Source organism: Thalia democratica, chromosome 7 (genome assembly GCF_965202585.1).
Source record: "Thalia democratica chromosome 7, ktThaDemo2.hap1.1, whole genome shotgun sequence".
In the NCBI taxonomy this organism is placed as follows: domain Eukaryota; kingdom Metazoa; phylum Chordata; class Thaliacea; order Salpida; family Salpidae; genus Thalia; species Thalia democratica.
Window position 1 is genome coordinate 62,357,817 of NC_139171.1, and position 72,089 is coordinate 62,429,905.

Below are 72,089 nucleotides of genomic sequence, written 5' to 3' on the forward strand. Positions count from 1 at the left end.
TATTTATTAATAAATCCATAAACGTATTAAAAATACCTAGTCAGTAAATGTGCTTTATCATAAAAAATACTTGAGTTTCATTTTAAAATAACATTAATTACAAACAAAATTTTTTTGTGCTACTAAAAAAAGAAGTACTTTTTTTTTGTATTACCGATGAACTTTAAATCTTTAAAAAATAGTTTAAAAAAAAGCTTTTGAAGTTTTTATTAATAATCTGTAAAAAATAATTTCTAAATAAAATTATTTTTTCGTTTTAACGGTTTATTGAGCAATGCTTTCAAAATTTAACTAATTTCCTTGTCAAAACAAAATAAATACTCACAAAAACTAATTAATCAAACACAATAAAGTAAACTAAAGAAGCAATCAATATAAAACTAATCAAATTAATCATAAAAACTAAAATAGATAATTAGAACACAAATGGACTATTTAAAAATGTTAAGTGTAATTCTAGATCTTTTATCAGGACCTAGTTGGTGATTAAGTTTAGGTTTAAGTTTTTTAATCATAATAGCCTCTACTGCAAGTAAAATATTTCTATTTTTACAAAATTTAATTACCTTAAAACAAATAAAAATATCATTATGATTCTGACAGATTCTACATTGTTCTATACGTGAAAAAACTGCGCTATTTGTAGGTTTTGTATGTTCTTTAATTCTGACGAACAGTTGTCGCTCCGTTTCTTCAATATATTGGGTATCCAGGTCACCTGGACATTGAAACTTATAAACGATGCAATTTCTGTAGAGTTTGTTGAACTTTTCTTTAAGTAAAAAATAGTTTCCAACTTTAGATGTTCTGAAAGCGATTTTGATGTTGATTCCAATTGTTTTCAAATTTTTTGTTATATTTTTGCTGAATTTTTCTGAAACCTTTTTTATATAAGGAACTGTTAAATACTGTTGTTTAGGAATTTGTGGCTTATCTTCTAATTTTTGAAGTTTTTCTATTTCATTGTTTATGAAGTTAATCGGATAACCGTTTCTCAAAAGAAGATTCTTTATTCTATTTGTTTCTAGGTTCTGTAGTTCTTCTGACACTAATCTTTTGTTTCTGATGAACAATTGTTTAATCAAGTTTTTCTTCCATGATTTCGGGGTACAAGAGTGAAAATTTAATAGAACATCTGTGTTTGATGGTTTCTTGTAAATTGAGGTAGTAAATTTGTTCTCTTCCAGCTTAACACTTATGTCAAGAAAAGGAAGTTTACCTGATGTACATGTTTCCATTGTGAAAACAAGATCTTGATGTAGAGTATTTAATTTTTGATTGAATTCATTTGCCATTTCTTCATTTGAAAAGATAGTAAAAATGTCGTCCACATATCTCGTGTACATTTTAGGTTGAATTTCATTTAGAAGACCTGTTTCTAATTTGCTAACGAACCGATTGGCCAAAAGGGGGGCCAAAGGCGATCCCATAGATAGTCCATCTATTTGTTTAAATACTTGATTATTAAAACAGAAGATGCTCTGTAAGCAAGTTTTCAGTATGTTCTTGAATACTTTTTTCGTTATTTTTGATTTTATGAATACTGAAAGATTTTCTTTTGAGTATACATCGTCTGCTACCATGTTTATCGTTTCCTCTAATGGAACACATGTATATAAACTGTATGTCAAAGGTTCTACAAACATCACTTTCTTTTGGCTTTATGGTTTTTAAAGAATCCATAAACTCAATATTTGAGTTTATTATCCATTTACTATTCAGTAAAGGTTTAAGCTGTATTTCTAACCATTTGCACAATCTATATTCAGGTGTATCTATAGCTGATAGGACTGGTCGAAGTGGACAGACAGTTTTATGATGTTTGGCTATTCCATACATTTTTCCTGGCTGACTACCTTTAGGAATTAGACTGAAGTAAACTTTTTCATCCACTATTCGTTTAATATATTTATTGATGTAACTATATATACTTTTTTCTTTTTTATACCATGGTGCTTTTTCATAACTGTGATTATTTCCATTTAAGTTAAAATCAAGTTTTTTAAACTTTTTTGTATCATCTAGAATAACACTCATCTTCTTAATATATTCAGTAGTATTTAATAAAACTATTCCATTTCCTTTGTCCATTTTAAGACATTTGATCCTTTCATTTTGTGATAAATTTTTCAGTGTTCTGTGCACCGCTTTGTTTTTTCTGGTTGAAATAAAGAAATATTTCTGGTGAAAATAAAAGAGTTTGAAAAAGTAATGGCCCCCTTCAACATATAGATTACTCATAAACTACAATAAAATACACATAACACCTTTTTTTTTTTTTGCTATTCATCTGCAACTCAAAAATATCAAGTGTAAGTTTCAAATTATAGTCTCATGGCCACCCTGTGGCTCCTTTACTGCTCATGGGCCCCCTCTTCCCCCTTTGCTGCTCATGGCCCACTTTGGGAAACCCTGATGTAGAATCTGTCAGAATCATAATGATATTTTTAATTGTTTTGAGGTAATTAAATTTTGTAAAAATAGAAATACTTTACTTGCAGTAGAGGCTATTATGATTAAAAAACTTGAACCTAAACTTAATCACCAACTAGGTCCTGATAAAGGATCTAGAATTAAACTTAACATTTTTAAATAGTCCATTTTTGTTCTAATTATCTATTTTAGTTTTTATGATTAATTTGATTAGTTTTATATTGATTGCTTCTTTAGTTTACTCGTATTGTGTTTGATTAATTAGTTTTTGTGAGTATTTATTTTGTTTTGACAAGGAAATTAGTTAAACTTTGAAAGCATTGCTCAATAAACCGTTTAAATGAAAAAAGTTTTGTTATTAGCAATTAATTGGTACATAAAATCATGTGAACACCTTTCGCTATATTCTGTAAATAAAATTAGTTTACAACTTAAACTAAATCTTTTTTATGTAAATTAAAGCTGATACTTTTTAGTTACAATTATTAAGTCGAGTTCATTGTTTTTATAAGTGTACTACAGAACCAAAAAAATAGAATCCCGCTGGATCGAAATCTGTATCTTATCTTAAAATAAGGATCCCAATCTCATTTTTAAATTAGGATCTGGCTGGATCCAGACCCTTATTTTATTTTGAAATTAGACTCGGCCATATCTTGTAATCTCTTAAATTTGTCCATAATATCTTACGTAAGTTTGAGAACTACTTTAAATTACGCAAAATATCTTCATGATTTTTTTTTATCATAAACTCAAAAGTAATTTGTGTAAGTCAATGTCTTTTAGTAATATCTAATGGTTGTTTTTTTTTCATATTGTCTAGTGTAAATATTTTAAATTACCTCAAAATACGCCTAAGATTTTTTTTGCTCTTACTCATGAACCGCAAAATATTTAATGAAATTCCGAAGTTAAGAAAAGTTCTTTTACTTTTTTTCTAAAAACAAAAGAAAATGGAGTGAATTAACCGGAAACGTGATATTAGGATTCAGCTGGATACAGTTAGTATTTTTTAAATAGGATCCTGCCGGATCCACATAATTATTTTTATAAATATTAGGCCGTATTTATTCAAAATTTTATAAAAGGTATCCGGCTGGACCAGAATCCGAAAACTAGGATTCGACAAATCATAAGTTTTTTTGTTGAAAAACACAAGTAAAGAATTTATAGTTGTCAATTAGAAAATAATATACAAAACTAAATGTCTATATAACTTAAATTAAAATTGTTTCAGGTAAAGTAAGGAATGATTATTCTGAACTTTTTTCGATAGTTAAATCAAGTTCATTGTTTTTAGAAAATGGAAGTATGAGTAAAGTACGCAAAGTTGTCAATAAGAAACTTGAAACTCATAAGGCTGCAACTTATTATCAGTTTTCTAGACTGTTCTAATTACCAAGTCTTAATAAAACAATGTTTAGATATATAGAACGTTGTTTTGTTATGGTAATTGAAACTAAATACTTTTTAGAGTTAGAAAAATCTCTAGTCTTGAAAATTTTTGCAAGTTCTAGTTTACAAATTGATACAGAAGTTGAAGTTTATAATGGGGCAAATAAATGGTTAAATCACAACATTAAAGAACGTAGCAAGTTTTCAAAACAATTATTATTGAAAACTCGTCTTAATCTTTTATCAGAACAAGTACTAAAATATCTCCAAACTGAATCTTCATGTATTTTAGAAAACATTGAGTTTGTTGAAATGTTGAATAACAGTGATAGCATGAATGTGTCTAATCATTTAAAAAAAAGTAGACACTGTAATCAAAACGTGTTCAATATTCTTATTTGTGGAGGTCGTGATAGAAGAGAAAACAAATCTGTTAACCAAGTAAGAGAAATTTGTGGAAATAGTCTAGAAGAACTCAAGGAACCTCCTTTAATGTCAGAAAAACGAGAATTTTTAAAAGTAGTTTATTTTAAAGGAGAAGCGTATGTATTTGGTGGGTTTAATCCTGAACTAAATCGTATAAGGTCAGTTGAAAAATATTCACCTGTTAGTAAAACTTGGAATTATGTTTGCGATTTACCTGATAAACGTCAGTGTTTTTGTGCTTGTTCATTTATGAATAAAGTATACCTTTTTGGAGGTCATGATTGGAAGTCTGGTTATTTGAAGTCTTGTCTTGACTTTGATGCAAAAAAAATTAGATGGAAAGAAGCTGCAAAATTTAATGAAGAAAAATCACTTGCAGCATGTTCAATATTTGAAGAAAGTATTGTTGTTTCCGGTGGATATTACGGTTATGATTTAAACACAGTAGAACTATATGATGCATATAGTGATTCTTGGACACCAATGCCAAATATGATTGAAGAAAGAAGTCACCATAGTTTAGATAGTCTAAAAAGCAAACTGTTTGCAATTGGTGGTGCAAATTTAAACACGAATTGTGAAGTTTTCGATAAAACTAGCAATATGTTTGTAACACTTAAAACGCCCAAGCTCTATTCTCGTTATGTGACAGCTGTTTCGGTTAAGAGTAAACTATTTGTCTTTCAAAGTTGTACACAACTTGTATTATGTTATGATGTTGATAAAGATAAATGGTCAGAAGAATCATGTGAAGCTACTGAAAACATTAATTATTTTTCATCAGTTAAACTGCCTTTGTATTGATAGAATAACCATATAATAAATTTATTTTTGTAGTAGTTTGTTACATCTTTATAGTTATTTTTATTTAGGAATTTAATTAAGTTACGATAAAAAGTTCAGTGCTAGAATTTATACTAAAGTTGTAAAAAATTGATATATTTATTAGTTTCTTAATGCTTTATAGGCTTAAAATTTGCCATTAAAATTTAAACTTATGATATATTTAAAAATGCTAAAGATGATTTGTTTAATATTAAAACCAACAAGACCTTTTTGTAATTTTCTTAACCTTTTATGCACTATTATTGCAAATAATGATGCAAATAAACAATTATCTAGTTTTAAGAACGTTTAAACTACTATTATTAAGTAATGTAATTAAAGTTACTTTATATACTACATAAATAAATCTGTATTAACTATATATACTAGCTAATTTTTTAAAAAGTTAAGTATTTGTAAATCTATATATCTTCAAGTATTATAGTCAAATTCTTAGTTGCTGCTTTTAAACATTAAAATAAGTAAGTTTTTTATAGTTTCTTCACAAAAGCTTTACTTTCATCAAAAGAGCTAGTGCAAATATAGTAGAGTGATTAATCAAAAAACCGCAACATAAACCAACGAAATGTCTTCGTATAATTATAATAAAGTAACTTAAATAAATACATATAGCTGCAACGGTACGTTGATGTTAAGAACATTTAATTACAGTATTATTTTTTTAATATCTATATGTGTGAAAATTACCAAAATTCTAAACATTAGAATAAATTAATTAAAATGAAGTTCAATTAACCTAGTTGTTTTAACATATATGTCTCACATGCAATATTTTTAAGCAAAAAGTTGTTATAAAGTTGTCTGATTGTAAATGTAAACTTTAGTAAAAATGTGTAGCTTGTGAATTTTCTTAGCCTTTTTTCGGCATGATTTACGTTTATGAGTAATTGATCAGCTTTCACTATGCTAAAAGAAAAAAAACTAGCTTGTAAATTATTAATTCTAAAAAAATATGATTTTTTTTATCAAAAATAGAAATTTTCAAAAAGATTTAATAAACAAATTGTAATGGTAAAAAATTATTGAAAAGTAAATTCCTTTAAAGGAAAGTTTATAAAAATAATAATTTTTGTAAGTTTAAATATCTTTTTCTCCATATCTTAAAAAATATTAAAAGATATAAAATATAAATAAAAGTATATATGGTATACTAATTTAAGTCTAATTAATAAGCTTATAGAATACAGTATTCAATAAATGTTAAAAGAGGAAATTTGTATCAATTTCAATAGGATATAAACTTTTGGAATTTGAATAGTAGTGCATTTATGAAAAACACATAGCTAATAAGTCATTTGTCATGACTTAAAACAATAAAATATTATTTTTTAATACATCCTGAAAGTTTAAGAATTTTATACCTCATTAACTTAAAAAACGTATAATTTTTATCCGTTTTATTCGTTTAAAGATAAAAATTATATTTTTGAGATCAGAAACAAAAACCTAAGTTTTTTAATTGACTTATATACTGTTTATTAAACGACAAAAAACGCTCAAAAATGACCTGGTGCTTGACAAAACTTTTCAGTTATAAAGTCATACACCAGAACAGTTTAAAGTCATTTCCAGAACTTATATTTGGTAAGTTTTATGTAAACATGTCTATTATACTAACTATTTTAGAGCTTTGAAGTTTAGGTAAATTCCAGCTTCAATTAAAACTAAAAGCTAAAATTATTAAAATAATAAATCATTCTTTGTTTAAGTTGCGTACTTAAGGGCTGAGGCTTAAACGTTTAGATATAACAACAGTATTTTACTAAGTAGTTAAAATATCTAAAACAATCAGCTATAGAACGTTCAATATGTTCGTGTTGTTTAATAAACTTAATTGAAAACTAATTAATAGTTTAGTTATAATTGTATGATATTAAACTTAGATAATAAACTGTTTTTTTAATTTCTAACTAACAAAAACTTTTGTATCTCAATTATTCTTCAATTAATTAACAACTATTTTTATGTGAAAAGAAATCACGATCTACTTTCCTCCTTTCAAGGAAAAATATCATGAGAGAACTATTATAGCATACTTTATCACAATACGTAACTTTTTTTTTTAAGTAAAAGTAAAATAAAAACAAGTTTGATTGTCGAAAAAAATATCATAAGTATCCAATCTACTTTGTAAGGTAAAACAAACATACGTTTTTATTATTTGAAAGATTATTAGGCAAAGTAAGCTTTGCTTAAAATGCTTAATTTTTATTTTTCTCAATAGAATCTTTATATTTGTTGAGAAATTTTGTTTGTTTTAAATACTGACATTTGTTTTAAGTACTCTTTGAGCGATACTTAGTTAATTTTGTGAAATTGAAAAGAAAATAAATATATAACTCAAATAAAAATTATTTTATTTTTGTTAGCATTTTTTGTTATAATTTTTAAAAGTTTTTAATTGACAAATAAGTGAAGCAAAATTGTTTCTCTTAGGACCTGATATAAAAATTTTAGAAATGACTTGTAGCAACGTTTGCTTGGTTACTTAGTTTTGATTGGCCAGTTTGAATTTTCAAATTAATTACAAACTTGTTTTTGAAAATTTAAGTTGCTAAGTAATTTTACTTGTGTTCAATGTGAAAACATTTCAACCAACTTGATAGAGATGATGTTAGCTCACTTGTATTACTGTGCCAACTAACATACTGAATTCATTGTCAACTTCCACAAATAGGTAAGTTAAATTTGAGTATTGTTTAAAACTGGTTTATATGTTTTAATAAAATGGTTTTAAAAAATGTATTTACTAAACAAACCTTTATAAGTTTTTAAGTTATCAACCTCCCTTAAACATTTTACCTCAATTAAGTAACTTGAAGTATAATAAAGCACAATGTATTTTATTAAAAAAAACAAATATTTTATTAATTGTTGTAAACATAGTTTTTAATTATCCCTTAAGTTAAAATAAAATCAGTTTCACTTTTCCCATTTGTAACAAACATTTGACTAGTATTTTAAGTGATTCAGATCATGTGTAGTTTATGCTTCCATTTAATACATTAACTTAATTTAAAAATCAAGTTACATATTAAAAAATTAAAATCCTACTAATAGACAGATGTTAACTCCAAGGTGGCCATTTAATCTGGTAAGTCTGGAAATTGAAAACAAAAATCTGAAGTTTTCAAATAAAATAATTTAAAGTACGTGAGAAAACCTGTAATTTTGAAATTAACATATAAAGTAATAAATGCTGTATTAGTTGAGAATATTATTTTTTTAGAAGTAAAGAAATTCGTTCTTTTAAAGCCTGAAAGCAGAATCATATAATTTCTAAAAACCAGTGGCCACCCTGTAACTCCCTAACAAAGTTTAAAGTCAAAAAAAAAACTGTAAAATCTGTAAAAGCTGAAGCTCTAGTTTCAAAGCAAGAGTTAAATGACATTTAAAATTGTAAAATAGCACTATCAGTCAATCTAAAAATCACTGCTACCAGAACAAACTCTTAATCAGTAGCTCAGTTTTATAGTTAAATGTTAATTTACAGAAAGAAAAAGAAGTTTATCTAGAAGAAGGGTTGTCACACACTCTGAATACTTTAGCTAGTTTGAAAATTTTTCAATATCAAGATAGTTTTTATGACTTTAAATCTACTAATTTCATAAAAGTTATGGTTTTGTTTTCTACATAATAAATACCAAGTCATTTTATTAATACAGCATGTGGAAGTAAGTCTTTTTAATAATCAGTTATTTTACAGTAAAAATCTTTGATATATAAGTAATCAAACTTTGACAGTTTCATAGGTTCCTTTTGAGAGGTGTACAGTAAAATGACAAAATGTTCTTTCACTTCATATCTATCTCTTTCTAAAATGTTGAGCAATTTTTTTAAAAATTTCCATTCTAATTTTTAAATAACTAAGAAAAGTCTATTAGAAAAAACTGTAAAATTTTTAAGTAAGTTTAATTAAAAAAAAAAAAATTTTGGTCATAAACTTTTGTTTAAATCAAAAATAATCTAACACATTTTTATAATTGAAGCAAGGAACACTCTCTAAAAGTTTGAAGTCTCTGCTAAAAAAAAAGTTAGTAAAGCTGTGTGTATTTGACAATAAAAAATTTGTTCTTCATAGGCTTGTATTGGAAAGTTTTTAATTTGAGTTGTTATATTGTTTATTGAACAACAAAAGACCTTAAAAAATTTGGTCTAAAAACCTGGTGCACATACAAGCACCTGGTGTACAAAGTTAACTAAATCTGCAATTGTTTTTAAAATAAGCATAGTTAGTAAGCAATACTTTATACTTTAAGATTTACTTTAGAAATTAATATTATTTTGTGTAAAAAAAATGTTTGACAATCCTCACCTATGCCTTTGTGATATTTTTAGTTGTACAAGCTGATTAATCGTAAAAGTTTCAAGTCAAAAACTTTTTCTTTGAATAAATTAGTCATCAAAACATTCTTTAAAAATAAAGCTTATAACTTCAATCAAGGTTCGTTACTTATATCATTGTAGCATTTCAGCAAAATAACTCTTAAAGTCTCATATGATTTTTTTTATTCTGGAGTCAATCCAAAACTTAGGAGCTAAGTACCTGATGGGGGAACGGGTCAAAATTGCACTAAGACAAAATTTCACCAAGGGTCAGTTTTGTATGAGTTACACTTATGCACAAGAGTAAAATAAAACAAAAAAATCTATAAGATAAATTAATAAAAAAACAAACAGAAAAAAAAAGTTACTGACCAAGGGTAAACGTTAGGGGTAACAGTGATAGTAAAAATAGAAATAAATAAATTAAGAGAAAAAATAAAATTCAACAGTGCAAAATTTACCATTTGTGAAAAAGTGTCTTTGTGCAATTTTATCCCCTTGTGCAAAAGTATCTTTGTGCAATTTTGAGGCATTGTGCAAATTTGACAGCTACACCCTGATAGAGTTTTGTTTAAGCTTTTTGTCTATCCATATTATGATTTTAGTTTCTATAGAAACCTTAAATTGTATGATTGAACAAAACAATTACTTCAGTTTAAGCAACATACAATTTATTTAAAAAAATTACATCAATATTTTCTTTAACTGATCAAACTTTCACCTTTTTATAATCAGCCACATATCTGTTTATTTAATAGAATAAAAATTGTAGAATAAATGTTTTTGTTTAGTAAAGGTTTTAAAATTAACAAATTACTGAAGCCAAAGAAATATTAGAAACTTAATAGAAATAAATCTCATTAAATCATAGCTTTAAATCCTACTCTAATTTTTTTAATTATAAAATGTGGGGTTGTTGTTTTTAATGTGCTTAGAAATATTATGCTGATGTTTAGAACATTATTTTCAAAACTTGTTTGAATTGTAACCGACCTAATTGTGTTAAAGCAGTTGTGGGCTATGAGCGGTTCAGCATTTTAATTCCAAGAACAAAAGTTTGCTCTTATCTAAAAGCTAAAATTACTTAAGGTGCTTTTTATGCAGTAAAAAAAATAGATTAAGTTTTGACATGTAATCCGTTTTGTAACCAAATTTCAATACAAACATAAATAATAATAAAATTTCATAACCAGTTTTCTTCAAGTTTAAATAAAAATTACAATTTTTAAACAACTAACCCCATATTTTCATAAAATGTTCTTGCACTATTCTAGAACATCTTGTATGAAATAGTTTTTGTTTTATGTCAAAAGAAGGCTTTAGTATGATAATTTGTTTATGATTTTACAGTAATTAGACTATAAATTTTTAAAATTATTGCTCAGAAAAAGTAATTTTTGTCTAAAAAAAATATGTATATCCCTAGTATCTATTAAAGGGCATAAGGGGGGGTCCACCTTTATTTTTACATGTTGATATTATTTTATAGAGCTTTATCTGAGCTATCAGACATTTTTAACCGCTTAAAAAGACTAAAAGTAATTTTTGAGATATGACGATCAAAGTTGGTGACCTCAATAGGTTACTAATGGAAGGCGCAAACTTCAAATGCCAAAAAAAGACCATTTCACAAAAAATCTATCTCCTCCTTAATTTTTTAAGCGAACTTCTTCAAATTTTCACAGGCAGTTTATTATTAATTTTTGAAAAAAATGAATGTAGGATTTTTTTTATTTTGAAAAATAAAATTTTTAATAATAAAAAACCTTTTTTTTTTGGTTTTTTTAATCTAAATTTTAATTTTTATTATTTTTTAAATTCCAACATTCAAAGTCTATTGAATTATAAAAGGAACGTTTTCTGAAAGTTTGAAGTCTCTAGCTCAAAAACTGAAAAAGACAGAATTTATTTTAATTTCCAAGAAAATTGACCCCAAAAAATTTGCAGTCAATATGTTTGTATAGGATACTTTTTTTAAAAACTACAATGTCTCAAAAGTTGAGTAATATTTCTTAATTCTATAAATACTGGCTTGTAGTCTATACTTAACGCTATCATTTAAGATCCAATGTTATTTTTAGTAAAAAAATGTTGGAACCCCCCCCCCCCCCCACCTATGCCCTTAAATTTACCACCATACTGTTATTTCACACCTATGTATTGTTTTTGTCTGCAATTTCTCTTTTGTTTAAAAGTTTATAAAGTTCTCAATGAAAACAACAAAAAGCTGAAACTATCTGAACAAACTTATTTTTTAATTAAGTATTTTATAGTCTTAGCATGTTTTATCTTTAAGTGTGTTGCTTATGATTGTATTTTCTGTTTATAACACAGTATTTTTTTATTATAGTTATTGATTTTGAATTTAATACAAATCTCTTTCACTTCTTTTAAATAATTAAAAATTTTGATAAGCCTAAATTAAAATAATATCAAATTAGATTACCAGTTATTAAAATTATTAGGTTTTATGGAACTCAAAATCTTTTTAGTTATAAAAGGAATCTTTCCTAAAAACTTTAGGCTCTATTAAATTAAAAGCGAGACTATTTTGATTGATTTCTAAATATCAAAATAAAAATTTATTCTACTATGTATCTAAAAGATATATTACAAAATTTTTAAATAATTTCAAAAACTACTGAAAATTAGTATATATAACACTTATTTAAGCCACATTTCAAAGAACACTGAAATTTCTGCAAAAAAAAATCGTTTGTAAGTAATTATTAAAGTTACAACCGCTTATTTTTTCAACAATAATATTTTTTGAGATATGGTCTGTTAAATAACTTTAAGAATTTATATAGTTGTGTACCCTTAATAGCCATTATTAAATTTTTTAAAAGTTTTTTATCACCCCCATGCCCTTGACTATTTATTTTTTATCTGACACAGAATTTTTTATTTTTCATTTAAAATTAACAGAACCTTCCTGGTTGATTGGAAGTACAGATGAGCTAATTTTTGTCGACATTGGAGACAAGCAGCAATCATCAACGAAATAGCCACATTAAAGTTTGTGTTGAGTACGCTGGAGTGTGGAGCTTTTGAATTGGAAGGGTGACAATCTACAACAATCATGTTGAACAAGTGCTAAGATGAGAACCCACTTCGAATTAATATTTTAGTTTTGTTTGTTTTTACAGCAAGAAGCTCTAACCTTTTATTTGAGTAAATTTAAAGTTGTTATGTATGATTACTAGTACATAGCTTTGAAATAAAAATTATTTATTTCCCCCTCTTAATAATTTTAAAATGGTAGAAATTTACTATATAATAAATTCTACTAAATAATTTTATTTAAAATTATTTTTATGATATTAGAATTTAGATAATGTGTAGTTTAATACATATTTTTTTGTAACTATTTTTTACTGACCTATAAAATTTAAACTACAAGTACACATTGTGATAGTGTTAACACGACTCATTTTTATGTATAAATCAAACAGCTTTTTTATGTCTCTTTTGTGATATACTTTAAAAGGGAAGTATAATAAATTTTAGGTTCAGAGGATAATGTTAAAATTTTTCAAACAAGTCTTAATATGTAAATAATCATCATAAATTTAAATTTTCTTTCACAGATATCATTTAAAATACTTTCCTGTATATAAGTGATAAAACTTATAAGTTTTGCTTATTAAATTTTAGAATAGATCTATAATAGTGTGTTTCTCTCATCTCCTGTAAAATATTTAACCTTGTCAGCTGTAAAATCTAGGATCTTCTGATTGACTTAAATGAAATTTCTCATTATTATGAATTTTAATTAATAAAACTTACTTTTGGTTTTACTTGTTATATATTTAAGTAATGTGGTTTAGAAGTAATGGTAAAGATTAAAATTTTTGGTAAAATACATAGGGGTAAGATTTTAGATGTCAATTATGTACTTCTTTATTATCACCTTATTTCATTTGCATAATAATGTATAAAAAAATACTCAAAACTTTACCACTAAAGCCGACCCGTTTAAGACTGTAAGTTATGTATAACGTTTTAATATCTTTCTTAGAATAGCAAACAACTTCTTTATTACATTTTATAAATAAATGCTCATGTTTAAAATTGTTTTAAACAAAACTGACCCTATTTAACCCATTATATTTTATCATATGACACTTAAATCTTGACACATATTTGTTTAAAACAGTTTTGAACATGAGTAATTTCTTATAAAATGCAAACAAGAAGTTTTTAGCTGTTCTAAATGTAACTTTAAACATTTTAGTTAAAATTTTGTACAAAATTTACAGTATTGACTCATAAAACTATTATATAAAATAAAAGCATTAGTAAGCAATTCACTTTGAAAAACTTATCTTAGAGTGAAAATTTTGTATACTCTTCAAACTTGATTAAATTTACTATTTAAATAAATTGTTAACTAAAGTATTTATTTATCTTACACATATATTAGAACCATTCTTTGAATGTTTTTAGGTGTTTTGTTTGATTATAAATTCTTTAGGAAATATATTGGTTTAAGGTCATAAGTAGGGTCTTTTTTTACAAAACTAGCATTAGTTTTTATATGAATGCTTAAAGTAGAAACTATAAGACAGTTTTTAACTAATATACAAAAAACTTTTTAGCGATCAGAAACTTTTTAGCCATTACTGACAAACATCACTGTACAAGAAACTTAAGACTTTTAATATTTTAAGGCCATGGTGGTCATCCTGTATTTCAAGTTGATCTTTGTAGATTTTTATCTTATCAATAAAAACTTTTTAGCGCTTAACAAAACCAAAGAAATTTTCGAAGTATAATAGATCTTGTAATAAGTCTCTCATGATATTTATTTAAGTTTGCGCATTTTATTTATAACGTATTAAATTAACAAACTTTAATCTCGAAAGTTTCTTAGAGTTTTGTTAAGCGCTAAAATGTTTTTATTGTTAAGATAAAAATTTACAAAAGATCAACTTGAAATACAATTGACCACCATGGCCTCAAAATCTTAAAAGTCTTAAGTTTCTTGTACAGTGATGTTGTCAATATCATTTAAATTGAATAACATCATAATAAGCTATCAAAATCTGCTATTGTTGAAGCATTGTTTTATCAAGTATAATAAAATAAATTAAATTTTACAATCTGCTATCCAAAATGCATTATACTATTGACCCTTTCTAAAACTAAACTAAAAATGATTAGTGTTAATAACTTAAACAAACTTACTTTTATATTCAACTTAAAGTATTTATATAAAAAAAACATTAAAAATTAATAATATATAACTGTTAAATTGTTTAAAACAGTAATATTTTTGAATATAAATTCAATTTAAATAAGTATTAATTATCAACTTTTAACTTGTCTATTAAATGACTTACTAAGTAAAGTTATTATTTTAGTTGTTGGTAATTTAAGAGAATAATCAGGTAGATAACTTGTTTTTTTAATTGAAATTTCACTATATAGTTTAAAGTATTCATAGATTAGCCATGCTATAACTTCAATTAATATTTAAAAAATAACAATATTTTTTTTCAAGCTTCTTTTAAGCTTTTATTATTTTATACTTGTTTTTACATTGTAACATACTATTAATTATTTTTAAAATACTAAAGTTTTTAAATGTAAAAAAGTGTATATATCCCTCAGCAAATTTTAATCGTTTATAGATACATAAAATTAATTACTATTATTTTCTAAAGCTTAATCAATAGGTATATTGTTTTAGCTACTTGCTGTAAATAACAAACAATCATTATTGTTTTTTTTTCGTTTTTGCTGTTTATGTTTTGTTTATCCGCCTGAGTTTGATATATATACTAAGTTAATCACTTATAAGGTTTAGTAGTATCCTGGGTATTTGTTAGGATGTAGGATTTAGCTAAGTTATCATAAGTTAAAAAAAAATAATCAATTTTGCAGTGTGCAGTATCATAGAAATAGTAGTTACTAAATACTAAAGGAAAATAATTTTTTTTTACCCATTTCAAAACCACCCAAAAATCAAAGCTAAAATGACTAAATCTTATATTATGCTTTACAGCAGTGCTTCTGAAATGGGGTTCCGCGACGCCTCTCAGGGGTTCCGCAAAGCCTTTCGAAATTTAAGAAATAAATTTGAAAAAAAAAAAAAACATTAATCATAAAACCTTAAAAAAAATGGAACACATAAAAGTTGTCATAAATCTATTTTATGCTGAGCAACTAGACGAGTCTACTGACGTAAGCGGCAAACCTTGTTACTCGCTTTTGTTAGATATTGTGGGCAGGAAGGATTCAACGAAGATATATTATTTTGTGGAGAATTACCCACAAAAACAACTTCTGTTGAAGTAATGAAGTGTGTCGAAAATTATTTCATCAGCAAGGGTTTAGAGTTGAATAAATGTGTCGGCATTTGCACTGACGGTGCAGCGTCTATGACTGTGTCCAAAAGTAGTGTAGTGAGGAAAATGAAGGATACAGCAGTTGAAGCTAAATGGATACATTTTTTTTTACATAGAGAAAATTTGGCAACAAAACATCTTCCTTCTTGTTTAATAGAAGTTCTCTCAGCGTCGATTAAAACTGTTAATTTTATAAAGAAAAGTGACACAAAGGCCAGATGATTCAAAGAACTTTGTGAAAGTTTAGATGCCTACCATCTGCGACTTCTTTATCACAACGAAGTTTGCTGGCTGTCGAAGGGGCGGACACTGGTTCGTGTCGTTGAGTTAAAAAAGCAGGTGTTCACCTTTCTTAAAGATCAAGGCTCAGAATTAGTGAAGTTATTTAAAGATGATGTTTTTTTGGCCAGACTAGCTTATCTCACCGATATTATCGAAGAATTGAACTTAAGCATGCAAGGGAAGCAAAATTCCATTTTTGTCATAACAGACAAGATTGAGGCGTTTAAAAATGGAATTAACTTTTGGAAGAAAAAGGTTGGCAATGGTAGTTTTGCGATGTTTCACCGGTTTGATGAGGCCCATGAAAAATGCATAGAATTCAACTTCTCTGACGAAATATACAACCACCTTGATCTTTTGTCTATAAAATTTAAACAATATTTTCCTGAAGATGTTTGCATCGGAAATTTATGGATTTTGATTCCTTTTATGTGTGATATTGCTTCAGAAGAAGTGAATCTTCCTACAGATACAGAAAACGGATTGCTGCAACTATCTTAAGATAGTAATTTAAAATTGAGTTTCAAAGGAAAGGAGCTTTTAGATTTTTGGGTATGTGCAATTTCAGAGTACCCCGTCTTAGCAAAGCGTGCAGTAAAATTTCTTTACTATTCACCACCACTTATCTTTGCGAGTCTAGCTTTTCGCTTGTAACAAACATTAAAACGAAGCAAAGGGACTGTATGCTGACTCCAACCTTATCTGCCTGTCTCCATCACAGTTTATCCAAAATCCAGCCGCGCATTGACATGCTTGTTGCTAAGAGACAAGTTCAAGTTTCGCACTAAATGTTTTTTATTTATTTTTGGTTAGGCATCTTACCCGTTTTTTAAAGTAATCTGTGAATTCGATTAGGTTCATGTTCATTTCGTTATTGTTTGTAGCTCTCATTTTGTTTTTATTATGCAAGGAAATATTTTTATGACGTTGAGATTAATCATGTTTCTTTTAGTTTATTTATTATAGAATCATAAAAAACATATTGCCTCTGGCGCAATTTGAGTTTGACTCGACTTAATACTATTACAATTGGTATGATTTATAACAATGATATAGTTTTGCCAAAAAATTTCGTTTTTCACTGAAATTCTTTTGTTTTTTGCAGTAAATATTATATTAAACATTTTATGTAAAATTAAATTAGGGGTTCCGCGGAAAAGTTGAACTTTGGAAAAGGGTTCCGCCACTAAAAAAAGGTTCAGAAGCACTGCTTTACAGTATACTGCAAGTAACAATTGTTTATTTATTGCCAATACTTTAAAATTTGCTTTATTTTTTAATTAATCTGAAAATTATTTAACCAAATTGATTTTTTTACTTATAATCTTAAACTTGATTTAAATTTCTTCTTTCAACCCCTACCTTTTATCTTTTACCCAAGTGACTCAAACGAATGTCATTTTTTGGTTTTTACCATTAAATTGTCTTCTCTAACCCTGCATTTGTGTTTATTTAAGCACGAATGACAAATTAACCCAGTGTCATTTTTGTTCGTAACATGAAATGACACTTACTAACCCCTCATTTGTGAACTAGCTTATATTCATCACAGTTTTTCAACTGAATGATGCTCTTTATGTTAGTGCAAGCGTTATATTCTCCTTTGAGTCTCGGGTTTTTAAAAGCTTGATTTGTAATCACTCAAAACTTTTACTAATTATAAAGCTGTTAAAATATTGCATTAAGTCTTCAGCAGTTTTATTTGAGTTTTTATTGGCAATTTAAACTTCTTCCAAAGTTTATTGTTATTGTGAAACAATCGTTGAGAGTCAAGTTACATTATTTACAAAATTTAAACCGTTCTGAAGTATATATTGGCAGTATATAGTAAAGCATAAAGATTTGTGGTGTGACCTACGGTTCAAGTATAGGTACCTACAGATAATGACTAAGAAAAAATCTAATAAAAATAATATATTTCATAACAAAATTTCCATGTATACTTTGAGCCAGGAGCAATTTTAAGTTGCCCCTTATAAGGTTATTGTAATATATATCACTTTTAAAAGATCGATTAGAAGCAAAATTAAAAAAAAGTACATGGAAATGAATCAACTAGTACGTTTTATTAAACGACCATTTAAGTATTATAATAGGCAACATACATCAAAATGATAAGGTCCGATTAGTAACTATATAAAACTTTTTCATTAGTTTTTACTTGTGGAAGAATTTAATTATACCTCAAAGAAAAAAAAGGAGCATTTAAAACTTATTAGTAATAAAATAGTAACTACAGCTAAAAATATCAAGGGTTACGTTATGATCTAAATAATCTCTAAATATGTACTAAAATTGATATGATTATACAAATGAATGTTACTTATTAAACAACAGATAATTTAGAAGGTTTTTACTATTGTATACAGTTAGGATCTCTAAAATCAATCGGTTTACTTGACAAAAGATTCTGATGTTATCATTTTACAACCAACTGCGCACCACTTTTTATTACGAAAACTGCTGTAACACTTTAAAGTTTCAGCATTTCACATACTACCAGCCCGTTATGGGTGAACGACTATTCAATTTGTTGATAAAAAATAGAAAGGGAGTAATGTATAATTCTCAACACAATGTAAGATCCTTGTAATATCTGCAAGCTAGTTTTTTTTTTTCGTTTTGACAAACATTAAATATTAACTGAGATTTGGCTTAAGTAAAAAAACATTATTATTTTTAAAATATCTTGAAAAATATTTAAGATTTTGCAAAAAAGTGGCTTTAGATATTAATAAGATCTACATAACTGTTCAAAATATAGTTTTAATTGTTTGTTATCAAAAGATCCTAGTGAAGTAACTTCACTGGAATATAAATAAAAACAAACTATACAGTAATCTTCCTTTATTAGTATTTAAGATCTACATATCTATTTTTTGAAGTTATATAACTTATTGAGATAGTCTTTTAAATATTCTATTAAGAATTTGAGTTGTCCGAATTTGAATTATCATGTAACATCTTGTTATAAACATGTAAGGCTACAACATAAGGAAGGGGCAACCAACGTTCATAGTAGGTGGACCATATTTACAATCACTGCTTTGCGGACCGATATAGTAAAATAAACTTAGTATTATGAGTTAGAATGTTTATTGATGAGGAAAAAATTTGTATTACCTCAATACACAAGTGATATGTAACTTAAATTTCAATGCTGGTTGGCTTTTCCTAGTCTAAACAGTAAGAAGTATAAAATTTTGATAAACAGGAACTGCTTACCGAACATTTATTAACAGTACCTGCAATTTTGAGGTCTATACTAGTTTCTGTAAGTTAAAAAAAAACAGACTTACTTTTTTATTAAATTAACAATGTTAGCTCGTAATTAGGTGGACTAGATCAGTGTTTCCAAAACTTTTTAGCAAATGGCCCCCTTCAACATAATTATTAAAAAACTACCATTGAAAACACTTAAGACTTTTTTTCTTGCTTCATCTGCAACTCGAAAATAGCTAGTGTAATTTTAAATTATGACTTCATGGCCCCCGGTGGCTCCTATATTGCCCCCTTTGCTGCTCTGGGCCCCTTAAACATCTGTCATGGCCCACTTAGAGAAACCCTTATCTGATAAATGATTATTACAAGTTAATTTTAATGCAAGTTGTTGTCTCACGCTAGACCCAGGCCTTGGTCACTTGAACTGAATTACAAATACCCAAAAACTTTTTTTTAGAACTTCATAGTTTTACAGACTAGATACCGAAAATTTTACTATGTACTGTACAGCCGAGTTTAAAACCTAGTGTAATTTATTAACCAGGTCATAAGCTATCATAAATATTTTCATAAGGATCGAAAATATTTTAAGTTTGAAGTGGTGTAAGGTGTGGATTGTGGAACAGTTAACTTATTAGTATTATTCATCATAACTTAATCGTACCTTAATTAATTACTGTTATATAAATATTCTATTTGAGACTATTTTATATAAATTACACAAGACAGTTTCAGTAATGTATTTATCATATAAATAGCCACAAACACTATTACAAAATATCTATTTTAAAAATATAAGTTACTTTTATAAATAACTTGGCAAAAGAGAAACTTAATAATAAATATAGTTTTAGTGCAGTAAACTATAAAATAATTAAAGAACTATCAAATGTATAAATCTTTTTTAAAATACTTAAAATAAATATTTTAAGTATTTTAAAAAAGATTTATACATTTGATTTAACTATTGTTTAAATGAAATTTTTTTGTGAACAGCAATATAAAAGCTTTATAATCTCTTAAACATTTAAATCTAACTCAAATTATTTAATGCGATTAACATACAATTTAAATATTAACTCTACATTAAACAATACCTACAATAAGATGCACAAATAAGTTCTAAACAAGATTTCTTTCAGTAGTTTTTCACCAGCTAACACAATAACACCTAAGTGCACACATCAAAATGTATTTCTTCTATTTTTTGTGAAATTTCTGATTATTAATTATCCTATGTTTTTTTTTTTTTGCATCATTTGGGTGCTTAAAGAATTCAGTCCACATATGGTCATTAGTGTCTAGGTGCAAGTAACTGCATCAAGCTCTGAATGTTCTCTTAATATTCAACATTCAAACAATAAATAATGCAAGTGATAGCAGCAGTTCATTACAGCGGCACTTTCTTCACAAATCTTATAATTTAGATTAATTGTAATAGTTATTTATCAGGATCTAGACTTATCGGACTCGATAAAAATTCGTATAAAAGTATCATCATACATCACTTACGTTGTTAAAATACGTTACTTAATATTGCTAACTTAGACGTATTTGCTATCAATGAAACAAGATTAAGCTGTTAAGTTCTCGACTATTTTTAATCAAATGTATTACAAAACTGTTTTAATTTGCAAATATGACAAACTAGTTTATAAAGTTTTCACAACTTAACACGAAACTAAAAAAACAAAGTGTAGTTGTAATGTGGTAATGTTGTAATGTTGTGGTAATGTTGTAATGCATTATGAGAATTATACTTAATTTGATTATAATAACATTTTTAAAACGATACTTTATTTTATGGCATTAAACTGCAATTTACAATTAGATAGTTTTATTATTTAAGCAATGTCATTTATAAACTTTTAAATGGTGCTGCTTTACCTGAGCTTTTTACTAGCTTGCAGTGGTTTTAAACTTTTTATTATGCTTTAGGAGTTGTTACTCTGTTTTGCAAAACATATAAATTAATTAAATAATTTTAATTAATTTATATGTTAAATTGAATTAAAACTAACTATTAAACTATAAATCAGCCCAATTAAATTATTTAAATTAGTTAATAAAACTTAAATAGTTAGGATGATTTATTTTTATAAATTTGTTAGTTTTCTGTTTAAAATATAATCTTTTAGCAGCAAAAAAAAAAGACACTATTTTGCTTAAACTTATATTAAACTCTTTTTATACAAATTTTTATTATGTAATCCGAAAGATATATATGTCAACATGTTTTCAAATAAAACTAACTTAGGCAATAAAATAATACTGTGACTAGTCAAAAGGTAGCAGTAATAAATCAACTAACTAAGACTTTTTGTAAAGATGTTAGTTGAACAAAACTGTAAGGTTATAAAAATCATAATTGTTGAAATTATTAAAGTAAGGAATGTATACATCATACAATAATTAGGGATAAACTATAAATGTATGATAAATATTAAAATTTAAAAACTTCCTAGCACCTTACAATATAACGATGAAAATTGCTTAGGTTTATATTTTATCTAAGTTTATGCTGAATAAAAACATTGTTCACCTGCCTAACAAAAAAAAAAATAATTATAAATTCTGCATTACTTTACCAAATGTCAATTTACATATCATTTTGAAATAATTCAACAAACTTAAGAAAATTAGTTAATTCCAAATTTAACTCGTAGCTGCCGTTGAGTTAACTTTCGTTTCTTTTCGAGATATATTTTGGCCTTTTTTATTTACACTGCATCAAAAACAAGTTAAGTTTATGGATAAAACATTGAACACCTTGGCTACTTTTTGAATTGTTTGTACATGATTTTAAGTTTAAAACCTACTAAAAGATTTAAAGTCAAACGCACTATAACCCTTATTAATCTTCTCAAGCACACTTTTGGTTTAACTAGAAATATTTGAACGTTTATATTATACCACAATTTTATTTTGTTCAGTGTATATTATTAAATTTTTAAAAGTTTATTAAAAAATTATTCAATAGTTTTCTGAAGGTTAAAAAAACATTTTAAAATGTAAAAGGTAATTTATCAATAAAAACACCTGCAAACGCTATGTTCGTTTTATTTTATAAATTTAACTTATCTGGTTGTTAGCTGATAGTTTTTAACACAACACGTCCAATATACTATTTAATGACTGGCAACTCAACTGTTATAAAATAATAATATATCTTTAAAAAAATATTGTAACATCTTACCTACTACTAGTATGCTTTTTTTTAGTAACTAAATAAAAATAATTCGAATAACTTTTTTAAATTGACATTATAACACGAGCTTAAACTACGAATCTTGCATATATAACTTATACAAACTAAATACATCATTAGCTATAAAATTACTTAAATATATTTTTATTAACGACATCTACTTTTACTTTGCATTAGTTTTAATGATTTTATTTTTGCACATTTGTAATATAAAAAGTCTTCAGGTTGTTAAGCTACTTAACTTTTTATAGTTATTAAACTGAAAGTCTATTTAAATAAACTTACTTTTATACAGTCAGTTTTACGATAGTCTAAACTTCATAAACTTAATTCTGGTCAAAATTATAAAACAAACACTTACACGAAACTGGGAAATAATAATTAAGATCTCCGTTCAAAACAACTTTGTTTAATAATTTTTTTTGATAATATAAACACAAACGATGACTTACTGACTCAGCTATAAATATTTGCTAGCTGTTTTAAGATGTTAAGGAATTTTCAATGTTTGTAGCAAATTTTAATGCAGCTACAAAACATTTAGTGAAAGTTTATGTTCCTTAAAAATTGATCAAATAAAAACTGAAATTGCTTTAAAAAAGATAATACAAAGCTTAAATACAAAGCAGGTCGACATACAAACTTTTTTAACTTTATTGTTTAGCAATTTGAAAAATATTTTTTCAAAACACTATCTTTTCAAAAGGTCTAATACTTTTTAACATTTGCTTGTAGAACATTTGAAAGAACTAAGAGCAAAAGTATTTATAAAGTAACTGTTGCATTAAGTTATGCAGTTAATTTCTTTTTTTATTAAATCAAATCAAATAGTTTAAAGAATACATTCGTTTGTTTATGTTAATCCTTTAGTGACGTTATTCACAAACGCATTAATTTTTCTTCTATATATATATATATATATATATTATTGAGTTTGCATCACTAGTGCATGGTGTCCTGTAATTTCTTTCAAAGAATCTACTCGAGTACCAATGATAACTTACTTAAGAAAAAAGAACATTTTTTTTATCTTCAGTATAGTTTAGTCATTAAATAGTTTTATGTAGTCTAATATTTACTATTTTTGTATTTAGATGATTATTAGTCTAGATGATTTTGCTATAGACTACTGTTGGTGCCTTCGGCGCCTTTGATCCTAAATTACTTCATTAAATTAATTTTTATTGTGTAAGCTAGTGTTTGTGGGTTTGTTACTAAAAAACGTCGCAAGCTTAGACTTCACTATTGTAAACTAGACTGAAAACCAACAACACAACAAGAAAACCATGTTTCTTACGTGCAACATTATTTTTACAAACATCTCTGAATCGTAATTCTTCGATTAAATATAAATTTTGTTTGTATGCCAACGTTTGTGAGTAAAGTCTGCGTATTTTTTATTTATTTCTAACTTGTGCTTTCAAATTTACTTATCATGGTGAATTGTCGTATCAAAATCTTACTTTTTTTTATTATTTACAGGATAAGTACGTACAACAATGTATACATCAGTGTTTCTATTGATAGTTTTGTGCACTTTATGTAAGTAATAAATATTATATTTTGAAGAAACTACTAGTACTATTATTTTATTTTTATATCATCAGACGATTTTTTTACAACTTGTTAAGAAAAACCTATAAAAGGTTTTTAAAAGTGAAATGAAACACCAATGTATATATTCAAAACTTTATCTACTATCTGTATTTATATGGTTATGAGTTTCTGCTCTTACTACTTTAAAAAACATTAGATTTCACATTTTGAATGATAGAGTTTTAAAAAGGTATATTTTTTTATTCTAGTTAAAATTGTTTCGCAGTTACAGGTTAATACTACTTGAATACTTTTTGAACTAGATGATTGGTCTAATGTTTTAATTGGATTATAACTTAAATACCTTTGACCTTGAATTCAACCACTCTTGACTCCATAATTACTTAGTTTAATTTATTTTTATTATGTAGGCTAGTGTTTGTTTTAGCGTCAATAAAATTTTTTACTAGCTTATCTGCAAAGCTTTTAGTAAGAAACGTGTATAAACCCAATATAAAGGTAAACAATTTTGTTCTTACATGCATTCTTGTATCAACAAGCTTCCTCTAAGTAAAGTAGTAACTCCAGTTTTTTATTTTGTAATTGTATCAAACTTTACTGAACTTTTGACGTTTTTAAAGGACGGTAAGATTATCATACAAATAAAAAGTAAATTTAATTTATAATACCTTATGATATTAAATTATTTTATTGCCCTTATTTTCTAATATTTTTTTTTATTACGGATAAGTTAGTAGTGGTTACAAAACTATCACAATATACCAATCAAAATAAGCTTAGTAAATACTAGGTAAATAGCTAACATTGTTTCATATAAAAAATACTTATTGTTAAAACTTTGTTCTTTATTTTAAGTAAGTTAGAATATGTTAAAAATTGATAAATACTGAGAATGAAATAGTATTAGTTTTTATCTACCTTTACTAACTATTATTATAAATTGAGGCTAGTTAATTTCTTTCTTTATATCATAAAAAATACATCTGGATATAGTAAAAGACTAGATTGTTTAAAAGTTTAAAATAATTTTAAAATATGTTTGTTAAACTATGCACTTTATAAGTATAAATAAATATCGGAAATAATTTCCAACTTATAGCTTTGGTTTTGATGTTTCTTTTTGACAAATTTTAACTATGCTAAATTTTTATAATATTTCTTATGTTTACTAAAAAATGAGAATTTCTATGAACAGTAACTAAACTAGATATTTTATTATTTTAAAAACTTAAACTATTTCACTCTTATAAAAATAAGGGTTGATCATGCCAATTCGATCATCAGACCACAAGTTTCGGTAGACTAAGACCGGTTTCGTCCTTATTAGGACTCATCAGTCAGTCACATCCGAAAAACTTGTAGTCGTCAATCTACAAACGGTTTATCGTGCTTTCGCATGAATCAACCATTTGATGGCAATGATTAGTGACGTCAGCATTGTCTTTGCCGTGCAACGTTTCAAACATTGTCCACTAGGCAAGACATCTGGTACGCTCGTTTTAGTACAATCAACAAAATCGGCTACAAGTTTTTCGGTTGTGACTGACTGATGAGTCCTAATAAGGACGAAACCGGTCTCAGTCTTCCGAAACTTGTGGTCTGATGATCGAATTGGCATGATCAACCCTTTTGTTAAATTTGAGCTTGTCTCACGGCAAACGAAAGTCCGGACTTGTTCTGCAGACTTTCGCCGATTTTGTTGATCTTATAAAAATATAAACATGTTTTGTATTAGTATATACAAACAACTAACTTCAGCTAAGTATGAAAAGTGTTTGAAGCTGACTATCTAATTCAAACACTGTATCGAAATCTTTCTTAAAGTTTTATATTTTAGTGCTAAAAAGAACTACAATTTCTCAAAAACCATAATTATCAAACTCTATTTGTACCTGTAGTTTTTGAAAATGAGTTTCTACATCATCAGACTACTAAATTCATACTGTGTATAAAAAAATTTCTCGATTGTAATTACTTAAAACCTTATATTTTATAATAAAGTCTGTTTTTTTATTTTAAACATCATTTTTTAACTTGACCCTTATATGAATAAATAAGGCACTAACTAATACATGATAAAACATTAGTTTTTGTTTTTTTACTGATTAAGCAATAAATGGTTTACTTAATTTTATTATTTAAACAAATATCATGAAAAATCAGCATTGTTAGATTGATCAACAAACTTTAAAATAATAGTTGTAATTTATAATATGTAAATAAACATGATTGACTAGAGAAGTCTCTAACTGGATAATAATAAAGTTGTGAAAGACAAATGTGAGCGATAATAACAAGACGTTCAGATACCAAACGTCAAGCTTTTTGCCACTAGTAGTGCTACAGATGCGGATAACACTTTCAAGATTTTCTACTCTCAGTATTCAAAATTGTCTAATAAGTTTGTACCTTAATCTTCTGTTTTATTTTAGTCTAGTAGTTTGTATACTTGATATTTGTGTCTATATGAAAATCTAATATTATTGTATTTTGTTGAAAGGGCCAGACTGCAGGTGAATGTACAATCTGCTATGCCACACCCGGCTTACAGGTATATACCACCTGCAGTTGTTTGCGTGATTTAACTTTTCTTTTGTGATGTTTCGTCACTAATTTTATAAACTGAACTTCTCATCTTAAGACTGCTGTTGAATATGTGCTTTTATTTTACATTTTACACTGAAATAAAACTATGGTCTGTGTAATAAAACTCTGAAATTCTTATAAACAAAATTTATTTACGTTGAATAAGCTATAATTTGTGTTTAAACTGGTCCCAGTTGAAGTGTGTTGATTCTTTGCCAGACAGAAACATTTGTTGGTACAATAAAGGAAGATTACTGTACAACTTGTTTTTATTTATAAAGTTATAAACCTTGTTTATTATTTTAGTTAAGTAAGTATTTAAATTTTCAACTGATCTTAGTTTCTGATAATTGGTCTTTAGCAATGTTAAGCCAATTTAGTATATATTTAGTTTAGATAAGATAAGTATAATAAGTTAACGATTTTGTAATTTGAGCTTTTGTTTTTTTGACAACCAAATCCGGCTATTTGTTCTAAATAATAAAGGCCTTATTATCCTGGTATGCATCTGTTTTTATCAACAAGCTGCCATGGGCATGTGCAATAATGTATTTATATCTATATATATATCGTTCTGGCTATAAAAAAATTAAATATAGTGAATAATCAGTTAGATAACTTGTCAACAAGTCATTTGTAAAAAAAAAATTAATTGAATTATTATCCCTTTTTATTAAATATTTATCATTATCCTTTTTATTAAATATCAATCGTTCTAGTGTCTAATCAATTAGTTCGCAATTGTTTTGACACCAGTTTTAAAAAAAGTTGTTAAGTCATAGATAAATGTTAAACGTTAGAATATTATGGGTCTTCTTAATACTTTTATATTAAGTATCTAATTAAAATAGTTTAAAAAAATGTCTTAATTTTTACAACGTTCTAGAAGTAGACATTAAAAAAAGTAATTATTAACTTAAATAAAATTTCAGACAAATACAACTTAAAATGATTCTGCACTAACTATCAACAACCAAGGTTTAAAAACTAATTATAGTTAAAAAACATTAAAGTTAAATATTTTTTTTTACATTAAAACAAGTCGTCTTTTTAATATTTTTTACATGTTTAAAAATAATGCAATATTTCACAATTGACCGTTTTTACTACGAATAAAATTGTCTAGAAATGGTCTTTTTTTTCAGTCTGGCAAGAACTTTTTGTATTTACTTTACTATTCCTAATAACTTGAAGAAACTAAAGCTCTTATGTAATACACCATAACATGCAAAATAAATAATTATGATATACATACAATGTTATTGTAAAACATACAGTTCATAACAATACTACAATTTTTAGTAGATTAAGAGTCGTAGCAGCTAATAATACTGAATAAGCTAATAGAAAAATAATAAGGCAATGATGAGCTTATATGTTTAAGTAGCTGAAAACATGTTTAGCGTATTTTGTAATTCAAATTTTATCTTTATACAAAAAAAAAACTTATTATTCTCTTTGTTTTTTATATTTATTTTAATTTGGTGCCTCTGACAGTAATACTTAATGAAGGTTTCATAAAAATTTATGTAGTTTTTATAAAAAATTCAGGTGTACATTTTTTTTGCTTCGATTAGTTTCGCTTTGGTGCTTTAACTTTTGTAAATTAAAAATAAAGCTACATACTGCTAGATTAAGAGTAAGAAACTTTCCAAGTCGGATGGCTTGCTAGCAAAAATATTATAAGGACAGGAGAACTAAAAGAAACGTAAAAAATTTGTCGATTAAAATTGCAATAATCAATCTAAAATAATAACTAACTTTAAAAATGTATATTAACAACTAAATCAACAGCAGATTTCAAAAAATATCTTAATGCTTGAGTTTATTTGTTTTGCACAAGATGATATATATTTAGTGTTGATTTTTGCCTGTAGCTCTTATGTTTTCTAATATTTTTGTTATCATTGTATAAAACATGATTAACTTATCTTCAATAAAACAAAATACAAGTTTTTTTAAACTTTGCCTGGAGCTGAACATATAGTGCGCATCGAGAATTTTAATTAAATTTTAATTACATCTAATTTAAATGTAATTTAAGGCTTCTAATTTCTTTTCTTTTTTGAGTAAGGTTTTCAATTATGAAATAGAAATCTAAACAAAGCTTTTAACTTAGAAAGTAATTGAAATTTTTCGAAATGTTTTCTTAAAACTAATAAATAAAATGAAAAGTAATAAAAACTAGTATGAAAAAAAAGTAATGTTGAAAAGATTAAGTGCTAAATTTAAACTTGGTCAATATATTTTGCTTCAGAAATGTTTCAGTTACGTTGTTAAAAGTTAAAATTAATAAAAAAATGCAATTTATTTACAAAAGAGACATACATATAATACAAACAATACCAAAAATATACGAATAAATTTGCAATCAAAAATAAATTGAGCAAAAATAAATGAACTGTACTTTTAAAACGAAAAAAATTATAACAGAATAACAATAAAAAAATTAAAGTTTCAATGCTGAAGTATTTTAAAAACAGTTGTCATATTTGGTTTTATGGAAGAACTTTTGATACATATTTAAAAATTTAAACTCTCGTTCACAAATTTTAAAAATATTATGTAAGTTTTTAAGCATTGCTAAATACTAATAAACAAAATAGAGAAAAAAATAACATAGATAAGTGTGTAATAGGAAAAATGACTTTATATCAAATAACTTTATAAAAATAATGATAAAATTTTCAAATTTTATGATGTAGATTAAGACATTTATAATTGAATTTTTAGCATTTGATTCAAAAATATGTACTAGCAACGAACTAATTCAAACTTGATTGTGCAAATAAATATTAACTGCAACTTAATTGGAAAAATGCAACAATTTACTTGATAGAACAATAAGTCAAATTTTTTTTTTGGTATTTAATTTAACAATTGGCTTTTTTTAACAGGTGAATTTTTTTTGGCAAATACAAGAAAGGTACTTAAATTTTTACAAATCGTAAACAGCATACTTTTTTTAATATTACATTGGGTCTGTTTCAATAAGCTTTTATAGGTATTTAATATAAAAATGTTTTTAGCCTTTTCAAATCCATTGATTCTTAATATTTAGTTTGTTTTAATTTTCTGCTTTAAATAGCTTCAGACACAAAAAGAAAACAAAAACACTTTAAATATTAGAACGCTATATTCATATTCGGACGAAAATAAACGTTTTTCAATTAAAAACAAATTTTTGTACAGGGCAATTTGAAATCTGCATGAAAAGCGCGCGAAATGCAAATATTGGCGGGAAATAATTAATCACGTGATTTTGACAAATACAACTTGGGAAGCACGGAAATAAAAAAAAAAAGTTAATATTTTTACAAAAAACAATTTTTTGTAAGCTTATTTGAATACATCTTAACTTATTTTCCAAAACCTGTTTTTTACTAGGGATCAACTCGTTTTAATTAAGAGAAAATACAAATTAATTCTACTACAGAACGTAGTTGCCATATTAAAGTCTAGTGTTTGTAAATTCTATGTTTTTAAAAACTTAAGAAAAACGTTATAAACTTCAGAGCCACTAGTTTTATAAAGGATTCGCTTCAGAAATAAAAACTCAACTTGCCATTATAATGCGACCAAGCGGCAACTACAAGATGTTAGAATAAAATATGCAACACGTCATCAAACTTAAACGTATTATGACGTCACGTCAACCAGTGTTGCTTCATTGCGATTTCTCACATGCACTATGACGTCACATTAACTCATGCTGCTGCAGGGTATTTGCGGAGCTCCCATCTGCTGGAGGACTTTGTCGAGCCACTGTAGCGGTCCGTTGAGATGGAGTTCCACCCAGCAAGGAGTAGATGTTACGTGTTGTCTCCTATAAAAAGATATTATTAAAATATTATTAAAATTAACATAAATATTATTAAATTTAGCATAAATGCTATTAAAACTCATAAAAGTATTTTTAAGACGGATTAATGACATTGAAAACAACGTGAAAATACTATTTTATTTGTTAGATTACAGGGCTTCCCAAAGTGGGCCAAGTGACACTTGGGGGCCATGAGGTCTTAATTAGGAACTTTCACTAGATATACTGGAGTTGCTGATGAAGAGCAATAAAAAAGGTCTTAGATGTTTTTTGATTATTCTTTTTGGAGGGGGCAACAGCTTTTTTATTTCTTAAGGGGGTCATTTAAAAAAAAGTTTGGGAAACCCTGGTTTAGAAGTTATAAAATTAATTAAAATCAAAATGAAAACATTATTACACGTTGTTAGAAATATTACCAACACCAAATTAAAAACAAGGTATTAAGTTTGTGAAATTATGTTTGCATCATTTTTTTAGATATAGAACTTTTTTAAAGTAATAATAAACTGCTTAATAAAAGTGCTTATTTTTTTATACTTGGGTTATTCTCAACACGTATTAATATGTCTAGTTGTAAGATATTTATATAAACAGGTTGTTATTATTAGTTAAGTATTTCAATTCATATTTATCAAACCTGTATTCAGCGCCCCACCCTTTAACGAAGCTCATTCTAATCGTGCACATTCTAGTTAGTTGGTAGACTGCGTCGAATCCTTGGTTCACTGATTGTGATAAAAGTGCTGCGAATTCCTGTTCATTTTGTATTTTTATTACTACACTTATACTGTTAATATAATGATAATAAATTATTTAGTATCATTCTTTTATTACACTGCCATATGTTTCTGTGTGTTACCGGATTAACACACTTCAACTAAGCTATGAAAATGAAGGAAGTACTTCATCTTACAAACGTCTAAATTTATATTTTGAACAATGATACTGTTAATATATTGATTATTATTGTTTTTGAAACCCTAATGAATGGTTTACTAATTCTGATAGTAAAGGTGCAAACTCCTGTTTATGTATAACACGCATAAAATCTATTGAGATAGTTACTGTGTATATTAAAATAAACTAAAACTCTTGCAGCCGACAATAAAATACTAAATGCAAGTATCGCATTTTAATATGGTTGCCACTCATAAATGTAAAAAAAAGTGACTTAAGCGACCAATAACTAGCCTTGGTTTATGATAATATAATTTTTAAAACTTTTTTACTGGCATGAGTGTTTAACTACTCTTTTTTTAACATATTACATTGTCAATAGTTTAACAATTTTATAATTTAAAATATTTTTAACTGATTGTTGAACAATTTTAGATAAAATATCTTTGGAAATAATTTTCCATTACAATTGATAATTATAAAATATTTTCTGCGTTTAAAAAAATTAAGAGCTTTTTTTGTTACCTGATTATTAAATATTTTCAAATGACATCCTGTTAAAATTAATTTAATATTATTACCTGATTATTAAATATTTTCAAATGACATCCTGTTACTATTTATTTAATATTATTACCTGATTATTAAATATTTTCAAATGACATCCTGTTACTATTTATTTAATATTATTACCTGATTATTAAATATTTTCAAATACATCCTGTTAATATTTATTTAATATTATTACCTGATTATTAAATATTTTCAAATGCATTCTGTTACTATTTATTTAATATTATTACCTGATTATTAAATATTTTCAAATGACATCCTGTTACTATTTATTTAATATTATTACCTGATTATTAAATATTTTCAAATGCATCCTGTTACTATTTATTTAATATTATTACCTGATTATTAAATATTTTCAGATGACACCCTGTTAATATTTATTTAATATTATTACCTGATTATTAAATATTTTCAAATGACATCCTGTTAATATTAATTTAATATTACCTGATTATTAAATATTTTCAAATGACATCCTGTTACTATTTATTTAATATTATTACCTGATTATTAAATATTTTCAAATGGCATTAGGTTACTATTTATTTAATATTATTACCTGATTATTAAATATTTTCAAATGACATCCTGTTAATATTTATTTAATACTATTACCTGATTATTAGATATTTTCAAATGAAATCATGTTACTATTTATTTAATATTATTACCTGATTATTAAATATTTTCAAATGGCATTAGGTTACTAATTATTTAATATTATTAACTGATTATTAAATATTTTCAAATGCATCCTGTTACTATTTATTTAATATTATTACCTGATTATTAAATATTTTCAAATGAAATCCTGTTACTATTTATTCAATATTATTAACTGATTATTAAATATTTTCAAATGCATTCTGTTACTATCTATTTAATATTATTACCTGATTATTAAATATTTTCAAATGCATCCTGTTACTATTTATTTAATATTATTACCTGATTATTAAATATTTTCAAATGCATCCTGTTACTATTTATTTAATATTATTACCTGATTATTAAATATTTTCAAATGACATCCTGTTAATATTTATTTAATATTATTACGTGATTATTAAATATTTTCAAATGCATCCTTCTACTATTTATTTAATATTATCACCTGATTATTAAATATTTTCAGATGGCATTAGGTTACTATTTATTTAATATTATTACCTGATTATTAAATATTTTCAAATGACATCCTGTTACTATTTATTTAATATTATTACCTGATTATTAAATATTTTCAAATGCATCCTGTTACTATTTATTTAATATTATTACCTGATTATTAAATATTTTCAAATGCATCCTGTTACTATTTATTTAATATTATTACCTGATTATTAAATATTTTCAAATGACATCCTGTTACTATTTAGTTAATATTATTACCTGATTATTAAATATTTTCAAATGACATCCTGTTACTATTAATTTAATATTTAACTGATTATTAAATATTTTCAAATGACATCCTGTTACTATTTATTTAATATTATTACCTGATTATTAAATATTTTCAAATGACATCCTGTTACTATTTATTTAATATTATTTCTATAATAAATTTAAACATAATAACCTTCTATTACAATTAGGACTTAGTACAAATATATCTGATAAACATTATAAAAAATAAAAACATAATTACCTTCTATTACGATTAGGACTTTGTACAAATATATCTGATAAACAATATAATAAATAAAAACATAATTACCTTCTATTACAATTAGGACTTAGTACAAATATATCTGATAAACATTATAAAAAATAAAAACATAATTACCTTCTATTACAATTAGGACTTTGTACAAATATAGCAGAATCTGATAAACATTCAGCAAAAACCTCTCCAGCTATGTAGTACAAGCGAACACCTGTAAAGATTTGTAATATTATTTGTATATTTTTTAGCTTCAGTATAACATAAAATTTATTATTACAGTTGCACTACAGTATAGTAATTACAATTATTTGTTTAATATTTACTACTATAGTTAATAAATTTGTTATGCTGTATTTATCCAGAAAATACTTTATCAGTAAAACAAAAAAAATGAGTATCTTTAATACTGTAATATATTCTTATGAACACTGATGTTGTTACTTTAATTCGTGTCTCTTTGGGCTACAGTTTTGTAAGCTATTGTGATTGGCTACTTGGAAAGTCACTGTAGATCAGAATTTTCCAAAGCCATAAAGGTTACAACTAGATACTATTGAGTTTATGGTAAAGATGGAAAAAGGTTTTAGGTATTGTTAAGTTAGTTTTTTGAGAAATGTAATTGGAGGAAGCCATTGTTTTTATTTTTATTTCTCGAAAAGTTTGCAAACCCTGCTCTTAGAATCGAAATAAAACAGTTAATTTGTTTGTCAGAGGTCAAGCGGTGTGACCGACAAAATTTTAACCAAAAGAGCCATCAATTAAAATTTACTAATATTATAATATGTTCTAGTGCTGATATGATGTTCAATTAAACTGCTAAATAAAACCACTGCAACACAATTATAAGTTTATTTGCAAATAATGTTTTATTCAGCAAATAACTAAGAATTAACAACAACTTTTATTGTTTCACACAATTAAAACACAACTAGTAGTTAATAAATAGGGTGATCATAATCCAAAATTTAGAACAAACCAATAGGAAATAAATTACAAAACAAAAATGTCAAGCACTTTAGAAGAAAGCATTAAAAAACGGAAGTTAGACTAAAACTAAAAAAAAAAACGTAAATTTCTGATTTCAAAACATGTTTTTAGAATCTGGCTGAAATATTTTCTTAAGTTACAAAATTGTTAGTAATTTTAATAATTACGAATTTTTCTTTTAATTTTAAAAAGTAAAAGTCAAAAAGATAATTTTGTTTCAATCTGGTGCGCAAAAACATTCTTGGTAAATCTGACGTGCTCCTCGTAAAAGGCAGATAAACCATGCAATAAAAAAAAAATATAAATTTTTTAACTAAAACTAATTTATCAATATAGTTCAAAGCATCTTAAGTGCAACAGCGACATTGCAATGTGCATATTTTCAGAAATATTGATTAATTTAACATTAACTGCATTTGGCAAAATTACATTGCCAGCAGTTTTCAAATTGTAGTCGTTAAAAACAAATTGTTTGCTATTGGAAGTTGATTTTCTGTTTACTATGGCTGTTAAAATATACGTTATTTGAATACAACGTTTGTTAGGTAATACAAATGACGTCATAAAATGATACATCTATAAAAAAGTCTTGGAAAGATATGGGTTAAAAGATGAATAGAAATTTACATACAAGTGTTTTTAACCATCTCGAAATACAATTTAAAAGAGTTTCCCAAAATCTTTTTGTCAAATTGCCCCCTTTGAAGAAATTAAAAAAGCTATTGCCCCCTCAGACTACTCAAAAAACTACATTTAAAACACCTAAGACCTTTTTTTTTGCTCTTCATCAGCAACTCAAGAATTTCTATTTTAAGTTTCAAAATTACTAATAAATAAACCTAAGACCTTTTTTTCGCCTCATTTGGCACGAAAATTGCCCAAAGTTTTAAAACTGTCCCCCCCCCCCTAACTAATTTTCGCCTCCCAACTTACTAAAATCGCCCCCAGAGGAGCGATATTGCCCACTTTCGGAAACCCTGATTTAAATCGACAACTTTAACTGTTTAATCAGAAATGAAATGTTTATCAGAGAGGAATCAATACTCTGCTTGGAAGAAAGAACTGCAAAAACATTCATTAAGACTTTAGCTTCAGAGCAACGCAACTATGCATGCATGAAAAGAACTAAAATAAAAACTAAATACAGTTTAAACTATTTATATAAACACGGTTGCTAAATGTTTTTGGCAAATTTTCTCCAGGTTTTTAAAATTTCCTCACGGTTTTTAAAAATACACATCTTTAGGTCTATTTTTTAGTTAAAAGTTAACTCTGAGGTAAGAAACTGTGTTAAATAGTATAAAAACATTGAAAAGATACTGTAAAGCTGCTTGAAATGTTTTTTAATTAAAAAAATGATAATGACAAAGTCATTTTTATCTATATGATAGATATTTTGTATCAAGTTGAAATTTTACTACTTAACATGTAAAAATTCCAGGTTTTTTAGTAACTTTTGTTGAAAACTCAGGTTTTTCGGCAGCCCTGTATGTAACACAGTGGTCAGCATAATATATCAAAAATTTTGGATTGAGACTTAACTTTTTATTTAATGAACAGCCAATGTAGAAGCAGCAAGTTCAAGATTATTTATGATTACAGTTTACAAATATGCTCTTTCTTTATTTGATGCAAAGCTTTACTGTTTATTTTAAATTTATATATTTACACTTGGTGTTGGTCACATGACTTCGGAATTCAAATTCAAAATCGGAATATCAAATTCTTAAAAAAGGCCACAACTCAAAAGTAATATATATTTGTTTAAAACAAAAAATGCGTATGTAGGTTAAACTAATAAAATTATGACAGTAAAAAAATAGGATCAAAAATATTTATTAAAAATTTTTTGAATAGTAGTAAAAAATACTTAAACCTAAAAAATATTTATGAACTTCTTTTTGCCATATCTCATAAAAGTGTTTAAAAATTTTACAACATAAAAGATCTGGAGATGTTTTAAATTTAAAAAATTTAATATAAAAGGTTTTTCTTTTTGCCTAAATAGTCCAATTCCAAGATTCCAGGTTTTGTGGCCTGAGTTTTTAGTTAGCCTAAAAGTTAGCCTGAGTTATACAACAATTTTTAACTAGACTGAGTTATCCTAATTGTGTAGCAAACCTGACAACAAAAAAAATGATTTAATTTATTGAATTTAATAAGAGTTTAATTTAAATAGACTGTGAATTATTACTGAAATAAAATTTATCTTTATTTAATAAAATGATTGTATTAATTTTAGAATAAGCACTGAAATTTATAATAAAACTATCAAAGTTTAGTGTGAAGAAAACTAACTTTAAAACATAAAAATATCTAGTGACTTTATTACATTATCATTATAAAAATTAAAGAAGGGTTAGTTTACTTAAATGGTAACTTCAAGTTTGAAAATAAAACATTTAAATCATAAAAAATTACCTTAAAATAAGTTCATCAAATAAAACATTTACTTTTTTAGAAGTTTACAAACAAAAACTAAATAATTAATTTTTTTAATAATTTTTAATTACAATTTTAATATTTGTAAATAAATCTACATTTATAAAATTAAAATAAAAGTAGAATGACATAAACAAACATTTAAAACATTATTTACGCTTAAAAAAAATATTAAGCTATAAATCATAATGTTTGTCAGTTTACTCATATGTTAGAAATAAATAACATTAAAAGATAAGAAAAACACAAAAAAAAAGTATTACTTAACACCATATTCGTAACTACTAATCAATAATATTTTGTAATTTTCTTATTTTTTACTAGTTTAACCTTAATAAAATTAGAAAACATAAACTAACATTAAATGCATTCATAAAGTTTGATAATAAACTATTATTATTGTCGTTCATTTAGTTGATGTTTGTTACTAATGATTATGTTTTGTTTATTTATGACATGATGTTAATACATGTAGTTTCTTGACTGTAGAATTTTCCTACTAGCGGAGATTTTGAGACTTGCTTGGACAATGCTTTTTAATATGTCTTGATGTTTTAATATCTTTTAATATTATTCATGTTAATCTTATTAATATCTACGAGCCACTTCTATTCAAGGTATTTTAAAATTACTATTGATAACTATATTTTTTACTTTATTTAAGCTATATCCAAAAAATATTTAATTTTTTGCAATAAAAAAATTTTGCAACAATTTTTGTAGATATTATTAGGACCAATATAGTAAATAGCTTTTTATATTTGACAAATATACATTTCTTTTATAGTTGTGGTCCTTAAATTTTTTTAAAGACTTTTAATTAATTTGAATAGTTGTGCACCCAGTTTTAATAGAGTTACTTGAAATTAAACATAAATAACTGTGACTAAATAATCGTTACCAGCTATCTGTGACTTATTAGGACTTAAATTGTATATTTGTACCTTTCTGGTTTTTTTTAAATATTGACACTGACTTTATGTAACTTAAAAACTTAAATTGTGTTAATACCCTCTGTGGTTTACTTTCTAATTTCCGTATAGAACGTTTATAAATGTGCCTAATGGCCAAAACTAAATAATACTTTATTAGTATTCTACAATTATTATAAAAACTAGGCATGACTTTTGGTAGTTATAATTTATAATAAAGAACAAACCAAACACTAAAGGTAAATAAATAAAGTTATATTTTTAGGGTTACCACTCGTTTTTTCAAAAATTTTTCCAGGTTTTCTAAATTCTATCCAGGTTTTTCAAAGTATATATTTTTGGATCTATTTTTAATATAAAGTTAATTTAAAGGTAAAAAAAAACTGTTTGAACAAGTATAAAATCATTGATAGATACTGTAAAGCTACTTTAAATATGTTTTTAAGTGAAAAAAATTGATAATGACCGTTTTTTTTTGTTATATGATAGATTTTCAAAGTCAAATCGAAATTTTACAGCTGACATATTAAATTGTCAAAATCCAGGTTTTTCAAGGTTCTCCAGGTTTCCAATTAAAGTCGCAACCCTGTACGTCTTAAAATACATTTTATGTGGTCAAATCAAAACTTTTACACAAGAATTAAATTTAACAGGAATATACTTTAAAAGTTTGTTTTTATCTAATTGGAAATAAAACAAAACATTAATTGAACAATAATTGACATTCTTTAAATAAGAACTTTACAATAAACAATTGAGTCTAATTTTGAAACTACATCTGAAAGGTCTTGGCTATAATATCTCCTGCAAACACACTTTAGCTGGTTAATATGGCTATGTGTAAAAAATGTAACTTTACAAGAGATTAAATTGCTTTCTGGTTGACTGATTTTATAATATAGGATACTCAACTAAATAGAAGAGCAGTGTAAATGGTATTCATCAGTGTAACGGCACACAATATAAAAAAGTTAAAATTGTATTGATACTATATAAAGAAGAAATATTTAAGTAGATAGCAATAAGAAAATACATTTTTAATAGTAAATTGCGACACAACAACTCCTGCGTGAAATTCACAATAAGAATTATAATTTTTTATTCAGTCTAAAGTGCTGTTTATTTGTGGAATTCTGACATTTCTGATTAAAAGTAGCTTTGTTAAACTTTATTGTTCTAATTTTCAATCAAGAAAGCATTTAAAAACTTATCTAATCAATTCATAGTCACAAGCTTATACAAAATCGTAATATATTACTGTGAAAATCTTAAACTACACAAAAATAATTTAAAAATTTTGAGACTTTTGAAATCATTATTTAAGTAAATTAATTTTACATAAAGATTCTTAAAAAAAAAAATCTAAATAACTGTACTATAGAAAAATTGTAAAGTGTTTTTCATAAATAAGTTAAGTTGAGTTGTTTACTTTATACTTTGCTTAAGGTTGATTTCAATTTAAAAAGAAAAATCTGAACTCAAACTTTCTACTTAAACTTGAAAGTTTTAATATTGATGTAGTAAAAAGAATACTTGTATCACTTAAAGTGCAATTTAGTTTAATATTGAATAATGTAAAATCAGTCAACCAGAAAACAAGTTTTTATGGAGTAAAACAGAAGAAAACTGAGAACAGAGTTATATAAACCAGCAATAAACAGTTTGTAGAGAGATTTAAGTCAGGGCATTCAATATTAGTTTTAATGTTAAACTTAGTTGTTATTTATTTAGTTTATTGTAAAGTTTTTATTTTAAATCAATTTCTATAAAATTTAACTCTCCCTAAAAACAGTTCAAAATGTTTAAAGCCAAAAAAGTCTTAAGAAATAAAAAAACCAATGGTATAAAACCTTTTATCATTCATGTATCATAATTATTTTATACCTGATTTATATTGTAGTTAATTGCTTTGGTTGTTCTGAAGATTTTTTTTGCAAATCTCAGGCTAGTTAAGTTTGTTTTACGTACTAAAATGTTGTGATCTTTAAAACATTTTTTTAAAATTATCTATAATTTTTTAGCTATTTATTTTTTTGTTGAAAAATAAACTGAAGGAGTCTATCCTTGATCAAGTGTATATTTTCCATTTTTTTAAATTTTCTTCTATTATTCCTCTTTTTTTTCAAAAATTCATGGTAGACCCTGGCTAGATTTAGTTAACTCAGAATAATACTTTTAATCTAAAAAATGGCAACTCTGTTTGTTTTCACTTCTAGGTTTTATCATGAGTTAGGGTTGTTAAAACTTTTTATTAAAATATATTTTGACTGAGGATTTATTTTTTTAAACTTAAGGTAGTTATGATATTATAGTCAAATCTCCAGATAACTATGTCTGTTTTTTATTATAGTCTAGTTTATCTGACTATAATAATGATAATGTTTGTTTTCAGGATTGATTAGCTTTATAACTTTGCCGCTTTTTCAAAAATTTAAGATATCCCATGCTAGTTTGGTGTATTTCATGCTAGGTTAACATGGTTGTCACACACTCAAGATAACTTTGGTTAGTTAAAGTTTTTTGAAAATTTAAGGATGATTATTTTATTTCAGGTTATTTTAAAATCAAAATGACCACTCAAAATAACTGACAGTTTGATTTTTAAAATAAAAAATTCAGCATTTTTTAAAAATTGTTTGAAAATTTCAGTCAAGTGTATTTCTAGATCTTTTTTACTTGTTTCAATTTTGTTATTTTAAATAGCAAACTTTGTTTTAATAATTGTTTTAATTTTAAAATCATATTTAGATAAAAAATATATAAATGAGCCTTCATTAAAGGATTAAAACTCAGAATGAATCAGGACAGTTCAAAATTATTTAAAATAGTATTTTAGAGTTAAAAAGTTATTTCCTGCTCATGCTTCTTATTGCTTCTCAGACTGATTTCGTTTTAGTTTTAAATAAGGCAAAACTACTATTAAAATCTAAAAAATAATTAAATAATTAGAGTTCAAGTTGAACTACTAACTAAGAATCTCAATTTTATTCAATACAAGTTGACACGTTTACTGTAAGAAAAAGCAACTCTGTTAATATTTAGTTTTAGGTTAAATTATAACTCAGGGTTGCCTTTACTTATACTAGTTTAAATTTTTTTTATAAGTATAATCTGACTAAGTAAGTCATTGTTTTATGTAAAACTAAAGCGTTTTTTGATATATTAGTTAAACATCTAGATGCTTTTATCATTTAGACTTTTAAAATTTGTTTTACTATTAAAGGTTTATTTAATCTATTATATTGATGATAATTTTTGGCAGTTAGGGATGATAAGCTTTTTACTTTTACAGTTGTTGACTTTCTTTTTATTCAAATACTTAAGATGCGCCTTGCTAGTTTTATGTAAGAATTGTCACCTATTCAGAATAACTAAAGTAACTTAAATTTTTTAGAAAAAATAAGAGTGACTTGGTACATTTCAGACTGTTTAAAAATTAAAAAGAACACTAATAATACATTAGGTCAGTTTGATTTTTTTAATAAATAAACTTTGCATACTTAAGATGTTTTTAAAATTTTCTATCAAGGGTTTGTCTTGATGTTAAAAAAAAGTTTTGATTTAGTTTCAATATTGTGATATTTCTAGCATGTTTGCAAAATATAATAAACAAATACTTTTTAACTCTCTAATTATAAATCTTCAGATAAAATTGTTTAAATAAGCAAACCTATTTTAATATTTAATGAAAAGAATTTCATTTGTAAATATTTGTCTATAATAATCTTTAAAAGGATTAAAACTCAAAATGAGTCAAAACAGTTTAAAGTAATTTATAATAGCTCTTCCAGCACAAAAAGTAGCAACCATACTCATGCTTGATATTAGCTACTCAGTCTGATTTTGTTTTAGTTTTCAGAAAAGCACATCTAATATCAAGATTGCCACTAGTTTAAAAAAAAATATTTTCAGGTTTCCTCCATGATTTTAAAAGTATACAGTTTTGGGTCTATTTTTAGTTTAAAGTTAAGTTTAAGGTAAAAAACTGTGATAAACAGTATAAAAAAATATAAAGATACTGTAAAGCTACTTCAAGTGTGTTTATAAAAAAAGTTTTTGGTAATGAAAAATTTTTTTATTTATATTGTAGATTTTTTTTAAATCAAAGTTTTCTTACTGTATATGAAAACATTGTTTAAAATTCTAATTTATTTATTAATTTTCTTCAAAGTTCCAGGTTTGTTTTTGCCTAAAATGTCAAATTCCAGATTTCCAGGTAAACAGGCAACCCTGTAATAATTATTCTATCTAAAGAAAAACATTTAATCATTTGGTTTTAACTTAGACTACTAAATAATAGTCTTACTTTTTATTCTATGTGAGTTGTAATAGCTTTAATTTAAACAACTTTATCAGAAGATTTATATTATGAGAGTTGAAAAAATATTTCTTTCTAAACTTTTAAAAGATCTTTATGCTTTGTATATAGCAATATGTAATTTGGAATAACAAGTAAAACTTTATATTCTATAAAATGTATAATTTATTTTCAAATAATATAATTTTTAAGATAATGAAAATATTTTTTTTCAAATGTTTTTTAGTTCTTTAACATTTCATTTAAGTTTAACATTAAAAAAAATGTTAGTTATTATCTCTTTTAAATATTTTTATTTAGATAACTCTGTAATTTGAATAGTCAAGGTTAGTTTAAGATTTAAGTGTAAACTGTGACTAGTAAGGTTTTTTTTTTAATAATCATGTTAGTTAGAATGTTCTTTACAAAACTCAATGCCATTGTTTTGAAATAAAAACCTTTTTTGCCTTAAAAAATTATTTATCAAGTTTTTTATCTGTTTATTTTAACTATGATATTTAAGGTGTTCAAACTTTATTTACAAAGTATTTCTCAGTGTTTAGCTCAGACTATTATTTCAAAAAAAGATCTTTTGTTATAAAGTTGATCATTTCTGTTATTAGTACAATACTTTGTTTTGTATAAATATGTACAGTATTTCCTCGCTAATCCGGTCCTCGCTAATCCGGTTCCTCGCTAATCTGGCCGGTTTTAGTCGAGAAGTCGACATATTTACTTTAGCGTTTTTAGCGTTTAATTTCATTTTACTTCGAAAAAGTATTCAATTTACGTTTTATAAGTATGCAAGCAATGTATTTTTACGTCATTATAAAGTATCATTTGTATAATCTTAAGTTTATTTTCATACTTTTCCCGCTTAGTTGTAACAAACTTGTTTATTATTCATTTGCAATTTTTCTGTCTATGCTAAGCAAGTTACACTTTAATATACTACAATCAACATATCTGGTTAAAAATAGATAAGACAGCAAAGAAACGAAAACGCGTTCAACTAACAATTGAAAACAAGTTAAAAGTTTGCAAAATTGCAAACAATAATGTGCCTAAAGCTGTTATAACTCATCAAATTTCGTGAGTTTTCTGCTAAGAAACGAGAAAGCACTGTAAAACAATCTTCCATTCTTTCTTTTTTCAAAAAAAAATCTTAATTTAGTTAAAGTGTTAACAGTGTAGTTTTTTCCATTAATTTTGAACTTATAAAATTTTGTTTGGTTTAGTTTTGTCTGTTTTAAATTGTTTTTCTTTGAATAAAGTAAAATAAATTAAATTAACAGAAATTTTATAGTACTTTTTGTTATATACATTCATAATATAACTAAGGTCGATAATTTGTAAAAAAAGCGATATTTTGTTCTTATCCGGCCAAAGGCAAATCCGGCCGTATTTTCAAAAAAATCTTGCCCATTTTGGCCGGATTAGCGAGGAAGCACTGTATTGCAATATCATTTTACTTGATTGTTTTTTTGCATAAAACAAAGTTTTTACTTACTACAACTAGTACTGTATTAAACAAACTGAGCCAGATTTAAAAAATAATTAGAAACAATATAAAGCTTTAAACACTTATAGTAAAACCTTAACTTTTGTGAATTTAACCAATCTAAAATTACTGATTAAATTTCAATTTGATCGTTTGTATTTTTTAAGAAAACCTAAAAGATTAATTACACGAAAAATTCAGCACCATTTCTTTCAACTAAGTATGTAACTTTTTATACAGTTTCATTAAGATTAAAAGCAAATTTAGGAATTAAGTTGTTTAAAAAACAGGTTTGTTATTTGAAAAATAAAAAGTTTGATAAAATAATAATCATTACAGTATTAAACTGCTAAAAACAAAAAAGTTTAGTTAATGGAATAAAAATTAAAAATAGTTTTTTATCAAAAACTTATAAAAAACTGACTAAATTTTATATACTACCTTATATTATGAAACTAGAAGTCATGTTTGTGTAATCTAACTGTTTTTAATACAAACATTAATATATCAAAAAATTATATACAAGAATTTAATAACTTTATTTCATACTTTTTTAAAGCTTTTCGTGCATTTATAGTGTATTATACGAAATTTTATTTATGAAAATTGACATTTTTAGATTATATAAAATTAGTATGAAAAGAACTGCGGTTAAACAACATAAAGTCAACTTAACTGAAAAAAATCATAATGAAGCTGATTTTAAGAAAATAAAACTTGAAGAAACATCACTACCATTAAGCAGTAGTGTGAAATTTCTAATATTTTGCAAAAAAACTGCATAGAAAAAGTTACATGGTTTCGATAAATTTGGTAAGTAAGGATTAAGATAATTATTTATAAAACTTGCACTAGTTTTATACCACTACTTTAAACTATTTATTAATTAATCATTAGTAATAATAGTTAATTAAAATACCTAGTAAGTAAATGTGCCTTATCATTAAAAATATCTGAGTTATATTTAAAAATACATTAATTACAAATAAAAATTTATTTGCGTTATTAAAAGAAATAACACATTTTTCTGTGTCACCGATAAACAACTTTTAATCTGTAATAAATACTTCAAAAATACACTATTTAGATTATTTTGAAAATATACTTCTAAACTTACATCTGTAAAAAATATTCTTGAAATTAATAAGTTCATAACTAAAATGAATTTATTTTGTGTAAATTAAAGGCCGACATTATTTTAATTACAATTATAAAGTGGAAATAATTGTTTTTGTAAGTTTTATACCAGACCTAAAAAAAAATATGATCCGGCCGGATCCAAATCTGCATTTTATTTTAAATTAAGTGTCCGATCTCACTTAAAAATTAGGATCTAGCCGGATCAAGATACTTGTATTATATTTAAATTTAGATCTGGCCGAGTCCTGTTAATCTTTCAAAATTTTCCGAAGTATTCTAATATACGCAAAATACATTTTTTTGCCTTTTATCATAAACTCTAAATTTTTTTTTTATTTACATGTTTTCTTGTAATATCTATTGTGTTTTTTTACGTAGTGTCTAGTGTAAATTTTTGAACTACCGTAAAATAAGTCAAAACCTTTTTTTTGCTCTTCATCATGGAGTCCAGAATATGAAGTACAAATTTATACAGTCAAAAAAATTGTCTCACCTTTTTTCAAATAAATAAATTGAATATAGTAGATTTAGTGACCTACCGGATACATAACAATACGATTAAGTCGGATTTATTTAAAATTTGATCCTGCTGGATCCGCATAGTTATTCTTATAAATAGTTAGCCATATCCTAACATACTTAATAATAGATATCCAGCCGGACCTGTATCCGAATACTAGGATCCGGCAGATCATAAGTTTTTGTTTCAAAACACGACTAAAGTATTCATAGTTGTTAAATAAAAAATAAAATACGAAACCAACTGTTTATATAACATAAATTAAAATTATCTTAGGTAAAATGAAGAATGATTATTCGGAACATATTTCGATAATTGAATCAAGTTCATTGTTGTTAAAAGAAGAAAATATCAGTAACGTATGCATGGTTATTAATAAAAAAACAAAAATTCATAATGCTGCAACTTATTATCAGTTGTCTGGACTGTTCTACTTACCAAGTATTTATAAAACAGTGTTTAGTTATATCGAACGTTGTTTTGTCATGGTAATTGAAACTAAAAACTTTTTAGAACTAGAAAAATCTTTAGTCTGGAAAGTATTTGCAAGTTCTAATTTACAAATTGATTCAGAAGTTGAAGTTTATAGTGCTGCAAATAAATGGTTAAACCATAACATACAAGAACGCAGAAAATTTGCAAAACAATTGTTATCAAAAGTTCGTCTTAATCTTTTATCAGAACAAATACTTAAATATCTCCAAAATGAGTCTTCGTGTATTTCTGAAAACAATGAATGTGTTAAAATGTTGAATAATAAAGATAGTCAGAATGTTTCTGGTTCTTCTAATAAGAGTAGACAATGTAACCAAAAAATGTTCAATATTCTTATTTGTGGAGGTTTTTGTACAAAACAATTAGAATATGTAAACCAAGTGAAAGAAATTTATGGAAATAGTTTAGAAGAACTCCATGAAACTTCTTTAATGTTAGAAGAACGATCTGATTCAAAAACAGTTTGTTTTAAAGGAGAAGTGTATGTATTTGCTGGGTTTGGTGGGTTAAGAAATCGTTTGAAGTCGGTTGAAAAATATTCACCTGTTAGTAAAACTTGGAATTATGTTTGTGATATGCCAGAGGAACGTCAATACTTTTGTGCTTGTTCATTTATGGATAAAATTTATCTTTTTGGTGGTCATAATTATGGTTCTTTAAGTTCTTGTCTTCAGTTTGATTCTAAAACATTGAAATGGAAAGAAGTTGCAGAAATGAACGAAGCAAAATTACGTGCAGCTTGTGAAATATTTGAAGAAAATATTGTAGTTTCTGGTGGATATAACAATGGATCGGATTTAAACACTGTAGAATCATATGATGTTTTTGCTGATACTTGGACACCAATGCCAAGTATGATTGAAAGAAGAAACGAGCATAGTTTGGTTCGCTTTAAAAGCAAACTGTTTGCAATTGGTGGCGGTGCAGGATTAAACACAGATTGTGAAGTTTTTGATAAAATTAGCAATATGTTTGTAACACTTAAAACACCTGATTTTCGTTCATTTAACGTTAACTCTGTTTTGGTTGGAAGTAAAATATATGTCTTTCAAAGTTTTACAAAAGTTGTATTATGTTATGATGTTAATAAAGATGATTGGTCTGAAGAATCTTGTGAAGCAACTAAAACTATTTCTTGTTATTCGACTGTAAAAGCGCCTTTGTATTAATATAACAATTTATACTATTTGATTATTTTTATGGCGATATGTGATAACTTTATAATTATTTAAAATTTAGGAGTCTAAGTTAATAATATTAGAAAAGTTAATAACTATTGATCTTTATTATAGTTTTTATAATATTAACATAATTTCTAGTATCTAGAGGTTTTTCAGACTATAAATTTGTCATCTTTGTAATCATTAAAAATAATTAAAAAACGTGTTCTTTAGATCAACATAAACAAGGGCTTTTAGAACTATAAGCTTATCTTTTGAACACGTTTTATATTTTACGTTTAAAGTGATATTTATTGTTGAGTATATTTTTTTTTTAAAGTTCCTACTTTGTATGAAAACATGTTTAATTTTATACTCAAATAGATGTGCTTAGTTTAAAGTTTTATAAATTAGAAGAGAAGTTGTTTTATAAACACTATCATATGTCTATAACGTTTTTACAAAAATTTTGTTATAAAGATGATTATCAAAAAAAAAAACAAAAAAAGTTTTCTTTATAAAAACAATTTATCTCAAAATTTTACTTTTTAAACAAGTTAATTTTTTTATAAAAATTCTTCTAATTTTAATGAATAATAGAGAATTTTGTTTTTTCATTTATAGTTAATAAACTGTTGTTATTTTCTACGGGTATAATAGACCGATGCTAATAAAATCTGTGTATTATTTATTATGATCTGACGCTGTTTCAAACAGTAATAAAAGTTCACAGTTAATTTGAAAAAAGACACAACATACCAAGTAAGTATAAAGTGTAAGATTTTATTTTATTAAGTCTACATATAAACAGCTGATACTTATGATAAGCAATTAAGGTCATTTGAACTACAATAGTTGAATTTGTTTAGTGTGTATATTAAGAGCTTGTTTGCTTGTTTAAGCAGTATCAAATTCATTTATTTTATAGGCATAATAAATTGTTGATAAACACAAAGTGTCATTATTAAACAATTGAGAAGTCTATAATTCTTTCTGACTGGCTTTAAACTTAAAAAAGAGTTGAAGATGAAAACGGTTAGACTTTTAGATCAATAAGGTGGTCAAACAGATAACCATCAGGTCTAGGTAAGGTGGTTGCCCGACCCGGTATTAGTCTTAAGTAGTAGTTCGCGTCCGCCAGCTCCACATAAGAGTAGTGTAGTAGCCCCTTGCGATCGTGACGTCATTTTAAAAATATTTGCGTAACGAAAGTAAAAACTATACTAAAGTATTTTTTATACATAATAAAAAACTAAACCAAAACAATTTGTTTTTTAGCAACTTTATTTGCACTTAGTACATTTCTGTTAAATACGTAATACGAACAACTGATATGTCATTAAAAAAAGAAATCTAAATCACCATTTTTTTGTAATATTAAAATCAGAAAATAAAATTAGTAGACATAAAACAAAACGAAAAAAAACCGAAGACAAATTTTCTATCTTAAGGTTTTGAAACTAATTAACATAAACGCCCTTTTTTGAGAAATTTTATAAATATTTGCCCCTACTTATTGCAATCCCTAGAACATCGAAAGCATGGTTTTAATTTTCTGCAAAATTAAGTATCCCCTTTTGGCTTTTTTACTAGTCATGACTACCCATTAGCCCTTTTGCAGTCAATCGCCTCCCGACTTGCTAAGTTTGCCCTAGAAGGGGTCATATAGAGTATAGACCAGGGTTTCCCAAAGTGGGCGATATCGCCCCCCTTGGGGCGATTTTAGTATTTCGGGAGGCGATAATTAGTAAGGGGGCGAAAGGGTGGGCGATAACTAGTAAGGGGGCGAAAAGGGGGCGATTTTAAAATTTTGGATTGTCATAAAACTTTTACTTTTTATTTTGCTATTTTAATAATTTTAGCTTGCTATTAAATATTTGACCAAATATTTGAGTGGTAAACCTTAAACAAAAACGTATATTGTGTTTGTGTAAAATATAGAGAAAAAATCAAGTATTTATGACTCCTACTTTCAAGTTAATTACATACTTTCAATTATATATTTTCTTATTTAACACTTACATAGATCATAGACGATCGGAATTCTTTACACTATTTTTTAACCTTACATATATGTTATTTAGGATCATAAATGGTTTGTAAAAATCTATGTTTTCTAAATTAAATATCACCTCATGATACTTCCGATTGTTTTTTTAAAAGTCATTAAGTTAGACTAAGAAATAAAACTATACAGGGTTGCTAATTTACCTAGAAAAACCTGGAATTTGACAATTTAGGAAAACTTTGTTTTTTAATCTGGAATTTTAACAATTTCAACATATTAAGTAGTAAAATTTCGATTTGACACAAAAAAGCTATTATATAGATAAAAATATGGATCCCTTCGTGGCAGATCTTTTTAAAGTAAACGACTCACAGGAAACCTTCTCCGACTTACAAACTGACCTTGAATAAAAAGTAATTTTTTCCAAAGAACAAAATGAAAGCTTTTAGACTCAACAAAAACTAAAGCAAAAGTATCCAATAATTTGAGAGGAATTTAGATTGTTGTGTTTAATTTTTCCTTATCTAATCTAGATATTTGTAAAGGAGGTGACTTGAAGCTTTATTGACTGATTTAGAATCAGATTAGAAAATTTTGCAAGCATTCATGAACCTCATCCTTCGCATTATATTAGAATTCAGTAGCAGACATTATTTTATGAAAGTTTTTATTTATTTATTTGATCTTTTAAAATACTTCTTGTTTAACCTGGTTTGTATTGTATTTAAGTAGTCTTTTTATATTAAAAATTCTTTTAAGTTATTTATTCTGTAACAAGTTTGCATAATGCCTAATAAATATTAGTTACGGTAGACTTCCTCTTGAGTTCGCACTTTTTACCCAGAAAAGTGCAAACTTACACTTTCTTAAATTTAACTTAAATAAAGTCTATTACTAACTAAGTATTAATAAAACAAAAAATACACAATATTTAATAACTTATATAGATCTTTTTTTTATGAATGTTTGTTTTATGTTTTAGTTGATTTCATGTTTATTCATAACGGTATTGCATATAACATATTTAAATTTATCATTTTGTAAAAAAAAATCGTAACAATTTTTGAGTTTAAACTTTTTTATTTTGTTCAAAGTGCGAATTGAAGAGAAAGTCTACTGTATTTATAAAACTGTTTATGTTTTAAATATGTTAATAGCTTTGTTTTGACCTGGTTAATTTTGTAGTTTATATTTGTCGATTTACATTACACTAAAAGTTTTTATAGCATAGTGGTTAAAGTATTTGTTTAAAAGAAATTTATTTGACATATTTTTTTTATCACTTGTTTAATCTGTATAAATAAAAAAAACCTTGATAACCATTAAAATTTTTATTTCAAAAATTATTTTTGGTTTTAAAATAGTATAGATTTGATGTCTCTATTTGAAATGATATAAATTTTTTATTTAAAAGATTATTAGACTCAAATTTATTTTCTAACTTGATTTTTTACTGTTTGAAAATCTATAATATTAAATAATTTTATACTTTTAATACAACTGTTTTTTGTTTTATCTTATTTTTTAATATATTAGCAATTAGAATATGTTGTTTATTTTAATAGTTTTTCAACACTAGCTTTTAGTTTTTCACTAATTTTCTCTGGTAAATTATTATAGGCTAATAACTAGAGAAAAAATAAAATTTAAAAGTATTAAATAAGCAATCAAAAAGACTGCTACAGTTACAAAAGAAAGTTTTAACACAGTTAAAAGAATTTTTTATTTGATTACGTTCTGTTCAAAGAATTAACTGTAAAGCATTTGATTTTTTTTTGAATTTAAATGAAGAAAAAAAAAAGTTAAAATTAAGGTTTAGTTTCCTAAAGGTTATTTTAAGTCAAATGCTATTTAATGGTATTCTACTACAAAACATATAGTTTAAAAAGTTTAGAATTAAATTTTTAATTTTATAACTAACTTGATTATAACATATCTCAGCATTGAAATTAATAATTTTACTGAATAAACAGAAGCTATTGATAAACCCACTTTTCATGTGAGGTAATCAACCTGTCCGTCAAACTTTCTAAAACTGGATCAGCAATAATGTTTTAATATCTATTTCAATATGTTTAAAAAAATTTGTTCATTTTTTTATAGTTTTTTAATCTCTGGTATTTAATTTTAGAATATGCCTATTTATAAAATGATTTAAGTATTTTGTGCGGCTTAAATAAGTTATCTAGTATTCACTCTGAATGTCCGAAATTCGTTAAATAAGAGATAGTTATAATGTCAGGTTTCAGTTAAGATTTCAGATGGGTAACTTACGGTCCAGATCCAATCAAATTTCGACCCGCCAAGTAACTTGAAACTACTTGTGCAAAATAAACAAAATTTATTTTTTTGATGCTTATGATTTTGAAATACACTTTCAATTTAGTTTTCAGTTACTTTAGTATTTCCTAGATCAAAATAATAGTAAATAATTTTATTACAATTATGCTCGAGTTTTTTAGTTTTCTATATGTTATTTTTTTAAATTATGCAGCCCGCAATTACATTTTTTTAAAGAGTTGAAACAAAAAAAGATTTTTTAGTAAATATGAATTGCTGACAACAAAAGTTGTCCACCACTACCCTAAAAATTTCATTACTTTCAAAACAATTCATATTTAAACAGGAATGATTATTGATTACGCAAGGCTTTTTAATTTTTAAGTATTTTGATACACTTTACTGGGCTTAAAGGAAAACAACAGAAACTTATTTTCTCAAGCCCTGTAAACTACTTTGAACACAGCCCAAAAGTGCATGAAGAAATACCAGACTAAATTACATTTCGAACACATTTTTTTGGCTCAAAAATTTGTATTCAAGAGAAAAACTACTTTTCAAAATTGGGGGGGGGGCGATTTTTATTCAAATTTCTGAAAAGGGGGCGATTTAGTAAATGAGTTTGGGAAACCCTGTTCTAGAGTCTGACGTAATTAATTATTTATATTGATTATGGTTGAGCTTATTTTTAACAGTGTTCATTACTGTTTAATTGATTTTTTGAATTCAATTCCAAGTAGTTATCTCGTAATTCTTAATATATATTCCTGTTAAATTTAATTTTTGTGTAAAAGTTTTAACCAAATAAAAAGTATTTCTATAATTGTGATGTTATTTATTAGTTTTTAGTATTTCATATATTCTTTAATATAAAATAAAACCACCAAAAGTCATGCCCAGTTTTTATAATAATTGTAAAGTACTATTGAAGTATTATTTAGTTTTAGCAATCAGGCACATTAATAAAAATTAAATAGGCAAATTAAAAAGTAAACCACAGAGGGTATTGACGCATTTTAAGTTTTTAAGTCACAGAAAGTAAGTGACAATATTTTGATAAAAGAAAACCAGAAAAGGTACCAACACACAATTTAAGTCCTAATAAGTCACAGTTATTTATGTTAAATTTCAAGTAAGTCTTCTCAAATTTAATACCATTAGAGAAAAAGACAATATTTATCAATAAACAACACATCAAATACCATTAGCATAATAACTTTTTCTTGAGGAATTTTTATCATAGGAGTTTGCATAGACATGACAATTGTCTGATCTTTTAACTAAAAAATATTTTTTCTTTTTAGTGTTAGTGTCATAAGTTTGCCTTGTTATTGAAAATCTTTGCAAATTAAGCATTCTGAATAATTTAAAAGAGAAATTTGTAAAATTTATTACTTTTTTACTCAGAACTTTTAATCATTTCTTGAAAGTTTTTTTTTTGCTATAACATAAATATTTCTCCTTTATATAGTATTTAGACCAGGGGTCGGCAAACTGCGGCCCACGGGCCAATTGCGGCCCGCTAGCACGTTTATTTTTTGAATGGAATGCGGCCCGCGAAAGAAAATTATGCGGCCCACGACCATGTAAATGTGGCCCGCTGAGCAAAAATTTATTTTTAGTCAAACTTTTTTGGTAGTTTGATATAAGTTGATAAATTTCGTTTTAATTCCCTGTATAACATAAAAAAAATACTTAACTTCTTAACTACTTTGACTTAAAAATGTGAAAAGACAAATTACCATTTGAATAGTACTTTTTACATTTTCGTAATAACTTTCTTCTTACAACATCAAATTATTATCTGTAATAGAGTCTAAAGAGTGCTTGGATTTAGTAAGTTGTGTATATAAAACTTATCTAATAAATAAACTAAATGCAGGTGTTTTCTATTCCGTACAAGAGAAATGCACATTAACTAAATAATGTCATTTCTTTACAATTTAAAATTTAGTTAAACATGTAATTTATACCTATTTTTCCCTTATAGATGTTTTATAACTATATGTTATATTTAAGTGTACACAAACACTAAGTGAGCATTTGAGTACATTTTTGTGCATATGAATTAATTCAAAGTGCACAGAAAACTTCTGAAAATCAAAATATGTCGAAACCAAAATAAACAAATGTACTCAGATGCTCATTTTTTTGAACCAATTTTTTATTTAAAACTTAGTTAGATTAGATTATATTTTAAAATAATGTATTATTATTATTGTTTCTATAAGTTGTATCTAACTGTGTATAGACACACTTAAAATAATATATATGACATAAACTAAAATATTTTTTGTTAGGTATATAATTTCAGTTTTTAAACAATATTTTTTGGCAAACTATTGTTTATTTTGCCATTTTCCGCGTTTAAAAAAAAACTATAGTACTCTATAATTTACAAAAAAATATTAATTAAGCTATCGCACGTAATAAATTTTGGTTAAAAATGTGCGCTACACTTTAACAAAATACTTTTTTAAGGAAGTTTTATAGAATTTAAATTTATTTTCTAATAGTTGAAGGTCAGAAAGTCGTGTCGAAAATGTTTTTTGATAAGTTTTTGATTGCATTCAAAATGTCGAAATCCATTTTTAGTTTGATGTTTTAAAAGGTTGTGGAATTTCGTTTGGTTTTTTCTATCTGAAACCCCTATAGTCTTAACTCTGTTTCGAAAATCATAGTATTGCACTATATCTCCTAAAATAACATTTTTTCTTGCAATATTAAGTTATGTTTTTAAATTGCGTCGGAAGAAATACCAGAAATGCTAAAAACAGTATTAAGTTTTTATAAGCAGTTTTATTTATATTGTTATTTTTAAGAAAAGATAATATTTCATTACTTTACTCATAGACTTGTTATAACATCAAACAAAAACTTAACAAAGAACAAGCTAAAATTGAACTAGGTCAACGTATTGACTTTTCGTTTTTCAACTACTTTTTGAAACTGTCGGTGGTAAAGTTTTTTTGACAAAATTGTGTTCACTCCTTAAATTATTAATTTCATACTTTTTTTAAGCATGTTGTTTTCGCTCATAATGCTTTCTGGTTTATTTTAAAATGAAGTTGATTAATGAACAAAATAAGCGCAAGATCTGGTTTTAAACAAAATTATTTTTCCATTATGTATCTAGCAACAATTGCAGTAGCAACATTGTTTACAAAAATTAAAAACCAACACCCATTATACTGGTGCATTGCACCTTTGCTTTTAAAATGTTTAATATCTATTGTTGTGCTTTGAACAAAAACATTTTACTACCGCCAAAACATTTTCTTTATAAAAATTTTCAATTCTAAACGGTATCTCCGTTTTAGTAATTACTTTTGTTACTTTATAACTTACCTTAACATTTTTTTGATGATCATTCTGTAATTACAAGAAGATAATCATGTGCTTTGTTGAAACTGACTTAAATAATTTGTATTTTTTTAATTCGTTTCTTGCAATAACTTCTAACGTTTTTCAATTCTTATTACTCGTTTTGTATTTCATATTTACTCTTTTTAAACGCAACAATTTATTGCAGATAAAGAATTGCTATATGCTTAATAAAAAAGTACTTTTTCTATTTCATTAATGGCTTAATGAATTTTATTATATAGTTAAAAATGATGAAGAAACTTAGTTGTCAAAATAAACGTTTTTAAATATATTTAATTTATTTTTGATAAACTTTTATATCTCTTTGTTTTTTGAACTTTATTTTTAACATTCTCGCCCAAAAAAATAGGCTATTTTAATAACTTGAAAAACTCAGACAAGGTTTAACCTGTTTAAGAAATTTTTAAAACTCAAGTATGCGTAAATCTTTTTTGTATCATTGGAAACGGGTCACTTTTGCACGAGCGTCACTTTTGCACGAGCGTCACTTTTGCACGAGGGGACACTTTTGCACGGCGACTCTTTTGCACGGAGGGTTTTTTTTGCACGAGGTGAAACTTTTGCACGGCGTCACTTTTGCACGGCAAAATTTTTTAAAAATTAAATTAAAAAAAATTTTAACTTAAATAATATTCGCTTTTTAACGCAAGTTCTTTTAAATAATTAAAACCGGTAGTTTTTTAATGAAATTTTAATGTAAAGATATTATTTGAAGTTTTACGTAGAACAATATTAAAACGTACTACAATTCATTAATTTATATTCATTAGCTTAATTTAAATAAACTAGTTGTATACACATTTTTAATTTTGAATAAAAACAATTTTGAATACATTAAACAAAAATAATCTGAATTTTGTTACTTTTTAAAAATTTATTTAGATTTAAACTTAGATTATTTCATTACAATAATGTTGCATGATCATGATAAACCAATGAGAGAGTAACATTTCGAAGTTTGAACTTATGTTCATCAAAAGTATCATGAGATGCTTACACCACCAGCATTCCATGATCATGAAATAAGCCAATGAGAGCCTAACGTTAATGTCCTTGGAGCGTTAGGTTTTTATTTTTGTTGTTAGTCAATGCATTTAAATACTTGATGTTGATCGTTCTACATCAAAGCGTAAATGAAAATAAGTTTGTGGTTAAAATTTTGCTTTTTATGTTAACCTATAAATTTTATATCAAGTTTTGTTTTTATCTGCGTTATATTAAATAAACTATTTGTGTTGTTTTATTTTTTCTTTATGTGTCTTCCAGTTTAAGTGGTCTAGGTTTTGATGCCTAGGTTCATCATATGGACAATAAACTTGTAACCGTATAGTAAAATATATAAAAAGACATAGTTGTTGATTAATATATTAAAATTCAAAATAAACTATAACAACCATAGTTGCCAGAATATTTCTGCTATTTTTGCCCTCATTCAACTTGTATTGGAAAATTGATATATACAGATTTTTAACCGTTAAGTATCGCCCAAGAGCTAAGTTTGGCTTTTTTTGAATTTCAGTAAATGAATTAGTGTACAACCAAAACATTATACTATAGTGCTATTCTTATTAACTTTCAGTTTACGGAAAATAACTTCTTTATACTAAAATACTAAAAGAATAATTCTTGCAAATTCCGGTATCATTCTTTAGCTGATTTGAAAGTTGCTTGCAGTTTTTTGTTCATACTTAAATTTTCAAATGCAGAAGTCTATCAGTTAGGTTCGTGTTTTTTGAGTTCGCACAGTCGCTTAAAATTGCAAAATTTGAGTTCGCACTGCTGTTTAAGTTTGGATTTTAAATTTAAAATATTTGCTTAGTATGTAACTTTTTCAATTTTAAGTTAAGTGAATTTGAGTTTAACATTAGCTTCAAAACATTATTTTTAATTGAGTAATTTTTTTCTAATGTATTTAAATAAATATATAAAAACTTAAGAAAAAAAAACAAAACGTAAAACTTTTAAATGTACTTTAGGTTCTAATCAAGGAAATAAATTTTATTCAAAACTTAAATTTTATATTTCTGTAAACTCAGTCTCAAAATAACAGTAATAAACACTTTTATTTGAAAAAAAGTAAATTATAAGATTGTTTTTCAATTTTTACTAAAAGACGATTCTTTTAAAAATCTTTAAATGAAATTGTACTTAATGTTTAGACTATGATTTTTTTTAATAATTTACAGTAACTTCAAAATATTTAACCTTTTTGTAATAAATGTTGGTTTATATTTTAACGATAACAATGGATAAAAGCATTTTTTATTATTAATAGATTAATTTATAAAATACAGTAATTAAGTATTGAACTCTAATATTTATATAGCTTTAGACTTTTACACTGAACACAAAGTGAAATTTAGTAAGTGTATTTAAAAAAAAGGTTATTTATCAGTTTTATAATAAATATTGTAAAAAAAAAACTCTTTAGTTTATTTAGTTTGCATATATTCCTACAGTGAACAGGATTTTTGGATAACCTTAGAAAAACAAATGATATCATTTCTAATAATTGGACGTGTACAAATTCGGTGCATTTATTTATAGGATACAGAAAACTTTTAAATTTAAAAAATCATTAGTTTAAAGTTTAGTTTTTGAAGCTAATTTAAGTATTTTTTCCAATACTTGAAATATATTAAGTTATTTGTTGAAAAATTTTGCGATAAATTAGCTAAAAAGAATATATTAAAAACTAAAGCTTTATCATAGTCAACATATAAAAATTACAAACAATAAAAACAAATCAAAGCAATTGCAGAAATTATTAATTGCAGAAATTGTAAATAGTTCACTGTCTAAAATCCAGCAAAACTATTTACATAACTAAAAAACACCTTAAAAAACATCTTATAAACAGTAAAACTTATTTTACAATAACTTTACAATATAAAACACCTAGAAGAACTTATTTCAAGTTTTATGCTGGTCTTTTAATCTTTTTTGTTCATCATAATAATGAAAAACAAATGGATTAAAGCTATTAGAATTAAATTGCTTCTATTGGTACTTCTTAAAACTAGATTATAAAAATAATAGGTAATAATTTAAGCTTCATAATTAACTGTTTTATGTCATTATTTTAGGTATTAATTTGAAAAATTAATAAGAAATAGGTCAAAAAACATCATATAATCTACTGTGAAATTAAAAAAACTAATCAAATAGATTTAAGATATTTTCTACACTATTTATTCTGAAAAGGTAGTTTTCACATAAAAAGTAGAGCTTACTTTTGTAGTTTCAAAATTTCATTTCTATAAAAGCTTTTGTGATAAAATAATTATGAAAAATTTTAAATTTGGTATAAAGAAAATTGATAAAAAGATACAGCTTAAAGTGCATTTTAAGATCAAAAATACTGAATATCAAAATGTTCTATTAAAAACAAAACTTCCAAGGTACGAGGTAAAAATTTCACTTAGTTTTAAGCATCTGAACGAAAATATTGGTTTAATAAAAACACAAATTAAATTTAAAAACATTTTGAAATGTTACATAAGCTTGGTTTATACAACTAATTTGTTTAAGCATTTCTAAAAAACTAGTAAATCAGTAAATCAACAAGACAAATAAGTATTAACAAAACCAACAATTCATAAGTTGACACACTAAATAAAAAACTGTTTACTATTTCTAAAATTTTTAATAAAGTTAGTATACTAAATTAGTAAACTTTTACATTTAAAGTAAAAAATAGACTAAATAGACTAAAACTAAATAAACTCTTATTTAATAAAAATAATTAGAAAAAAAACATCAGTAATAATATTGTAGATAGTAAAGTTGGCTTAAAACATAAAGAAACTCTAAAGCAATTAAAACAAATTGCTTTAAACAGTAACTGTTTTTATTTTTAAGCCACGTAGTTATTTATTTCTGATTGAAAAATAACACTAAAATGGAACAAAACTACACAAAGGAGGAAATTTCTATTGAAACCATTAATTTTTAACATACATCACTTTAAAAAGTCAATTGCTACAGTATATAACTTTTAAAATGTTTGTTCTTTTAATAAACATGACTATAAATAATAACCAGAAATTTATGTTTTTGTTCAAAATTTAATAAATTTAAAAGATCTAATAAAACGAAAAAAATTTTTTGAACACATTTTAATTAAAATACAAGTAGTTTATATAATTACTAAAGTTGTTTTACAAAACAGTTAGTGATAAAACTATTAGTTCTATAACTTCAAAAAACACAAGAACAACATTTTGTGAACATATTTAACACAACTAAATTTACTTAAGTGCAAAATTTGTTACATAAAACTGTTAGTAATAAAATAATAAATATACACTGAACTAATTAAAAATTAAAAGAGTTATATTTTTTTTTATTAATCTGAAAAATCATTTAGAACAAATTACTTCAAGTTACCCTAGCAGTGAAGTATGTTATTTTTAATGTATAATAATTAAAATTGCAAACAATTATGAAATGAAATAACTGGCATATAACAAACATTTATTTATTTATAGTTACAGAACATATACCTTTATATATATTTATTTAAAACTAATTTAAAACTTTTCTTCTAGTTCAAATGTTTATCTAAATCATTTAATTTTTTATCATTGTAAATTTAAAATTTTTAAATATTTAAAAAATTATTGTGCTCTCAATTTTAAACAATTATATTTCAAAATTTGTTTAATTAATTAAATAAATAGTAAATAAACAACATAAAATTTAGTTAAAAATCTACAATGTAAGATCGAGCTATACATTGTTTTAAAATTCTTTAGAATCTATTAAACTTCAATTCAACTGATACAGTATTCATGAAGTAATACTTAAGTTAACCAAAAATAAAAATTACAGTTCTTTTGATCAGAAAGTGTATTACATGACACAAAGCAAGAGCAAATTATAACAAAAATAAAGCACTTTGAGTATTTTTAATCTCTAATGTTTACTTAAACTTGGATTAGCATTCTAATAAAAATCTTTATACAAAAGTTTTAAAATTTGTTGATTTTTGAGTAAATTTATATTTAAGTTTAATTGATAATTTTATGTTTTTCTTCATTGCAAAAAAAAAAATTTAATTCAAGGTCTTTTGCTTAAGAACATAAGAAAAGTTGTGTAAATTAGTTAAAACTTTTAAATATAACTACAAAAGCTTTGTTTTACATATGTTTGTATTTGAAACTTTTTATAGAGATGTAGAATTTCAAAAACTTGTTTATCACTCTAAAAATTTTTTTTAAATATTTGAAAATCCATTGTAGTTAAATATGTTGTATTATACATTTTAAAACGAAGAGTTAGAAAAACAATATAGATATTATGAAGTGGAAAAATTGGAATCATACTTTTATTTAAGTTCAAAAAAAACTTTAGAAAGGTAAAAATCTTTTTTGTTTTAATTAACTTAAAGACCAAAGAATCTTTTTAATTAGGGAAGATGGTCTAAAAATAAATAAATAGATAAATTACAAACACTGATGAGTTATATAGAATAAATGAAATATTAAAACAAAAACTAACTTAAAGAGATGAGTGCTCATGGGACAATTAAAATCCTACTTGTTTTACAACTTTGACAGGCACTATCAAATTGAAAAATTCTCTTAAAATCTTAACCAACTTTTTGCGGTTGGCTTTACTAAAATCAGTGCTTCAAGTGATATAAATTCCTGTTAAGTCAAAAAAATTTTCTAAAATAGGTTGAACTAGAACAAACACATTTAATACTAAACAAAAAATATAATTAAAAGTAGAAAGCTATAAAATTTATTCAAGTATAAAACATTGAAAATTGATTAATTTGGACAAATATTTCAATTAAAAAGTTAAACAAAAAATAAAAAACAACTTTCATACAAATACACTTTATCAAACTTAATAGATTACTAGAAACAACTGTATATTTACTGATAATACTTTTATCATGTTTACAAAATATTCGAATATAATTTAGTTAGCTTTAAATTGCTTTTATATGCAAAAAAATGTACGTGTAGTATATTATTCTTAATTATTTTTAATAACAAACTTTAAATTAAATTAAAAACTTAATAGTAAACATTCTTATTAAATGGAAACTGTGGACTAAATACTTTGGAAGAAACAATATCTCAGTAAAAAAAAATTATAAAAGTATTGAATATATAAATATCTCATTTGTGGCCTGTGAATAGAATTAAATTATGTAAGCTTAAATGTAGCAAATTTTTCCTTTTTAAAAAAAGAAAAATAAGTTGAAAAAACCTAAAATTTTTATCAAAATTAAGGCCAACATCAACTGCTAAAAAATACTTTAGAAGCTTTTATATAAAAACTTTTTTAGGTGTTTCGATTTCTTTGGTTTAGTGTTAAAAAATGTCAGAATTCTTTAAAAAATTGAAAAAAAAGTGTATATTTTCTCAATTTAAAACTTATAATCTTTTGAAAAATTCATTGATGATTTATGGTATTATACTACAAAGTATTTTTAAAAGAGAATATTTTAACTGCTTGGTGCTGAAATATCTTCATTTTTTTATGTTTAAGCAAATGTGATAAAAATTCCATGTACAATTTTACAAAATAAAACAATCATTAGGAAATTAACTAATTTTAGGTTTATACAAGCAACATCCTGATGCCTATTTGCACTTTTTTTTTTTGAAAAAATATCAAATAAAAAAAATTAAGTTAAAAATTTTAAGTTTTTAAATAAGGGCATAGGGGGGGGTATACACCCTTTTTTGGTTTTTTATCTTATTTTATATAGTTTTTACTAAGCTACAAGATGCTTTTTACAGATTTAAAAAATTCAAAATAATTTTTGAGATATAGCCAGTCAAAGTTGGAGCCGACAATAGGTTCCTTATGGGAGGCGCAAACTAAAACGGCAAAAATAGACTATTTCACTAAAAATCTATCTTCTCCTACGTTTTTTGAGATAACTACCTCAAATTTTCAAGAAGTGTTCCTTGATATATTTAGAAAATTCCGTGGGAAGGAATTTATAAAAAAATTTAAAATAAAAAAATTATATAAAAAATAAACAAAAAAACAAACAGCTTTTTTTTTTTGTTTTTTTGTCACAAATTATCTATTTTTATTTGTTTAAATTCTCTTCCGACACAATTTTTTAAAAATTGCAAGGAGCATATTCTGAAAGTTTGTGGCATTTATCTCGAAAAACGGAGAAGAACATAGATTTTTAGTGAAGTAGTCTTTTTTTGCTGTTTTACTTTGCCCCTCCCAAAAGGAACCTATTGTTGCTGTCCAATATGACCTGCTATATCTCAAAAAGTAATTTTAATTTTTTAAATTTGTAAAAAGCAACTTGGAGCTTAGTTAAAATTAAATATTATAAGACTAAATTGTAAAAATGGTGATCTAAATCCCTATGCCCTTAATATGTTTTTAATTGTTATTCAAAATTTTTGGTAGGATGTTTAATTAAAACTAACTTTTTTCAAATGTTGGCTAGTACTAGCATGGTATTTAAGACTTAAATCTCTTCTTTAAATATCTACACCATTACGTGGTATGAACTAGAAACATCAGGCATAATCCAGTCTATTAGTAAAATCATATTCTATATTTAATATATAAGTCTTATTTATGTAAAGCAATAATCAACTACTTTACCTTTAAACTCAGGAACAGATTTCCATTTAGAAGTGTATTTTTGTTTATTTTTCCTAGTAGGTGCTTCTATTTTGACAGTTATCATCTTTAACCAGCTGTGACAAATAAATGTTTTAGTGCTTTATATTAAATAGGCTGTTATAAAGTTAACTATCATAAAATAACAAATAATATTTTTTTAGTATTTTGGATTAAATAAATACTGGGAATCATAATTGTACATATTTTTTAGTAATATTGTTACTTTTTTTAAATTAATCAATTTAAAGTTCTTGACTTAAATGCCTATTTCAATATTTTGTTTTTAATTTTATTTTACTTCCATTTATTTGGTCAAACTTTTTTTTTCAAATTTGTTAACAACAACTGAGGATCTCCTATATGCAAATATAGAAGTAAAACATTGTTTTGTTAGTAATAAGCTATTAAAATAAATATTATTATTTTTTCTTTACTTAATACTTAATAAAAATTCATTAGTTAGTTAGGTAGATGTTTTTCCTACTTTTTAAACAACTTACAAATGTATACTTTGCTTTTAACTATTCTAACTACTAAGTTGAAGTAATTATAATTTAGCTGAGTTAATAATAATCAGAATTGCCACTCTTTGAGACAAAATAGTCAGCCTGTGTTACCTCATACTAGTTAGAGTTTATAATTAAATAGAAACAAAACGCTTTTGTTATAATATTTTTGATTGAAAATAATACTAATTAAGTTTAAATACAAAAAGATACCTAAATAATTACAGAAGAATTTAAAAAATCATTTTTTGTAAGAAATAAGAAATAATTAAGGCATAAAAACTGGTATGAGATACTTAAAGGATATCAACACTAGCATGAGATTTCAAAAAAAGTTCATACTAGCCTAAGAGTGCCACACACAGTATGTATCTGAAACTTTTTTTTAACTGAATATATCTTAAAAGTTAATTGAAACTGTTTTTGGTTGTATAAAATATCTTAGTATAGACTTGATGGATGATACTATAAAAAAAACTAATCTACTGATGTTAAATTTTTACATGATACAAACAAACTTTAAAAATGAAACATTAATTCTTAGCACAAACATTTTATCTAAAGTCCACCACAAAAATTAAAGTACATTTTCATTGACTACTTGAATGCTTTAAAAGCCAAAACTTTACTTGTTTGCTCATATATTGTAGGATATGGGAAATGTGAGCTGAAAACTTTTTTAATGAAGCAAATCCATCAAATTTTATAATAGATATTTTATTAAAACTGTTCTTAATTATTCTTTTTTATAACAATTAGATGATTAAGATCAATTATTTAACTATTATTTTGTTATACTTATTACACAAAACTTATTTTTAATTTTTTAGAATTATTTTACATAATACTTGATTAATTGTTTTTAGTGAAAAAAAGACATTGTTTAGTTTTGATTTAAACACAGCTGTTTTTAGAAAAATTTGTACACTTCTAAACTTAAGCTATAAAATCATAACTTCTAGAATTCTTGTAAAACATAATTTATCAAAACCAAAATTGTAACAAAAATATTTATCAAATAACAGAAGAACTTATTTAAGAAATCAAAGAAGAGCTAAAAAGAGTAAATGAAATGATAAATATTAAAAAGAAAACATTATATAACTGTTAAGTTCTAAAATAATAGGTAAAGTGTTTTTTACTAGTCTAAAGTCAATTAGATAATTCTTGAATAATTAATAAGTATACAGTTAAAATATTTAGTTGTTACAAAAGGAGAGTCTTCAAAGATATTTTTAATAAGAGTTAGCTTATAAAACTGGACTAATTTATAACACAGGTTAACCAATTTCATCATTTCAATGGTTAACACAATTATGCTTATTTGTAGGCTACTTTGTATATGGCTACTATACAAACAGTCCTAGACTTTTTAATGCAAGACATAATTAAATTAAAATTTGCAGATAGATTGTTACAAGAAATCTTATTTACCAATTTCATTAAGACTCAATCTGTTGTTTTTTTTTTGAGTAAAGAGTGATCAGCAAAAATGTGCAAAAATTAAGTCAAAGAGACATTTCTAAAAAATAAAAAAAAATTTTAGACCTTATTTTTGTTTTTGAAAAAATGATAAACTTATGTTTGAAAAAATAGTAATTTGATTATAGTAATGTTTTGGTTATAAACTATATTACTTGAATGAAATCATAAAATTTGAAATTTAAATAAGGCATTTTAAAATTCATTATAACATTCAAATATATGAAATAGAATACAAAAATTTAAATAAAAAGAAAACTTTTTGATAAAAATCTTTAAGTATTCTAAGACTTTAATCACAATTTGTTATTTTATTTCTAGGATATTTAAATTTTTTATGGTAGACAACCATCAGATTTACTCCACCCTCCTCTATTTTGCTTCTTAACATTAAATTGAACACTTTGTAATTTAAAAATTTGTATTTTTAGTGTAATTAAGGATTTGGCAATGTTTCATAAACAACTTACTAAGCTTACTATTTTGCGGAAAGTCTTATTTCTAAAAGTTTAAATAAGTTTAAATTAACATTTAAATAAGTTATTTAATTTTCTATCTGAAAAAATGAAAAATATATATAACTAATTGAAATTTTAAAACATACTAAAAATTGGCTTTTTAATACTGATGATTTTTTTTATAAAAGTTATGAGCATAAGCATTTTTTAAATATTTCCAAATTTAATTTATTTGAAGAGCAGTGTTCCTTTAAAACCTTTTACAATGATTTAACTTGTCACAGTTTAAATTTATTGTTTTAAACCTTACACTTAATGGTCGTTTTAATGCTGGACAAAATCTGACTGGACAAAAATTTTCAGCTTGATATTCGACGAAAATTACAAACTTGCTAAAACTTGAACTGGACAATTTCTAACTTAGTAAAAGCTGACTTTTAAAAAAATTTAACTTCCAAAAATATCCTTTTAAACTTATACAATATTATAAATATAATTAAATATATATAATAAAATACGTTTATAACCTATAATACTAATATATAATAAAGAATATAAAAATATTCTTTTAAACTTATAAAAGTAACTATAATACTTAACAATATTATAAATATAACTATATATATAATTAATACACTTATAACGTATTAAAATAATACTAAAATATAATGAAAATATATTTTTAAACTTATAAAAATAATTACCAATATTTTAACAAAAAATAATAATAAAATATTCTTTTAAACTTATAAAAATAATTAACAACATTGTAACAAAAGATAATAATAACAATGTATAAAATAAATACTAACTAATACTATAACAAAAAAATGTTAACACTATATAAATATACAAATTAATATTTATATACAATTAAAAGTTTTTTATAAAATATAATGAGTAAAAAATAATTTTCATAAAATCAATTGTGAAAAAAAAAATTAAAAACTTAGAAAATATAAAACAAAACATAAAAAAAATTAACAAAAATAAATTATTTGATACAGAGTGATATAAAAGTTTGTCACCATTCTCTTATGAGTTTAGGTTATAGACCTCTTTTTATCAAACTAAAATTTATTTACTATTTCTTCGAAATAAAAATTTAAATCAAAAAATTTAAATAGTAAGTACTTGTTTTAGTTATGTTTAAATAAAACAAAGTTTAAATTAATAAAACTCCTGTTTTTACTTTGAAACTAACGATTTTAGGTATTGTATTAAAAATTTTACGATCTTCTAAACTTTACCTTAAAAAACACGTACATTCGCCTTTTCAAACTATATGCTATTACAAAAAACATTTTAACACAAAAAGTTGTTTACAAAATTTGTTGAAAATTTGTACAACTGTTGTTAAATGCATATTCTAGTAGTTAATTTTTTTTTAATGTTTTAACTAATGTATTAAAAGTTTTACGATCTTCTGAACTTCACCTCTAAAAAACACCTTCTTTTGCTTTTTTCGAATATAAGCCATCACTAAAGGCATTTTTAACCAGAAAAATCTTTACAAAAATCGTTCAAATTTCGCACAAATTAATTTAAAGGAATATTCTAGTATATAAATGATTTTTGTTGATTTTATCAATGTAATAAAAATTTTACCATCTCTTTAAACTTAATCTTCAAAAAATCACCTTTACTATTTTATAAACACCTACATTTGCTTTTTCAAACTATATGTATTTACAAAAAACATTTTAACACAAAAAGTTGTTCACAAAATTTGTTGGAAAATTGTAAAATTGTTGTTAAATGCATATTCTAGTAGTTAATTTTTTCTAAATGTTTTAACTTATGAATTAAAAGTTTTACGATCTTCTGAACTTCACCTCTAAAAAACACCTACTTTTGCTTTTTTCGAATATAAGCCACCACTGAAGGCATTTTTAACCAATAAAAAACTTTACAAAAATCGTTCAAATTTCGCACAAATTAATTTAAAGGAATATTCTAGTATATAAATAATTTTTGTTGTTTTTATCAATGTAATAAAAATTTTACCATCTCTTTAAACTTAATCTTCAAAAAATTACTTTACTATTTTATAAACACCTACATTTGCTTTTTCAAACTATATGCCTTTACAAAAAACATTTTAACACAAAAAGTTGTTCACAAAATTTGTTGGAAATTTGTAAAATTGTTGTTAAATGCATAGTCTAGTAGTTAATTTTTTTTTAAATGTTTTAACTTATGAATTAAAAGTTTTACGATCTTCTGAACTTCACCTCTAAAAAACACCTACTTTTGCTTTTTTCGAATATAAGCCATCACTAAAGGCATTTTTAACCAATAAAAAACTTTACAAAAATCGTTCAAATTTCGCACAAATTAATTTAAAGGAATATTCTAGTATATAAATAATTTTTGTTGTTTTTATCAATGTAATAAAAATTTTACCATCTCTTTATTGGTTAAAAATGCCTTTAGTGATGGCTTATATTCGAAAAAAGCAAAAGTAGGTGTTTTTTAGAGTAGAAATTCAGAAGATCGTAAAACTTTTAATTCATAAGTTAAAACATTAAAAAAAAATTAACTACTATACTATGCATTTAACAACAATTTTACAAATTTCCAACAAACTTTGTGAACAACTTTTTGTGTTAAAATGTTTTTTGTAATAGCATACAGTTTGAAAAAGCAAATGTAGATGTTTATAAATAAGTAAAGGTGATTTTTTGAAGATTAAGTTTAGACGATGGTAAAATTTTCACTACATTGATAAAAACAACAAAATCATTTATATACTAGAGTATTCCTTTAAATTAATTTGTGCGAAATTTGAACGATTTTTGTAAAGATTTTTCTAGTTAAAAATGCCTTTAGTGATGGCTTATATTCGAAAAAAGCAAAAGAAGGTGTTTTTTAGAGGTGAAGTTCAGAAGATCGTAAAACTTTTAATACATTAGTTAAAACATTAAAAAAAAATTAACTACTAGAATATGCATTTAACAACAGTTGTACAAATTTTCAACAAATTTTGTAAACAACTTTTTGTGTTAAAATGTTTTTTGTAATAGCATATAGTTTGAAAAGGCGAATGTACGTGTTTTTTAAGGTAAAGTTTGGAAGATCGTAAAATTTTTAATACAATACCTAAAATCGTTAGTTTCAAAGTAAAAACAGGAGTTTTATTAATTTAAACTTTGTTTTATTTAAACATAACTAAAACAAGTACTTACTATTTAAATTTTTTGATTTAAATTTTTATTTCGAAGAAATAGTAAATAAATTTTAGTTTGATAAAAAGAGGTCTATAACCTAAACTCATAAGAGAATGGTGACAAACTTTTATATCACTCTGTATCAAATAATTTATTTTTGTTAATTTTTTTTATGTTTTGTTTTATATTTTCTAGTTTTTATTTTTTTTTTTTACAATTGATTTTATGAAAATTATTTTTTACTCATTATATTTTATAAAAAAACTTTTAATTGTATATAAATATTAATTTGTATATTTATATAGTGTTAACATTTTTTTTGTTATAGTATTAGTTAGTATTTTTTTTATACAGTGTTATTATTATCTTTTGTTATAATGTTGTTAATTATTTTTATAAGTTTAAAATAATATTTTATTATTATTTTTTGTTAAAATATTGGTAATTATTTTTATAAGTTTAAAAATATATTTTATTATATATTAGTATTATTTTAATACGTTATAAGTGTATTTAATTATATATATATAGTTATATTTATAATATTGTTAAGTATTAAAGTTACTTTTATAAGTTTTAAAGAATATTTTTATATTCTTTATTATATATTAGTATTATAGGTTATAAACGTATTTTATTATAAATATTAATTATATTTATAATATTGTATAAGTTTAAAAGGATATTTTTGGAAGTTAAATTTTTTTAAAAGTCAGCTTTTACTAAGTTAGAAATTGTCCAGTTCAAGTTTTAGCAAGTTTGTAATTTTCGTCGAATATCAAGCTGAAAATTTTTGTCCAGTCAGATTTTGTCCAGCATTAAAACGACCATCAAGAATCCCCTTTACGTTTACGTGACGCCCCGTAAGGCGGTTCTGCTACAAAAATAAAAATTTAGGTTAAAAGAGGTTTATGCTAAGCTAACAGCTATTGTGGAAAATAGCTCATTTTTTAACAAATTTTCCGCGTTTCAGCTACATTTGGCTTCTATGATAACAACTTACTTACACTTAAAGTTTTTTTTCTCCTAGTTTCTAAATAAACTAACTTCATTGTCCCTGGTATGAATCTTTTATAAATTATTTTGCTTAATCTTTTCGTTAGTTTGTTTCTAACATTAACTTTTACTGAATAAGATTTTAGATCTTTCATTTTTTGCCTTTAATATAGGTATATTATAAAACTTTAGTTTTCAGTTTCTTTTTATGTTACAGACTTGGTGATGGCTAAAAAACTTTAAATTGGCTTGCATGCAAAATTTATTTTCCGTTCGAAAAAGTCATCGTGCGAAAATGTCGCTGTGCAAAATTTCATCGTCAAAATTGACGTTGTGCAACAATGTTGCCGTGAAAAATTGTCATCGTGAAAAAATGTCCCCGTGCAAAAGTGTATCCTCGTGCAAAAGTGACGCCGTGCGAAAGTGTCATCTCGTGCAAAAGTGACCCTCGTGCAAAAGTGTCCATTTGTGCAAAAGTGACGCTCGTGCAAAAGTGACACCCACCAGTATCATTAAAACTAGTATGAGAACTCAAAGATTTATTCAAATATAAAAGTATCATATTCAAATAAATCTTCGAGTTCTCATACTATTTGTTATGACTGTAGTGTAGTCTATTAACTATAATTTATTTAGCCTAACTATATATTATGTACGTTTTTATATGATGATATTTTAGTAAGGTATTTAAGTTTGATTAAGAGCAATTTTTAGCTTTTTAAATTTTTAATAAACTTAAACTGAATTGATATAAGTCAGTCATTTTTGCTGTTTATATGGTGTCCATGTAAAAGACTAATTTAATAATAATAATTAATTTTTAAATGTATTTGACTATTAATTAAGTTAACTTTTTTACAATACAAACAGGTAAAAATTTTATTTATTTAACTAACTACTGATTTTTTAAAAAGTGAAAGGTATTTAAAACACAAAAACTATTTTAAAAAGTTAATATTTTTAAAAATATGAAAAAGCGGTTCATTATATAAAAAATATATAAAAGTGCCGCCCAAAAAATGTTTTTCAAGCTCGGTTTTCATAAAGAACTAGATTGTAAATAAATAACAAAAATTTTAAGTCAAATGTTTTTAGTCTTTAAGACAGTACGTAGTTTGTTAAAATAAAGGTATAATAGTCAATGTCAGTTTTATTTCGATGAATATGTATAAGTATGTATGCGTTTGTTGTGTAGCTAAAAGTCAATTAAAATAATTAACTGAATAAAAATTTGACTTTTTTTAGTGTGACTAAGACTAAAACCGAAAGATTATCTAAAGGTAACTAAAACTAAAATTGCGGCCCGAGAAGATTTTGGAAACTTGAAATTTGGCCCGCGAGTACCAACTGCCTACCGACGCCTGATATAAATGAAAATGTTTAAATATTTACTTATTTATTCTTACCTGATAATATTTTTTTATCAGTGAAACTTAGTTGTAATAAATAATCTTAAATGTAAACAAACATCTTTATTTAAAAGTTTGCAATTTTTAAAATTGTTTCGATAAAACCGGAAAGCACTATCACTCAAGTACCATTTTATATGTTCCTACAAAAACTAAACTAAAATAAACAGCAGTTTGTTTCAAAATAACTTATTATAAGGTTAAAACTTTTAACTATTAACAAAAAAGATCTTCAAATTGTTTTGTAACTCTTCACATCTTTGTGAATGTTACTTTTAGTTTGAAATTTTTTAACTTTTTTTTAACTGAAGTTATATGCTGCATAAAATTACCTGTAAGAAAGTTTTGGTATTCAAAATTCACAATTAAGGTTGATATAAAATAAATTTGCTCAAAGTAATTTGAGAATTTGAAAAGAAATTTCATAATTTAAATGTTTACTTAAACTTGATATTTTTAGTGTTGATGTAATATAATATCAGTTTCACTTGCTTTTTCAAATAGCTAAATATTGAAAAAAATAAAATCAGTCAACCAGAAAGCAAGTTTTCTTGTGTAGGGTTGAAGAAAAAAGATTTTAGTCATAACTTTCAAGATGTAGTTTTAAAGTTGAACTGAATTGTTTTTTTATTAAACTATTTTTTTTTTTCAATTCTAAGTAAACTATTCATATGTTAAATTATACGTTCTCAAAGTATATTCCTCTTAAATTTGATTTATAATTTTATTTTTTTATTCTATTTGAATTATTTTATTAGGTTGATAATCTATATATATTTTTAGTGTTTATATCTGTTCTTTATACAAATATAAACAACGCAACAATTGTCATGTCTAGCTTTTAAAAGTAGTATAGAAGTATATTAAAGTATCATATAGTTCTAAGTTAATTTTAAATTTATACATGGTTCAAAGTGTAGTTGTATGCTAGACTGTAATATTATAGATTATAAGTAATTAATCTGCAATCTCTATAGGCTATGTTTAACAAAAGAATACAATATAATGTTTCTTAAATCAAACATAATATTAATTAAAAAAAAATGATACTTTAAGAAACTGAAAAATCCTCGTGTGTTAGTATAAACTTGAGTCTTGAAGGTGTTAAATTAAAGATATAAAAACAATAATGTTTTTGTGAAAATTATCCGTAAAAGACATTTCTAATATTTTAGCTTTCTAACATTGCATTTCTTTATTTCTGCAACAAAAGTAAGTTAGTTTTAAAGATTGACCTAGCAGATTTTTCTTTAAATTTTAACTACTTTTATGTTAAATTAACTAATATTTAATAATAAGTTTTTAAAAACAATTAGTATAAGATTTACCAATTTTTTAATAAAAGAAACAATTTATTATATATATTGTTTACAAGATGTAATAATATAATTTAAAATAGTACAAAACAACACACCTTAATAACAAATGTAATTAGCTTATAATAAATGGTATATAAATTTTATATTTAATCTATAGTTAAAGAGTGCTTACAAAAATACTTGCAAAAGTAAGGGTTGTCACTTTACCTGTAAACCTTGAAAAACTTTTAATTTAACAATTTAGGCAAAAAATAAACTGGAGAAACCTTGAACTTGAGATATTTTGAAAATAAATCTGAAATTTTGAACAAAAATCTGGAAAACCTTGAATTTTTAACAATTTTAAAATAATTAGTGGTAAAATTTCGATTTGAAACAAAA

At 24.7% G+C, this 72,089-nt stretch overlaps 2 protein-coding genes across 2 annotated transcripts; one reads left to right on the forward strand and one right to left on the reverse strand.

The window, feature by feature from the left end:
• Positions 1-4,161: 4,161 nt before the first annotated feature.
• LOC145841688 (kelch-like protein 7) lies at positions 4,162-26,633 on the forward strand. The gene is made up of 2 exons (XM_082949040.1): positions 4,162-4,859; positions 26,549-26,633. Exons 1-2 carry the CDS (start codon positions 4,162-4,164, stop codon positions 26,631-26,633), a joined length of 783 nt encoding a protein of 260 aa, XP_082805166.1.
• A 3,690-nt stretch (positions 26,634-30,323) lies between these two features.
• LOC145841689 (SMAD family member 3-like) lies at positions 30,324-35,233 on the reverse strand. The gene is made up of 4 exons (XM_082949041.1): positions 35,218-35,233; positions 33,720-33,810; positions 31,095-31,244; positions 30,324-30,460 (listed from the first exon to the last, which is right to left on the reverse strand). The coding sequence occupies exons 1-4, from the start codon at positions 35,231-35,233 to the stop codon at positions 30,337-30,339; spliced, it is 381 nt and encodes a 126-aa protein (XP_082805167.1). The 3' UTR covers positions 30,324-30,336.
• Between the last annotated feature and the right edge of the window lie 36,856 nt (positions 35,234-72,089).

Bases quoted from the DNA above. Each gene is read 5' to 3' on its own strand.
- LOC145841688 (XM_082949040.1), top strand. From the start codon at position 4,162: ATGAATGTGTCTAATCATTTAAAAAAAAGTAGACACTGTAATCAAAAC. The intron at 4,860-26,548 runs GTTTGTAACACT...TTTTGTTGAAAG, and splicing joins TTCGATAAAACTAGCAATAT to GGCCAGACTGCAGGTGAATG.
- LOC145841689 (XM_082949041.1), bottom strand. The intron at 31,245-33,719 runs GTAATTATGTTT...TTATATTAACAG, and splicing joins AGTCCTAATTGTAATAGAAG to TATAAGTGTAGTAATAAAAA. The intron at 30,461-31,094 runs GTTTGATAAATA...ATCTTTTTATAG, and splicing joins GGGTGGGGCGCTGAATACAG to GAGACAACACGTAACATCTA.